This window comes from Vigna angularis, chromosome 3, assembly GCF_016808095.1.
Source record: "Vigna angularis cultivar LongXiaoDou No.4 chromosome 3, ASM1680809v1, whole genome shotgun sequence".
Lineage (NCBI taxonomy): Eukaryota > Viridiplantae > Streptophyta > Magnoliopsida > Fabales > Fabaceae > Vigna > Vigna angularis.
Genome location: NC_068972.1, coordinates 37,892,282 through 37,964,370, shown reverse-complemented (window position 1 = coordinate 37,964,370; position 72,089 = coordinate 37,892,282). Strand labels below are relative to the sequence as shown.

At 32.9% G+C, this 72,089-nt stretch overlaps 5 protein-coding genes across 5 annotated transcripts in view; 4 read left to right on the top strand and 1 right to left on the bottom strand.

Annotated features, from left to right (window-relative positions):
* The window catches only part of LOC108325421 (zeatin O-glucosyltransferase), a 1,860-nt gene extending 50 nt beyond the window's left edge, over positions 1-1,810 (top strand). Inside the window, exon 1 of the mRNA XM_017558489.2 lies at positions 1-1,810. This exon is cut by the window's left edge and continues 50 nt beyond it. Coding sequence (XP_017413978.1) covers positions 117-1,493 — 1,377 coding nt within the window. The 5' untranslated portion in view covers positions 1-116 and the 3' untranslated portion in view covers positions 1,494-1,810.
* Positions 1,811-19,906: 18,096 nt separating this feature from the next.
* Positions 19,907-21,585, top strand: LOC108325593 (zeatin O-glucosyltransferase). The gene has a single exon (XM_017558689.2). The coding sequence runs from the start codon at positions 20,074-20,076 to the stop codon at positions 21,460-21,462; it is 1,389 nt and encodes a 462-aa protein (XP_017414178.1). The 5' UTR covers positions 19,907-20,073; the 3' UTR covers positions 21,463-21,585.
* Positions 21,586-32,673: 11,088 nt separating this feature from the next.
* LOC108325607 (zeatin O-glucosyltransferase) lies at positions 32,674-34,178 on the bottom strand. The gene has a single exon (XM_017558700.1). The coding sequence runs from the start codon at positions 34,138-34,140 to the stop codon at positions 32,752-32,754; it is 1,389 nt and encodes a 462-aa protein (XP_017414189.1). The 5' UTR covers positions 34,141-34,178; the 3' UTR covers positions 32,674-32,751.
* An 11,077-nt stretch (positions 34,179-45,255) lies between these two features.
* LOC108325566 (zeatin O-glucosyltransferase) lies at positions 45,256-46,783 on the top strand. Its single transcript, XM_017558664.1, has one exon. The coding sequence runs from the start codon at positions 45,284-45,286 to the stop codon at positions 46,676-46,678; it is 1,395 nt and encodes a 464-aa protein (XP_017414153.1). The 5' UTR covers positions 45,256-45,283; the 3' UTR covers positions 46,679-46,783.
* An 11,236-nt stretch (positions 46,784-58,019) lies between these two features.
* LOC108326018 (calcium-transporting ATPase 4, plasma membrane-type) lies at positions 58,020-68,467 on the top strand. Its single transcript, XM_017559242.2, has 7 exons — positions 58,020-58,344; positions 63,678-63,732; positions 63,842-65,781; positions 65,866-66,024; positions 66,679-66,850; positions 66,934-67,232; positions 67,985-68,467. The coding sequence occupies exons 1-7, from the start codon at positions 58,168-58,170 to the stop codon at positions 68,294-68,296; spliced, it is 3,114 nt and encodes a 1,037-aa protein (XP_017414731.2). The 5' UTR covers positions 58,020-58,167; the 3' UTR covers positions 68,297-68,467.
* The last annotated feature ends 3,622 nt before the right edge of the window (positions 68,468-72,089 follow it).

Here is a 72,089-nt window from a genome sequence, read left to right as displayed (position 1 = left end):
GCAGTCCACAGAATTCCTCTAAATACTTTACATAACATCATTCAACCCAACCACCGAACCTCTTCTTGCTGAATCCTTTGTCGAAGTTGAATAACAGCTTCTCTAAGTTCCTGATCATGGCTTCTAATGGAGGAAATCTTGCTCAGAAAAACCAAGTGGTGGTGGTTCTGATACCTTTCTCTGCACAAGGCCATCTCAATCAGCTTCTGCATCTCTCAAACATTATCTCATCACACAACATACCAGTTCATTATGTTTCCACTGTCACTCACATTCGCCAAGCCACTCTTCGTCACCACGATTCCATTTCTAACATTCATTTCCATGCCTTTGATGTTCCAACCTTTGTTTCCCCTTCTCCCGATCCAGAAAGCGATTTCCCATCTCATCTAATTCCCTCCTTTGAGGCCTCTATGCATCTTCGAGACCCTGTGAGGAAACTGCTTCTATCCCTCTCCTCTGAAGCCAAAAGGGTTATAGTCATTCATGACTCTGCCATGGCTTCAGTGGCACAAGATGCCACAAACATACCTAATGTTGAGAATTACACTTTTCACATCACATGCGCCTTTAGCGTCTACGTTCACTACTGGAACAGAATTGGAAGGCCTTCGGTTGAAGCCATGAACGCCCTTAAAGTTCCTTCTCTGGAAGGATGCTTCCCAACCCAATTCTTGGATTTCCTTACTACACAAAGAGAATTTCTCAAATTCAGTGATGGATTCATCTACAACACAAGCAGGGTGATTGATGGTGATTACATTGAGTTGATGGAGGCTGTCACTGATGGTAAAGAGATTTGGGCACTGGGACCGTTCAACCCTTTAGCCGTTGAGAAGAAAGATTCAAAAGAAAGGCACTCATGCATGGAGTGGCTTGATAAACAAGAGCCTAATTCAGTGATATATGTGTCTTTTGGAACAACAACAACTTTGAAAGTGGAACAGATCCAACAGATAGCAATTGGGTTGGAACAAAGCAAGCAGAAGTTCATCTGGGTGCTGAGAGATGCTGATAAAGGGGACATCTTTGATGAAAACGAAGCAAAAAGACTTGATCTTCCAAATGGGTTTGAGGAGAGAGTGGAAGGCAAGGGGCTGATTGTGAGGGATTGGGCACCCCAATTGGAAATTCTGAGCCACCCTTCAACAGGTGGGTTTATGAGCCATTGTGGATGGAACTCGTGCTTGGAGAGCATAACCATGGGAGTGCCAATAGCAACATGGCCAATGCACTCTGACCAACCAAGTAACGCAGCTCTGATAACAGAGGTTCTGAAGGTTGGTTTGGTTGTGAAGGATTGGTCACAGAGGAAAGCGTTGGTGACTGCATCAGATGTTGAGAACGGTGTGAGAAGGTTGATGCAAACAAAGGAAGGTGATGAGATGAGAGAGAGAGCAGCGTGGCTTAAAAATGTCATCCATATGTCCACGGTAGTAGGTGGAGTTTCTCGCGTGGAAATGGATTCTTTCATTGCTCACATCACTAAATAATGTCGTCAGTTTATTTTTGTGTGATTCGTAGTTGAATGTATCAGAATTTTACAACTGTTGGTGAAGATAACCCAAAATAAGTTTGGCAAGAATATGTCTGTTTCTAAAGACATTAACTAGACGACAAGAATAAGTTTGGCAAGCTTGATGACAAAGTGCCAAGCATGTCTTCATTGCTCACTCTAAGGCTACAAATTGTAATTTGTGAAGTTGAGTTTGATGAAGAAGCTATGTGAAACTTGGAGGCTTAAGTAGAAAAGACTTACAATTTTCTTCCAAATCTTGGAGAAGAAGAAGATAAAAAAACTACAGTTCAAGATGTCACTCTTATTTATACACTCCATCATCTAAGTCTCATGTCCATAAAGAAAGTACAAAGTAAAAGGCTAAGAAAGATATAAGATATATATGAAATCTATAAAAGATGTGATAAAGTTACTTGTAATCTTGAAGAATTATATTATCTTCAAATAGATTGTAAGTCATTGGATTTTAAGAAAATTGTAAAAAATAAAAGGTGGAGACAAGTTATGAAACTGGAGATGAATTCAATTAAAAGAAATGATTATGAGGATTAACAACTATTCCCAAAAGAAATGAAACAATTGGAGTAAAATGAGTATATAAAACAAAGAAGAATACAACCGAAGAGGTGGAAAGATACAAATCATAACTTATTGTAAAAGACTATAACCAAAAGAATGGAAAGTATTATAAAGTTTATGCACCTCTCAATCATATAGATAATAAGTCCACAAAAGCAGACAAATAATGTGATATTTCATGATTAAAAAGCAAACACATCGACACATGATATCATTTAATAAGGGAATTCATTACTAGAAAGGAAGTGAAGCTTAAATACGTCATTAAATTATAAATATTTTTACGACACTAAAGTTTGAAGAGTTTTAAAAGTTAAGAGTAAAAATTGGTGTGAAAAAGAAAATTTTAAATTAAGGAAAAGAAATGTCATTAAAGTAAAATAAGTAAAAAATTTAATTAGAGAAACTTCTAATTGTAGAGTTTAAATCTCTTCATTAACACTTATAAATATTTAATTGTAGTTGATATTTTAAAAAAAGAAAATTTGAATTCTTTATTGTATTTCTCAACTCTTCCTCTAACATTTTTATTTCTCAAGACATTAACTAACAAAGTTGTAGGATGAATATGTATACTTGTTATGCCATTTTCCAGTTAATTAATAAAATGGTCATTTTTTAAGGGGTAAGGGATGCAAGAAGTCTCAATGGTGAAATTATTGGATGATAAGAAAGGAACACTACATTTTTTTATGACCACTGGTCCAATCTACTAAAATGATCATTCATCCAACACTAATAAAATAATATTTTTATTTTAAAATATAAAACAATTTAAAATTATTATCTTTTATTTGATGTTAGAACGTTATAAAAAAATTAAAAGGTTTAGATACATGCTTTTTTTTAAAATTAATTATTACAACATAAATAATGAATTGTTGGATTTTAAACCTAATTAACTAAAAAAACAGTTTGATGAGATAAGTTTGAGACCTTAGCTATGTAGTATTAATGCAGCTATATGTGGACCACCAACTCTTTTATTTTATAATATTTTTTATTTTTATTAAATCAACAAATATATAGTAAACACTTATTACACAATAGGAAAGATGAGAATTACATTTTAAATAAAATTATTTAATATTATGAACTATAGTGTAATTTTCTACCTTTTTTTAATTTTAACTTTTATTAATTTTGATGTTAATAATTATTATTTATATAATAAAAAAATAGGTATTTAGCATAAGATAAAAATTAACATGAACAAATAAAAATTGTTGGTTACTAATAGTGTTAATTGTGTTATGTTTATGTAAGGATTTTAAAATCATGATGCTTGACTTTTAAATTAAACTCTAAATATTTTTAACTAAGACAATTCTAAATAGTATCAACTAAGTTAACAAAAAAATTATTATTAAATTTTAAATTGATTTTTAATTTCTAGTATTATTATGTATAATTTCGTGTATTAACTATCTAAACAAATTACAATTAACTATTTTATAATTTATGTTAAGTATTGAATATATATTTTACATACTTTATAATTTATGTTGATATAATTAATGTTACAGTATAGGATATTTGTCTGTAAGGATGTCAAATTTACAGATTTGCTTATTGTGAATTGAGTTAAAAATAAAGTTAACTCGATTTATTTATTTATTTTTGTTAAAACTTTTATAATCGAGTAGGTCATTATAAAATGATAAATTAGCGGGTTTATTTTTATTTTTTCAATTTAGTTTATAATATAATTAAAGTGAATTAAGTCAATTTATTATTTTATAGTAATATAATAAAATATTTACATATTTTTACTAAACATTCCTTTAAAAGTAATAATTAAAAATTAAACTGTTAATTTATATAACAAATAAGTTAATTAAGTATTTAAACTATTTAAATATTATTGAATGTTATTCTAGAATTTTAAAATATCAAATTATCAATCTATATAATTAAAAATAATAAATAATTATAATTATAATAAAAGAGTTATTAAAAATAATAAAAGTAAAATAAATAATTATATTTCAACTCGAATATATTTAATTAGCAGAGTCGAGTTTAATTTGATTGATATTTGCAAAAATTAATATTTTTTTAAAATTAATATGATTTATACCTGGAATTAATTCACGGATTAAAATTTATTTTTACATCTCTTAATGTGTAGTGGCTTCTGTAAGAACCCAGAAAATAACCTCTTAAGAGTAGATACTTGTATTAAAACAATGAGATCGAATAATTTGTGTTAAAATAAGTCAATAGTATAAATAGAAATTTTAAACACTCGGTTCATTATCTAAATATTTTTCATCTCTCTAAAACATTATTCTCTACTCTTCCTCTCCCTTCTCTCTAGAAATTCTCACTGGTGGCTCATTTGTTCGACGATCAAGAGGCACCTAAGTGATCCTAGCGTCAATGGCTTCCTGTTTCACTGTTTGGTTTAGCATTTTGAACTGGTAAGTCTCGTTCTCTGGTTTTAGCGATTTTTGGTTTTCCTGCATGCAAGGAACAATCTTGTTTGCAAGTGTTCCGCATTCTCCTTCTTCCTTTTCTGATTTCATTTTGGTTCTACGGTTGGTCCTCTTTCACCAATCCGTGGTTCATAGGTGTTCTTAGGATTTTTTTGAGGTTCAAAAAAATTTTCTAGAGGTGTAGAAGTTGTTCGGTTCTGTTAAAGGTAAGGGAAGCTAGTTAATTTAATTGATGAATTTACTGTGTATGTAACTGTTGTTTTGAATATTGATGTATATGTAATTGAATGATTTTGTGTTCTGCATTGTTTGTGTGGGCTGATGAATGTTGTGGTCTTGTTGATTTCATTTCTGCAAAACTCTAGTTATTGTGCCGAGTGAACTGTGAGGAAGTGTAGTAGTGAAAAAGGGGAATGGGTATCAGGTGTGATATTGGTCTGTAGGGAGAATCTGGGTATGTTGTTTAGAACTTGTTAGAACCTTTGAATCACTTAAAAATGTGCCAATGGTAGGAAATCTGATTTTAGGTCCTTCAGTTGATGATTCTGCAGGATTGACCCTATAATCTGAGATGAAACTCTCTTAATGATGTTGTAAAGGTTTAGATACTCTTAGTTAGGCGTATAGGTGTGTATGATACAAGTTTGGAGGATTAGAAGTTGGGAAAAATGCAGTGAAATAGTAGAGATGGGTGTTGATCATAATTCTGCAGTTATTCAGCAGAATTATGCAGATCATCGAGTGTCATTCATTGACCGTTCGACCTTCCTCTTGTGTTAGGTCTTAACTGAGTTTTGCTTGTGGAGCTTCAATTAATGACCAATCGGTCTTGTACTAGTATTCGATTGAATATAGCGTTCGGTCTTACTAGCATTCGGTCTCGCTCTAGTGTTCGTCATATACTAGCGTTCGGTCATACACTAACGTTCGGTCTTACACTAGCATTCAGTCTTACTAGCGTTCGGTCTTACTAGCGTTCGGTCTTACTAGCGTTCGGTCTTACTAGCGTTCGATTTTATTAGTGTTTGGTCTTACACTAGTGTTTGGTCATACACTAGTATTCGGTTGTCATAGTGTTCGACCCGCTCGGTCATGCGCTGATTGGCCGCTTGGCCATGTTCAGGTACTGATCATTAACTGGGTTCGGTCTCTTTAGTCTTACCCGTTCATGATTGTTCAGTCTAAGGTGGGTGGGTGATCTCTTAGTAGTGCTCGGTCTTGTACTAGCAATCGGTCTCTTATTGACCGTTCGGTAATGCTTTAATGTTCGGTCTTATATTAGTATTCGGTTTAAGTTCTTAGTGTCCTATCTAAGCTAAAAGTGTTCGGTTAATGTATTGTGTATGAGGAAGTATGTTGGTATTGAAGTACGATATGATATTTCTAAGGTGGATTGAAAGATAATTCCAAGAAGGAATGTCTCAGTGATTGGTTATCAAGGTGGTGGTATAGTATGAATATGGACAGCGAAATCCACGGCGTTCATCCTGACATTCTAATGATTACCAAGTCTCAAGTAGAGATGGGTAAGTCATGTCGTGAGAATAGCATGAGGCCTTAGTCGGGGGGGGGGGGGGGGGGGGGGGGGGGGGGGGGGGGGGGGGGGGGGAGGGGGGGTGGTCCTATGGTGAGTGATAACGGGTTAACCTTGTGTGGCAGCTGATGGGTTTCCAGTACTACACCCACGAGTGCACGAACAACCAAAGCTACATATTCATATTAGTCCGGACAATCAAGTTAAAGTGGTCGGTCAATGTGTGTTTATATGTTTTATACATGTGTATGATTATCTGATTTGTTTGTTTAAATTATATACTCACATGACTATTAAATTAAACTAGCTTACCCTTGTTTTTCTGTGATATGTCTTTGTATGTTGTTTTCTCTTTTGCAGTGATCACCTTGATGGTGTGAGCTTAGGGATACAATCTTTCAGTTGTCGCAGCAGAAAATTAGGAGTGAAGTTTTCAGTTTAAGTTGAACCTTTATTCTTCAGGTGAAGAATTTTGTTCACAGTTCTTATTATATCATTATCCATGTAATATTTCATTTTAATAGTTTTATATTACAATGTTACATCTTCTTTCATCATAAGTCGGTTGGACTAAAGTTAAAAAAAGCAAATCTTTATGGAAAAGATATTGTCTTATGAAGATCGACACTTTCTTCTTAGTAAAAGGAAAATATTCATTTATGTAAGTTATGTTTCACATTGATATGAAAGAAAATAAGGAAGATTTCAAACTCTTATTTATGTAAATTATATTACGCGATCATTGAATTTTTCCATGTTCGAATTTGAATCTTTAAATTAACTCTGTCTGCAATTCTTGTTTTAAAGGATGGAGACATACAAATTGTAAAATTAAATGAATATTAAAAATATTGTATCATTATATATTAAATAGACATTAACTAATTAAATAAATTAGATAAGTGTTAAAAATATATTATACTAATATCTATTATTGAAAATTGTAACATCCCAAAATTTATACAGTCATCAACTATATAATAGAATATTAACATATATTAATATGACAAAAACAATTTTACAATTTAAAGGGATCAGGTTCACAAATGGCCGAACGGCCTTACGTAGATACACATAAACGTACGAGCGTTCACTAAAATTAAGAACGAACGGTTTACAAAAATAAATACCGAACGTCCAACTATACAACTATAGCAAAAGGGCGCTCGTTCTAAAACGGCCCGCTAACCTAACTAAGCTAACAGCTCACCGAACGTCCTTCTGTTCGGCCTTCACTTCAACCTCTAAAAGATTCTCTTCAGCAATGAATCCTTCTTCAAGTGTTTCCTCCAAAGAAGCATCTCCCTCTGCTCACATCCACAAGGATGATCATTGCAAGGACAAGACGGACATACATAATCAGACAACACAAAGGAATACGAAGGGTAAGCTTATTGAATTTAATTCAAGAAAAACATACATTTCATAACATATCAAATACGCATCAAATAATTTACAACACATACTTCAATTCATTCATTAATTCAATCAAATTCCTGATACTAGACAGACCGTCCGGACTGTATGAATCCTGTGTAGCTAAGGCGTCCATGCACCCAGGTGGGATAACTGGAATACTCATCAGTCGCCACCTGAGGTTAATCCGTTCTGTCCAAGTTACAATTATGGACTAAGACCTCCTGCCATTCCCACACATGACATACTCCTCTCTACTTGAGAACGAGCACTCACGGAATATCAGGATGAACCACCATCTAAGCTTACCACGTTCATACTTTACAATTTCAATTTCCACCCAAGAGTCGTTCCTCCCTGGAACGCTCGTTCAAAATCCACAATCATAATTTCAGTTCTTATACTGTTCGCACATCATAATACTTCCTTTTAAATACATTTTCATTCTTTGTTCCACTTTCATAAAAGGACGAGCGTTCAATCCTCTTCATAATGAGGACGAACGTCAAAAGCTAGACTGAAAGATCTTCTTTTCTGAAGGGATACCATGACACATTTTACACGACGAACGTTGTTATAATTTGAATCAGTTAAATGAACTGACTCTAGAACGATTCAACTTACACTTAGAATAATTCACTTGCCAAGAATCCAGAGTCAATTCAATTGAATGAAGATACCGAAGACGAGTACTAAATGTACTAAGTACAATTTAGTTAGAATAAACCGACTGTCAGTAAATGATCGAACGCGGTACGCGAATTCACTGAAGTTTAGGACGAACGTAATTTAAGTTTTTGGACGAACGCTTATGGGAATTCAGGACGAACGCTATTTCAGCTCGTTGATAATAAACGAACGTTCGGTATAGGACCGAGCGCTACTTATCACTTACACTTTGGGACGAGCGTTCGGTATAAGACCGAGCGCCACTTAGGACGTACGCTTTGGGTCGATACCCATCGCTGATTCAAAATCTTAGAAATAGGATTTTATATAAGTTGTAATGGTGAAGTTACGTTTTTAACAATATGACTAAGTGTCTGAAGGTGTATTCTCAAGCTTCTCAAATCTTCATACAACACTCAGGATATCTACGTTTGGCCGAACGCTCAAACGTAAAGTTATTTATAAGAGGGCGTTCGTCCTCAAATAGAATCCTTTCCAAATGAAAGGATTCGACTATTTCAAAGAATTTACTGAGAATACCGAACGGTCAAAGACCGTTTCGATAACGAACGTTCATTATCATAGATTTCATATTCAAATTCAACTTACAGTAACACATTTTTCTGTATAAACTTTCATAAATTAGATTACTCATATCATAGTACAATCCATACTTCTCATACATCAACTCATCAACAAAATCATATGCTAAAATCTGATACCATAGATCATAATTAACAAAATTCATAGAACATGCATCCAACACAGTACAACTTCACAGAACAATCATGCAACACAGTATAACTCAAGAATTAAATTTGATAAGCTTCCCTTACCCGGATTCAGTAGTGATCGCACGCTCTTCAGACAGAAATCAACTTTCAGTAAAACTCTTCTCTACCCTTAACGCTCAACCCAAAATTATTCAAGCTAAAAATACAGAAAACCAAGATTGGTTCAGATAAGATGCATGCAATTCCAGAGTTTGCATGTTGATAAGGAAGAACAGTTAAGAACGTGAAACTTACCCGTTTCAGAGTCCAAAACCGTTCGGTTCAAATTGTAGCTTATGACTCCGGGACTGCTTCCACAGTGCCTGAAGGTTGATCGGAGTAGGAAATGGTAAGTTGCAGAAGAGAGAAGGAGAAGAGTTCTAGAGAGAAGGAGGAGAAATGGAGAATCTGAGTTTGGAAGGGGAGAAGGTGCGCGTGAGAGAGAGTGGGAGATTTTTCCAGAAAATTTACTTTTGTTCAAATCCCAGTGTCAGACGAACGAGCGTCCCTCTCGTCGACACCTGCACCCCACCACTGACTTCAGAAGTTTCCAATTTGACAAGTGGCGTACATGCATGGATCGGAGGTGGATTTTTAATGCACTGAACGCGTGGCACGGTGCATTAATGGAAGCAGAGAGGTGATTCAGCACAGTAATAAATGAGACGTGAGAATCCCCCTAACTAAAAAATTTTCGTCCTCGAAAATTAAGTCTTACCAGGGAACAGATAAGGGTATAAGTCCTTCATGGCATCTTCCACTTCCCAAGTAGAGTCGCCTGTCTTTTCGTCCCATACAACTTTCACCAAACGAACGTCATTTCCCTTGTATAACTTGGTGTGAACGTCTTCCACACTAACCGACTTCATTTCCAGCGTTCGGTCTTGACGAAGACGAACGTCCTCTAGCTCCATTACGTGTGAGGGATCTGCTATGTATTTCCGGAGTTGAGACACGTGAAACACCGGATGAAGGTTGGACAATTGGGGAGGCAAGGCTAGCTCGTACGCTACTGGTCCGATCTTTCTCAAAATTTGATAAGGCCCCACGAACTTGGGAGATAATTTCTTGGATCGTAACGCTCTGCCTACTCCAGTAGTTGGATTCATTCTCAGAAAAACGTGATCGCCAGCTTTGAATTCTAATGGCCTTCTTCTCTTATCTGCATATGACTTCTGCCTGCTTCTAGACATCTTCAGCCTCTCCTGAATTAAATTCACCTTTTCAGTCGTTTGTTGAATGAGCTCCGGTCCCGTTAATACATTCTCTCCTTCTTGAAACCAGCAAAGTGGTGTGCGGCATTTACGTCCGTACAAAGCTTCGAAGGGAGCCATTCCAATGCTGGACTGGAAGCTGTTGTTGTAGGTGAACTCCACCAAAGGCAAGACTTCATCCCACACGCCCATGTGATCAAGCACGCACGTCCTTAATAAATCTTCGAGCGTCTGGATTGTTCTCTCAGATTGACCGTCCGTCTGAGGATGGTACGCTGAACTCATTTGAAGTTTGCTGCCCAGTTCACTTTGTAACGACTGCCAAAACCGAGAGGTAAATCTTGTGTCTCGGTCAGAGATGATGCTGGATGGCACTCCATGTAGACGAACGATCTCCTTGATGTAAAGCTTTGCCAAATTAGTCAATGACATCTTCAAGTTAACCGCTAGGAAGTGAGCACTCTTCGTTAGACGATCCACTATCACCCAAATGGAATCGTGATTCTTGACCGTGCGAGGCAAGTGAGTCACGAAGTCCATTGAAATGATGTCCCACTTCCATTCGGGAATTTCCAGAGGTTGCAGTAGGCCGCCCGGTCTTTGGTGTTCAGCTTTGGCACGTTGACAAGTTAAACATGATGCCACAAAACGTGCGACATCATTCTTCATTCCAGGCCACCAGAAAGACTTCCTAAGGTCTTGATACATCTTAGTCATGCCAGGGTGCATGCTAAGACGGCTATGATGTCCTTCTTCAAGGATAATTCTCTTCAGCTCGCCATCATTCGGAACGCACGTCCTATCCATGTAGCATAGAAGACCGTCCGTCCCGGTGTTGAAATGCTTAGCTTTATCTGTACCGAGCGCGTTTAAGATCAACACCAATTCTTCATCCTCCCTTTGCTTCATTCTGATCCGGTCGAATACGTCACTTGCTATACTGAGGTTGCAGCATTTAATATTGTTCGGCTCCAACTCGAACTGCAACCTTAGGTCTCTAAAATTCTCCACCAAGCTCAATTCTCTAACCATCATGGACGAGACATGCACCACCTTTCTGCTCAACGCATCTGCTACCACGTTCGCTTTGCCAGGATGATAAAGTAGCTCGAAGTCATAGTCCTTCAAAAATTCAAGCCACCTCCGCTGCCTCATATTCAACTCCTTCTGATCAAAGAGGAACTTGAGACTCTTATGATCGCTGAAGACTTGGAAAACTGATCCATACAAATAGTGCCTCCAAATCTTCAGAGCAAAAAACGACCGCTGCCAACTCCAGGTCGTGCGTTGGATAATTCTTCTCATGTATTTTCAGCTGCCGTGAAGCGTACGCCACCGCTCGTTTATCTTGCATCAATACACAGCCCAAACCTTGGAGAGACGCATCACAATAGACTTCAAAAGGTTTGGCCGTGTCCGGAATCACCAAAACTGGGGCGCTCGTCAACTTCTGCTTCAATTCTTGGAAGCTAGATTCACACCGATCGGTCCAAGCGAACGGGTGATCTTTCCTGGTCAGCTGTGTCAACGGTGCCACTATCTTTGAAAATCCTTCTATAAAACGTTTGTAGTAGCCTGCCAATCCCACAAAACTTCTCACTTCAGTGACCGAGCGCGGACTCTCCCAATCCAATACCGCTCGTACCTTAGCCGGATCAACTGAAATCCCACCAGCGGATACGACGTGACCCAAGAACTGCACTTCTTTCATCCAAAACTCGCACTTAGACAATTTAGCGTACAGTTCTTTTTCTCTCAAAACTCCAACTACCAATCTCAAGTGCTCTTCATGCTCTTCACAGCTCTTGGAGTAGATGAGAATATCGTCAATGAATACCACCACGAACTTGTCCAAATACGGCCTGAAGATTCTGTTCATGTAGTCCATGAAAACTGTTGGAGCGTTCGTAACACCGAACGACATCACCACGTACTCATAATGTCCATAACGTGAACGGAAGGCCGTCTTCTGAATATCTCCCTCCTTAACCCTAATTTGGTGATAGCCCGATCTTAAGTCTATCTTAGAGAACACGCTCACTCCATGCAACTGGTCCAACAAGTCGTCAATCCGAGGCAGTGGGTATTTGTTCTTGATGGTCAGCTTATTCAATTGCCTATAGTCAATGCAGAGGCGAGAGCTGCCATCCTTCTTCTTCACTAACAGTACGGGCGCTCCCCAAGGTGAGACGCTCGGTCTAATAAATCTCTTGTCCATCAAATCTTCAATTTGTTGCTTAAGTTCAGCCAACTCAGCTGGTGCCATTCGGTAAGGTTGAACGGAAATAGGCGCTGCTGTAGTTACCAAATCAATCGTGAATTCCACTTCACGAACGGGAGGCAATCCTGGCACTTCATCCGGAAAGACGTCCGGGAATTCGTCCACAACCGATCGTCCTCCACTGTGCTTGTTGTTGGACGATCGCTCAAAATTTATATCTCCAACCCCCCTGTCTTCGTGCGTCATTATCAAAAAGCAGCTAGCTCCCTCCATGATATCTTCTTTAAATTGACCGAGTGTCACACCCAAGTCTTCTTCATCTTCTTCCGGAAAAATTAACTCCTTAGCTCCACAATCTATAAGAATGCGATTGGTATTCAGTCAATCCATTCCCATAATTACTTCTAAGTCTTTGAGAGGCAAACATATGAGGTTCACCTTATATCTACGCCCTTCTACCTCAATAGGACATCTAACGCACATAGTAGACGTCCTAACCTCGCCAGCCGCTGGGGTTGAAACCACCAAATTGAACTGCATTTCACTCTCGGATATACCCAGTTTATCAACGCACGCCTTCGAGATGAAGGAGTGTGTCGCCCCCGAATCAAACAACACACAACATTTCATTCCATATAACAAGCACGTACTGGTGATAAGGGTACCTGAACTTGCTGCCTCTGCACCAGTAATCGCATACACACACCCAACAGCTTGGGCTCGTCCACCACCTCTTGTTTGATTCCTTCCAGCGTTCGGTGGCCTCATAACAGCACGTCCGCCCATATTGCACTCGTTCTCCAGATGACCGTTTCTCCTACACCGAGTGCAATATTTTCCTCCAACCAACTGAGGGCACACCGTCCTAAAATGAGGTCCTCCACACTGGAAACATCTGACCGACCCCTGCTGCCCTGGTTGTCCAGCAACCACCATAGCTTGAGATCCACTCGACTGCGCTGGACGAGCGTGTGGAGTACTATTCCGATTCAGATTTGGTCTTGATAGAATCGGTCCCCTGGAGGCTTGTTGCTTCTTACGTTGTTCGACTTCCGCCATGTTCTTCTCCAACACTTTTGCCCTCTCAACCATTGCAGGAAATGAACGGATACACAAGCTGGAGATTAATACCTTTAGATCGCTCCTCAGCCCATTCTCAAATTTTCTACACTGCCACTCCGCACTGGTCGCCATAGTATTGAAACGAACCAAGTGCTTAAACTTGTTCGTATACTCAGAAACAGACATCCCCCCTTGTGTCAACTGTAGGAACTCCACTTCTTTGGCGAAACGAACACTATCTGGAAAATATTCTTCATAGAATTTGCTTCTGAAAACTTCCCAAGTAATAGGACTGTGAGCGTCCGTCAATATGGCCCTCACGCTCGCCCACTAGTGGCTCGCTTCTCCAGTCAGAAGATATTCTGTAAAGGCCAAAAGATTTTCCTCCGGACACCTCTTTGCATTAAAAATCCTTTCCATGTCCCGCAGCCATTGATCCGCCTCATCAGGAAGGCACGTCCCACTGAACTTGGCTGGGTGATGTTGAAGGAAGCTTTCCAAGCTCCACTCAGCATGTGGTGCAGCAGTAGAAGAGGACGCTCCTGGCGTGCCTCTGGTAGCAGCAAGAATATCCATCAACTGCCTCTGAGTTGCTTCAGAGTTGGCGCGAGCGGCCTCCAAACTCTGCAAAGCATTCTGATCTTGCTGCATCAGAGTGGCATTCTACTCCATCAGAGTGACATTCTGTTGTTGCAATCTATCAATTACCGTTTCCAACAACCTAGCGTTGTTGGACGCATCAAGCTCGTTAGGCTGTGGGGGAGGAGGAAGTCTAGGAGCCATTTGTTCTCTGGAAACAGAGAAAACGAGCGTTAGTTATGTTCAAAGAGTTTGAAAAAAATAACTCATTAAACACATATCAAGCACACAACAAAACACAGTGCACTCATAACCTACAGTGTCCTTTAAGAGAACAAAACTGCTCTGATACCAATAATGTAACATCCCAAAATTTATACAGTCATCAACTATATAATAGAATATTAACATATATTAATATGACAAAAACAGTTTTACAATTTAAAGGGATCAGGTTCACAAATAGTCGAACGACCTTACGTAGATACACATAAACGTACGAGCGTTCACTAAAATTAAGAACGAATGGTTTACAAAAATAAATACCGAACGTCCAACTATACAACTATAGCAAAAGGGCGCTCGTTCTAAAACGGCCCGCTAACCTAACTAAGCTAACAGCTCACCGAACGTCCTTCTGTTCGGCCTTCACTTCAACCTCTAAAAGATTCTCTTCAGCAATGAATCCTTCTTCAAGTGTTTCCTCCAAAGAAGCATCTCCCTCTGCTCACATCCACAAGGATGATCATTGCAAGGACAAGACGGACATACATAATCAGACAACACAAAGGAATACGAAGGGTAAGCTTATTGAATTTAATTCAAGAAAAACATACATTTCATAACATATCAAATACGCATCAAATAATTTACAACACATACTTCAATTCATTCATTAATTCAATCAAATTCCTGATACTAGACAGACCGTCCGGACTGTATGAATCCTGTGTAGCTAAGGCGTCCATGCACCCAGGTGGGATAACTGGAATACTCATCAGTCGCCACCTGAGGTTAATCCGTTCTGTCCAAGTTACAATTATGGACTAAGACCTCCTGCCATTCCCACACATGACATACTCCTCTCTACTTGAGAACGAGCACTCACGGAATATCAGGATGAACCACCATCTAAGCTTACCACGTTCATACTTTACAATTTCAATTTCCACCCAAGAGTCGTTCCTCCCTGGAACGCTCGTTCAAAATCCACAATCATAATTTCAGTTCTTATACTGTTCGCACATCATAATACTTCCTTTTAAATACATTTTCATTCTTTGTTCCACTTTCATAAAAGGACGAGCGTTCAATCCTCTTCATAATGAGGACGAACGTCAAAAGCTAGACTGAAAGATCTTCTTTTCTGAAGGGATACCATGACACATTTTACACGACGAACGTTGTTATAATTTGAATCAGTTAAATGAACTGACTCTAGAACGATTCAACTTACACTTAGAATAATTCACTTGCCAAGAATCCAGAGTCAATTCAATTGAATGAAGATACCGAAGACGAGTACTAAATGTACTAAGTACAATTTAGTTAGAATAAACCGACTGTCAGTAAATGATCGAACGCGGTACGCGAATTCACTGAAGTTTAGGACGAACGTAATTTAAGTTTTTGGACGAACGCTTATGGGAATTCAGGACGAACGCTATTTCAGCTCGTTGATAATAAACGAACGTTCGGTATAGGACCGAGCGCTACTTATCACTTACACTTTGGGACGAGCGTTCGGTATAAGACCGAGCGCCACTTAGGACGTACGCTTTGGGTCGATACCCATCGCTGATTCAAAATCTTAGAAATAGGATTTTATATAAGTTGTAATGGTGAAGTTACGTTTTTAACAATATGACTAAGTGTCTGAAGGTGTATTCTCAAGCTTCTCAAATCTTCATACAACACTCAGGATATCTACGTTTGGCCGAACGCTCAAACGTAAAGTTATTTATAAGAGGGCGTTCGTCCTCAAATAGAATCCTTTCCAAATGAAAGGATTCGACTATTTCAAAGAATTTACTGAGAATACCGAACGGTCAAAGACCGTTTCGATAACGAACGTTCATTATCATAGATTTCATATTCAAATTCAACTTATAGTAACACATTTTTCAGTATAAACTTTCATAAATTAGATTACTCATATCATAGTACAATCCATACTTCTCATACATCAACTCATCAACAAAATCATATGCTAAAATCTGATACCATAGATCATAATTAACAAAATTCATAGAACATGCATCCAACACAGTACAACTTCACAGAACAATCATGCAACACAGTATAACTCAAGAATTAAATTTGATAAGCTTCCCTTACCCGGATTCAGTAGTGATCGCACGCTCTTCAGACAGAAATCAACTTTCAGTAAAACTCTTCTCTACCCTTAACGCTCAACCCAAAATTATTCAAGCTAAAAATACAGAAAACCAAGATTGGTTCAGATAAGATGCATGCAATTCCAGAGTTTGCATGTTGATAAGGAAGAACAGTTAAGAACGTGAAACTTACCCGTTTCAGAGTCCAAAACCGTTCGGTTCAAATTGTAGCTTATGACTCCGGGACTGCTTCCACAGTGCCTGAAGGTTGATCGGAGTAGGAAATGGTAAGTTGCAGAAGAGAGAAGGAGAAGAGTTCTAGAGAGAAGGAGGAGAAATGGAGAATCTGAGTTTGGAAGGGGAGAAGGTGCGCGTGAGAGAGAGTGGGAGATTTTTCCAGAAAATTTACTTTTGTTCAAATCCCACTGTCAGACGAACGAGCGTCCCTCTCGTCGACACCTGCACCCCACCACTGACTTCAGAAGTTTCCAATTTGACAAGTGGCGTACATGCATGGATCGGAGGTGGATTTTTAATGCACTGAACGCGTGGCACGGTGCATTAATGGAAGTAGAGAGGTGATTCAGCACAGTAATAAATGAGACGTGACAAAAATAAATAACATTATAATTGATTTTTAAAATCAAAGTACACTAACATATACCTAACTCTAACTTAAATAAATTTAAATATTGAAATTAATGTAAACTACCACAATTTTTAATAATACTATTATAAATTAAAATTTAAATAAATTTTAAGCTAATTTACATTAACATTAACTAAACCAAAATTAACCGTAAATATTAAAATTTAATTAGATTAACTTGAGTCTAATAAATTCTAACTTGAACACAATTATTTTGATTAAAAAAGTTATTTCTATTTTAAATTAGAATTAGGTAATTGGTGGAATTTGTTTGCGTGGCTGTTGTAATCGATGTTATTGTTTGATAGCTGATGTTAATATTCCTTTGATGTTAGTGGTGTTGGAACATATTTAAATTGAAATAATTTCAGGGATAGAGACAAAAATAAAATAAAAAATTGTCTCATTACGAAGAGTGACGCAAAGGTTTTATTTGAAAAGTTGGCCAAGAAGGATATGTCTTCTGAGTCAAAACAACAAATCTCTTCTTTGTTTGGACCCAGTTTCTGTAAATTACTTATTTTATAAGAAAGTTAATTAATCATTTTTTCATGAAATGATTAAATTTTATATCTAAATTCAGGATAGAACCTATTGCTAAGGATAATTTGTATGTGTTTGGATTGGGGTGGAGTGGAGATGAAAAAAAGAAAAAAGAGAAAAAAAAAGAATATAATGAGATTGTTTATATGAAAGGAAGAACCAAGTAAAAATTTTATAATAAATTTTAGGAACTTACTATCATAATTTTATATTAACTAATTTAGATATTAAATTATAAAATTAAAATTATTGATATATAAAATAGTTTATGAATGAATAAAAAATTTATAATTGGTTTGTGAATTAAATATTGAATTGGTGACTAACATCAAAGAAGGTTTTGAAAATATTTCCGACAAAATTTTAATAAAAGTGAGTATTAATTAAAATTCAAAACTAATTAAATGGTAAAGTAATTATACTACAAGAAAATTTTTAAATAGTAGTAAATTTTAGCAAAAAAAATTAATCTTTATAATGACTAACTTAGATATCAATTTATAAACTTAAAATTATTGGTATCTAATTTAGATATCAATTTATAAACTTAAAATTATTGATACCTAAAATAGTCTTTATATAAATAAGAAATATTATAACTTATTTGTGAATTTGATAATAAATTGGTCACTAACATATTAACAAAATTTTGACTACTATAAAAATTAATGTCTAAATTAATATTTAATTAATTAATAATCAATTAATTAAAGATTGCTATAAAATTAAATAGAATGATTAAACAAAATAAAACATTAATATTAACTTTAAAAGAGTGATTGAAAATATTAAGATAACTTTAAATCAGAAACGACAAACTGTACTTTTAACATGATTACTAGGTATGAATTCCTCGTATAATTAACAAATATTTCAACATTAAGTATGTTTTATAAATAATCAACTATACTGCATCATTTTATAGATTAGACAATGTTTATATAACAATTTTAAAAGCATAATATTTTAGATTATATATTTAAAATTGTAGGTAATCTTACTTTAAACATTTTAAATTATTATAATAATTAAATTGTTGTAGGATGTATTAATTATTCTGTGGAAGTCAAGTCAAATCATAAAATTTGAACTGTTATGTTCTTAAGTAGAAAGTATTGTACCTTAACTATGAGTTGAAATTTTTGGTCTAGTAGTACTTGATTCAATAATTAATTTCAGAATTAAGACTGAGTTTGATTTCTATTAAGATAATTGTCTTATGGCGATGAAATGATTATGATCTAAAGACAAAATTAAATAATTATTGTTTAAAAGTATATGCAAAATCTAAATGTGTTGTCGTGAAAAAAAAAAGTGTGATTTATTGTTTTTATCTAAGACAATGATTTCTTTACTTTAAGTAACATTTTGACATTGTTTAAACTAAAAATATGTAAGATTCATATCTCAAAGAAATGGTTAATTTTAGAATGGAAAAATTTGAATAGAAATTAATTTGATATCAAAATTCTTACAAAAATTGTTTTTATAAAGTAAATCCTCGCTAGAAAGGATAAACAAATAATACTCATCACTTATAGGGTTTTAGGTTGTTGAATCAATGATGTAACTTTTTATGTGTGGTCTATGAGACGCACTATTTTAACTAAGTACCTAAGAACTTTGAAAATTCTTTACATGTAATATTTACATATCATTAATTGTTTCTATGCAGACGTTTTCTTTTAGAAGTTCTAAATCCAATAACTAAAATTTTTGAGTTATTTGCCTTATCCTTGTATGAATAAAGATTAATCAATTTCAAAATGTCTTATTTAATACGACTTTTTAAATATGATAATTATTTTTTTTCCTTTTAATCATGATTCAACTTCTTCTTTTCTTATTTCCCTAAAACTCATTTAAGTTACATTTAACAAATGTAAACATTATAAATAATAAAATTAATTTTAACAAAAGAATTGATCTTTTTTTGTCATTCCTATTAGCTTTTGAGACCTCTAACCTAACCATACCATCTGCAGACCCCTCTTTTAGTTCTTGTCTCTTACAAATCATAAGTATAACATTATCTTATATATAATACACTATGTTATACAAGCCGTATTTTTCTTTAATTTATTTTTTTTTTTCACACGTTTGAAACATATATATTTTATTCTTAATACTAATACTAGTATCAATAGATAGTCTAATAAATAATAGTAATAAGTGAAAAAAAATAAACTTCAATTTCCAATGATAAGAATTGAATATTAAACCTAATACCATTCTAAAATGAAGTTTATACATAGTTATATTAGGTGGATCTCGAAGAAGTAGTGTAAGTCCTGTTGCTTTGTTTTTAATACATAATTCTGAATGATTGTAGGGATTGGCTGAATCGATTTAAACAATCATCTAATAAAAAAAATTATCAACACAGCAAATACATTTGTTTAAATAATTGCATAACACCCTGTAGCTCGTGAATAATTAACTGACACTGACACATTACCCCAAACATAAGCATCTTCCTTTGTTACATAAATGCCTAGTTGAACCATTGAACCATAGCATCTAGCTATACAGATTTGCTCAATGGCTTCCAATGGAAAAATTCTTCCTCATCAAACCCAAGTGTTGGTGGTTCTGATACCGTTCCCTGCACAAGGCCATCTCAATCAGCTTCTGCACCTCTCACACCTATTCTTGGCACAAAACATAGCAGTCCATTATGTTGGCACTGTCACGAACATTCGCCAAGCAACACTTCGACACAACAACTCTACTTCAAACATCCATTTCCATGCCTTTGAAGTTCCACCCTTTGTTTCTCCTCCTCCAAACCCTAGCAATCCAGAAAATGATTTTCCATCTCATCTCATTCCTTCCTTTGAGGCCTCTACACACCTTCGGGAGCCTGTGGGAAAACTTCTTCTATCCCTCTCATCTCAAGCCAAAAGGGTCATAATCATCCATGATTCCCTCATGGCATCAGTGGCACAAGATGCCACAAACATGCCTAATGTTGAGAATTACACTTTCCACAGCACATGTGCCTTTACCACCTTTGTTTCCTTCTGGGAGAGAATGGGAAGGCCTCCACTTGAAGGTTTCCGTGTCCCAGAATTTCCTGTTTTTGAAGGATGCTTCGCGACCCAATTCGTTGGTTTCATTATCGCACAATATGAATTACACAAATTCAACGATGGAAACATGTACAACACAAGTAGGGTGATCGAAGATCCTTTTCTTGAGTTGCTGGAGCGAATCGATGGGGGCAAGAAGGTTTGGGCACTTGGTCCATTCAACCCTTTAGCAATTGAGAAGAAAGATTCAATAGGATTTAGGCACTCGTGCATGGAGTGGCTTGATAAACAAGAGCAAAGTTCAGTCATATATATATCCTTCGGGACCACAACAGCTTTGACAGATGAACAGATCCAACAGATAGCAATTGGGTTGGAGCAAAGCAAGCAGAAGTTCATCTGGGTGCTGAGAGACGCTGATAAAGGGGACATCTTTGATGAAAACGAAGCAAAAAGACTTGATCTTCCAAATGGGTTTGAGGAGAGAGTGGAAGGCAAGGGACTGATTGTGAGGGATTGGGCACCCCAATTGGAAATTCTGAGCCACCCTTCAACAGGGGCGTTCATGAGTCATTGTGGATGGAACTCGTGCTTAGAGAGCATATCCCTGGGGGTGCCAATGGCAACATGGCCTATGCACTCTGACCAGCCAAAAAACGCAGCTCTCATCACAGAAGTGTTGAAGGTTGGTTTGGTTGTGAAGGATTGGGCACAAAGGAAGGCATTGGTGACTGCAACAGATGTTGAGAATGGTGTGAGAAGGTTGATGCAAACAAAGGAAGGTGATGAGATGAGAGAGAGAGCAGCGAGGCTTAAAAATGCCATCCAGAAGTCCATGGAAGAAGGTGGAGTTTCTCGCATGGAAATGGATTCTTTCATTGCTGACATCACTAAATAGTCTTGTATCATTTGATGTTGTTCTTCCTTCTTGAATATGTTAGAGTAACATTTCTAGATGTGAACCCTTCATTCAAACATTTTTAGAGAATCAAATTCAGATTGTGATGTTTAAGCTATGAATGGTTAGAATGTGTATATTATAGATATTAGATTGATTTCAGTTAATAAAGGTTGAAGTTTATAGATATTCATTTAAATTTTTAAGTAATAGAAACTCCAATAAATGATCCTAACCATTTCATTTCAATAGTTTACAGATAATTTTTTTATCTAATAATTTTCTCTTTATATATATTTTTTGCTTTAATAATTTATTTAAAACATTTTATTATTTTTAATCCTTTTATGTTTTATCTACCGAGCCACTTTATTATCGATCATTTACTTTCATATTTTTTACTTATTTCTATTAGAACTTTTCTTTGCAAGATTACCTTGAAGATAAATATCTTATTATGCATGACGAAGATTTATATTTATTTATATATACATATTAAATAAGATTACTGTGATTTACTTGTAAATCTTTTGTTTTTATGAGTTGTACTCATATTAGGGGTAATAAAATGGATTAATCCAATCCGTTTTCCTCCATCAACCCTTCTTAATGTAAAAAGAATATGCTGGTTGATGTTTAAAAAAACTTATTTTCCTGAAAAGAAGATTTAATATCAAAATTTAATTTTAATGAATTGATATTACTACATATAAACAAATTAGTACCTGCCACATGAATTCACAAGATGAAATAGCAAACATAATTAAATTAATTATATAATTATTAAATTAACTAAGTAAACACCAGAGATGCGACAGCTTCCATATCAATAGCCTAAAACACTTGCTTATAAAATAATATCATAACTAAAAAACATAGGGCCGGCTGGTTTGGGGTGACATACACCGAGAAGGTAGAAGAAGTTATACATATAAATATAGTATTATAAGTCTTGATTTTGTTTTCAATACATAATTATGAAACGTGGTTAAATATGGTGTATATCACTTTCAAAATCTCCCTATGAATGTCATAAATCCTTTGATTAGTCAATGGTCCACTCCTAAATGATAAGGGTGAACATGGATTAATCCATTGGTCTAGATATACAGATATTTGGATTAGATTGTAAATCAAAAACCATTTGTTTACAAATTAATATAGATTTTTATAAATTTAAATTTTGGATCCAGTTTTATATCTAAATATATTTCTTTAATAAAAATAATTTAAATTACATTTTCTAAATTTATTTTTTTAATAAAAAATAGATTTTCTTATAAATATAATTTTAAATTTATATTTATATTTTCTAAAATAAAGTAACTATTTCATTAATACATAAATGTATAGAAAAATTTAAATAATATCTAAAATATTAAAAAATATAATAATAATATACTAAATAATATCAAAGAATAGAATCTTATATAAATTCGGAATATTAAAAAATCCAAAACCACCTAAATATTCATATAGTCTCCACAATAAAGAAACTAAAATAATTTAAATATTTACAAAATATTTATCAAGAAAAGACTAAGAGAATTTAAATTTTTATATAATAACATTCAAGTTCTTCTTAACTCAAAAATTTAATTATTATTTCTTATATATGTTAATTTTTCTTTACTTATATTTTATTATCATATAAATGGGATGATAGTGTATTCATAGAAAAGCATATGTCACTTACACCGATAAAAAAGACATACCTCGATAGAGTTTAATGATTTTACAAAATCAACGTAATAAAATAAAAGTATAATCGTTAAGAAGTCGATTTTAAACTTAGTTTAAGTTCCAAAATCTGGTTATAAAGTAAGTTTACATTCATTTATATATTATAAATTGACTTTATTTTTAGTTGAGGTAAAGCTTTTAACAATAATTAAAGTGAACTCTTTCACCGATGGTTTTCATTATTGACTGTCTTTAAATTTTCAAAATGACATGTTTTCAATCCATCATGGTTTGAAAATTTAACTATGATGAAAACAATATGTCATTATATGTATGAGACAAACTTTAAAAAACAACTTTTACTTTCAGGATTATTTTATAGTAATGAAAGCTAGAATGAGTTGAGGTCTAGTAAGAGAAATGAAGTGTTTCTAATTATAGAATTTGGATTAGAAATTTAGATTTTTCGATTTTAAAATCTATATTAACAAAATGGATATCCAATCAAAAAGTTAGAAAATATAGATCAAAATGTTGCAGTAACTCCTCCAGGCACTAGTATCATTAATAGAGAGAGGCCCAAACGTGTGACTCACAAGCCCACAGGCTGGAATGATTTTATTCATTATTAGATATTGAGTCAGCAAACTTCTAGAAATTGTTGCATTGTGCATGTTTGTTACCCATTAGGGAATAGTGTTGGAGGGTGGTTATATACGATTGTAATTTCTGTTTTGAAGGGAATAAAAAAGTATTTTTCTCCTTCCCTTTTCTGTTCAGGAGTTCTCTCTGTCCTCGAATACAGAGGTCTTTCCCTATTCCATCACAAAAACAAAATTTAGATTCAATAAAATGGATTTGAAATAGATTGGATGGAGAAAAATGAAACAGTTTGGTCTAAACAGCTTATTTTGTCCATTCTTCTTCATGGTTTCCATTTCGTAACTTTGTTGGTGATTCACTGGTGTTAGATATATTATATCTTTTATCTTTTAGTTAGTTTGTTATTATTTCTCATTTGTATTTTGGGCTTAGCCCATATTTCTTGTATTATAAATAAAGAACCCTATGTGCGTATCTAACAAAAGAGAGATTAATCTAATATATAGTTTTTCACTATATTCAACATGGTATTAGAGCAGGTTCTCTGATCCTCTCCTATTGGTTTCTGCCGTCTGCCGGCGGCCGACCGTCAAGGCCGCCGGCAGCCCCTATAAATTTCAGTCGGCAGTCCATCTTCTCTTCTTCTCAGTGCACCAGTCCAGATCGAGTGTGCCACTGCTGTCGCCGCCACTTTTCGCTGCCATCGCTGCTAACTCTGTCGCTGCCACCACCGTCATAGTTTCGACGGGTGACCTGCGGATCTGGACCGTCTCTTCGAGCAACGGCCAACCACGCCGGTTTCGAGAGCCAGTTCTCAGTCACACGCCGCCATGCAGCACTTCTTTCCGGCCAGTCCATCGCCGGTCGCTGGCCGTCGTCATAGTTTCGACCGGTGACCAGCAGATCTGAAGCGTCTCCACGAGCGACGACCAACCCCACCAGTGCCGGCGTTTGATTCTTCCGAACGCGCCGCCACAAGGGCCAAATAATTCCGCTATCGACCATCGTCCGCCGCCAGCCACGGTCGCAGATTCGACCGGTGACCAGCGGATCTGGATCGCCTCTTCGAGCGCGACCTAACCCTGGTGGTCGCCGTCTCTGTATCCGCTCAACGCGCCTCCACGCGCCGCATGTCTCCAGCTGAGCTCGGACGCATACTGTTCACGCGCCGCTGTCCCGCTGTCGGAATCACACTGCACCTCTGTCGGTCGTCTCACCGGACCTCCCTCTCTCTGTTCAGACCTTCCAGAGCAACCATTGCTGCCATCTTCGTTTGTCTTCTTCTCCGTCTTTAATGATCCAGGCACCGTTTGCCGCTGTCCAGCCACTGTTTGCTGCTGTCCAGCCACTGTTTGCCGTTGTCCGTGCCGTTTGACTGTTGTCCAGGCACCGTTTTCCGCTGTCCAGGCGCCGTTTGCCGCTGTTTGGCACTGTTTGTCACTTTTCGGTGCTAGAGTTAGCCCGATGTTTGGCACTGTTTGCCGTTGTTTGGTGCTAGAGTTAGCACTGTTTGTCGTTGTTTGGTGCTAGAGTTAGCATTGTTTGCCGCTGTTTGGTGCTAGAGTTAGCACTGTTTGTCGTTGTTTGGTGCTAGAGTTTGCACTGTTTGTCGCTGTTTGGTGCTAGAGTTAGCACTGTTTGCCGCTGTTCGGTGCTAGAGTTAGCCCGATCTTCTTGTGATACACTGCTAAGTATCACCACTTGGGAGTTGTCCAACAAAGAATTTTGGACCTCCAACATGTCTTTGGATCTTTGATGCCTTTATTTCAGCATTATAGCTTAGTATTTTGTTTCTGTTTTAGTGGTCCAGCAATTGTGATATTCCACATTTCCGCCCTTCACACTAAGGGGGAGTACGCTTCCAAGACACTGCAAGTCACATATATATGGGTGTAGTCCCTACAGTTTTGTAGATTTCAGCTACTATTGTTGATCCCGTCACCCAGCCATCATTAATGAGGATTTAGTGTAGTCCTTGCAGTTTTGTAGCTCTTAGCTTTCAGCTACCACTGTTGATCCCGTCACTCATCCATCATTGATTGGAAATCAGTCCTTGCAGTTTGTCATTGTCCACCACTGCTTTCCTTCATCCACTTTTGAAGTTGAAGTTTCACAAGCTGATGTTAGTCCATCTATGTTTGCCTCACACTCTTGAAGATAAATCATCTAATTCAACACTGAGTTCATCTATTCCAAGCTTAGTTCATACAATTTGTATGCTCCAGCTTGAGGGGGAGTGTTAGATATATTATATCTTTTATCTTTTAGTTAGTTTATTATTATTTCTCATTTGTATTTTGAGCTTAGCCCATATTTCTTCTATTATAAATAGAGAACCTTATGTGCGTATCTAACAGAAGGAAGATTAATCTAATATATAGTTTTTCACTATATTCAACAACTGGAAAAAAAGCAATGGTAAAAGTCATTCTCAAACGTGTTTAGGAGTCGATATGTTTATATAATAATTCGTAGAAAATAAAAATACTTATCATGAATGATAAATACTTATCATGAATTTGTTTCATTGTTGTATATTTGAATCACAAGTGGAACTAAGATTGAATTTCATCCGATGCCAATTTATTTCGGTAAAAAGATGAGTGTCCTAAAGAAGAACCATAAAAAGTGAATAATTCGATTCAAAGTTAAGAATACTTCAAGTCAAAAAATTCAAGTGACTCATAATTGAGCGTGACTTCCTATTTATAAATAAAATGGTTATAAATCATGTATTTTTCAAATAAAAAATAATTTTTTAATTATAAAATGCAAAAAAAATATTTCACTCTGGGTTGGCCCGTCTTAATTTTTGGTCTAAAATGACATGTTACAATCCTTGGATCCACTTCGACCTTTGATTTGGATTGGCTCTACACACCTTCAATTCGAATATATTATTTTAAAAAGTTAATTAAAATCTTTGTATGGAACTAAGGCTATCTTGATCCAAGCTTTAATCCACTTTATAAGAGACTTTGGATCTTTTGTTTTTTTTTTCTTCCTCGTTGAAATTTTCTGAAAGAAGCTTATTTAATGGTGAGATAGGATTTGTAAAACCCCAAAAAAATTTATTTTAGAAATGGTGGTAGTTTAAAAATAGAGAGACTCGATTATTTTAATATTAAATGATTTTATTATAAATAGTTTTGTTATAAACGAGTTTCATTATTTTAACACACATAATCTCTCTAGAAACCAATTTTCCAGAGTCATCTTCCTTCTCTCTATAGGTTCTTGCACCAGTTCATCTATTCAAAGATCGGAGGCCGCCTGCGTGATCATTGTGGTGAAATCTTCAAGTCTACCCGATTAGTTTCTCAAAATGAATAAGTTAATTTTCTACTCTTTCCTTTGTTTCACATTTTCCAATGCATATGATGTTTGACTCTGTCGCATGTATGATTTGAGTCTTCTTTTAGTTGTTTATTGATTAGTGGTTCTAACAGTGTACCTTGATCATGATTTTGTTGTTTGTAGGTGTAGATAGAGCTCTTTGAGCTGTGAAAGCGGTATAAAGTCTTCTAGAATAGTTTGGTCTTTTAAAAGATAAGGAAAACTAGTGTTTTCTTTTAATTTGAGTTACAAAGTATGCGTTGGTAGTCAATAGTATGTGAGTTGAATGTATGTTTATCTTGATGCTTGAATTGTGTGCCTCGTTGTAGTATGCATGTTTGATTGAGTGAATTTAGTGGTATGATTTTGGGTGAATGTTTTAAAATGTGATGAAATCTATTTGGAATTGACCCTGATGTTGAATCTCCTATGGTTGAGAAGCTAGTGATGATATTTTGATTGGAGTTATGTGTTGAGATTGTTGATAGAAGGAACACTAGTTTAGTTGAACCCACAATCTCAGTGATAACTGTGTTTTTAATGATGACAACACATAATTAATAATAACACATGTGTGTACTGTGTTATACATGTCATATGTTTTTTATTACTGTGTAATATTTGTAAAAGCATATATGTGAATATTTTTGTGTTGATTATAGCATACCACAGTGTTTAATATGTGATTTTATCTGTGGATGCATAACATATGTTTTCGGAAATGAAAAACCACAAGCATTATGGTTGAACTTTAAAGTGTGGCAAAATAACAGTTTTAAGTCAATTACATTATTGGTGAAATCGATTAAAAATTGTATGTTTGCACAAATACTTTTCAAATGTGTTGTGATGAATTTTGTGAAGAAAAGTTTTCAAAAATGTGCTAAGTGTTTCTATTTAATCGATTGCATGGGACATGTATTCGACTAAGTTTGTTATTGATTTGAAAACTGTTTAAATGTTTGACATAACTCTCACAACGGTCATATTTTTAAATATGTTGACCAAGCATTTATTATGAATCGATTACATTAAATGTGCATTCAATTAATGCATTTGACTATTATTACTGTGTTACAACTGTCAAATTTATTCAACTACATTAATAGTCAAATCGATTAAAACGCGTCTGTTTTTTGAAAAACTATATATTGACGCCTGACTTGATTTATGTAAGAAGTTTTAATCTTTACACTTTCATATCTTTCAGAAAACGTTGTGATATCTTATAGAGGAAAGAAAAGCTCCAAGAACCAAAGATCTATCGTGGTGATGTAGAGTCTTGAAGGTTTCTTGCGTAGCAAGGTTTATTGTGTTTGAACGTCTGATCTCTCTGCACAACGAGGTGTATTTTGCTTGATCAGGAACTCTGCAATCATGAAGATTGGTTGGTATTCCTTGTGTTGATTACAGGAAGAAGAATTGTGTTCTTTACTTTGAGAGTGTGATGAGTGCATATTTATACCCACATTTATGCTTTAAAATTAAATTTTTGATGAAATTCATGTGCTTCAATGATTGATTTAAAGAGGATTTGTGATGATTAGAATTTTTGAGTTTGGGAATAAAAATACTTAAAAAGTAATTTTTAGTTGCATAAATTATTCTTGGATGTTCTAATATTTATTTGTGCAGCTGAAATTGAAACTTTATTGGTCCAAATTGCAAATTAAGTCCAAAATAAGATTTTATTTGAAATCCTAATTGGGTGAGAAAGAGGATTGCCATGTGGCAAGTTCTCATTGGTCGCGCCCTTTCTTAGTCAAAGTTGGTCAAATAAGGGTTTTAGTGCAATTTTGGAGTATTCTGAAGGGACTAAAGTGCAAATAGAGGAAATTTCAGGGTATTTGTGCAATTTTGGAAAGTTAGAAAATCTAAAAGATAAAATTCAGTTGTTGAATTTAATTTGGGAATATCAACAGAAAAAATCTTCCAAATAATTTTATTATTATCTAAATCTTTTAGTTATTTGGAAGATATAGGATATAAGATAATTGAGTTAATATCTATCAAATATTCTTTAAAACTGATTTAATCTAATGAATATTTGAAAGATATAATATATCAACAGAAAATATCTTATCTATATAAAGAGACTCAAGGGATTCTGAGGTTACGTTTGTAACGGCCCGTCCCGGCAACTCACAGGGAGCATCCCCCACAGATCACCACGAGGCTTTCCAGTGTGCTTCCAAGCACGCTTAACCATGGAGTTCTTATGAGTTAGGCTAGTGTAACGTCCCGGCAACTCACAGGGAGCATCGACTGCCCCCACAGATCACCACGAGGCTTTCTAGTGTGCTTTGTCCTCACTCGCACACTTTCCGGGAAAACTTCCTAGAAGGTCACCCATCCCAAAATTACTCCAAGCTAAGCACGCTTAACCATGGAGTTCTTATGAGTTAGGCTACCGAAAAGCAAATGCATTTGATGATATGAGTAGTCAAATCAATTCCTTTAAGTTATCCTTCAACTGTATAGTCCCATACCTACACAGTCTCTGGATCCCTCTCATTTCGGTGTATGTTCGATTCATCCATGTGTCCCTTCCACTGGAAGCCTGCCAGGAGCCGCTCCTTGTCTGTGCCCCCTGCACCATGCCTCTTGCACCGGCGATCACTCCCCACCCTCGTCAATGCCCGGGTGTCACAACGTTTAGTTAATGCAATTGTTTATTTTGATTATTGATTTAAGTTGTTCTCTCTCTATGTCTTTCATCTCTCTATCTTGTTAAAAGTAAAGATTTTTGCATCATAATGTGTTTGAATCTACATGCATATTGATTATATGAGTTCTAGGGTTTCTAGGTTTAATTGAGAATCTACTTTGATTTAATTTAGGAACTTTCATATGATTAAATGGTTTTTACTATCAATTGAGAATGTATTTTGGTTGGTAGTAATAATTTCAACTATAATTAATTGAGAATTTACTTTGATTGATTAACTTTTAACTTGGTTAGGAGATTTAAGAATAGACATGATTAAACACAATAGAATTTGATTGAGAATGTACTTTGGTTGAATTTATTGTGAATAATCTAGAAAGATTTTGCATTTGATTGAGAATTTACTTTGGTTAAATGCATGATCGCCCTCGAATTAATTAAGAATGTACTTTAATTAATTTGAAATTTAAACAATAATCAATTGAACAATTATCCGTGAATAACCGATGATGAATCTATCTTGGAAAAGCATTGGAATTAGCCTATTTCATCGTAATTATTTTTAAGTTTCTTATTTATTCTTTAAACATTCTCCAAACATTACTTTTATCCATAAGCATTGCATAGCATTCGTAAGAGTCAGATATTCAAAAGCAATTTTGTGTTCGTTGGGAGACGACTCAGGGTTACTTTATCCCTATCTACCTTCTTGAATACTACTTGGCAATACTGAAGTTGCCATGAAAAGTAGTATTAATTTGATAGCTTCAACGACAGCGTATCAGAGTGTCTCAAAGGGTTTGACAGTAGAAGAGGGTGTTCTTCCTGCGTGTCTTGTTTGTTGTATTGCCTATATTAGATTAGTGGGTTAGAGAGGTGTTTTACATTTTGACGTGAGGTATGTGTAAAAACCTTGGTGTAAAAACCTAGATCTTTATAGTGCATTTGCTTCATGTGGTTGGAAGGACACTAGATTTAGGCAGGTTGACCGAACTAGTATAAAAGCCAGCATTTGATTTCTCTGATCCCTAGGCTCTTTATTACAATCGATTAATCTATTTTTGTATTCGATTAAGTGAACTACTGCATTACATACCATTTTACTTGCGATTCAAAGAAAAGTCTAAAGACATCCTATTTTGCGAAAAAGTTCTTGAAAGTAATCATTTTTTATGCAACACCAATTCACCCCCCTCTTGGTGTGAGAAACGAAGCACTCCTTTTTTAACATTATGGAAAACAATGGTTATGTTTGGTTATAGGTCAGTTTTGGTATAAAAATTGGGATGTTGATAAGTGAGTTTGAAAAATAATGGTCTAGATGAAGATATGGTAAGTTAATAACTTTTTTGTGACTATTTGAGACTTAGTTGTGTGGTGAATTAGCAAGGAATTGGTCTAAAATTGTGTAGTAGATAGTAGGTGGTGTCTTGGAATGAATATTTGGGGCATTTTAGAGGTGTTGGAGAGTGAGATTTTGAATTAAAAGGTCTGAAGGGATTTGGAGTGTTTGAGGTCTACCTTTGAGTCAATTGTGACTTGTTTAGACTTTAAGTGACTTATGAGCTAAAATGGTTATATTTGAATTATGGTCTTTAAAAGTGGTGTTTGGGTGCTTTAAGTTGGAATCTTGTTGTAAATCATGTTGGAAATTAGTTTAAGTTGGGTTTAACACATTTGTTTAGGTCTATAATAGTGTATAATTCAATCTAAAAGTGTTAGAAGTTGGTAAAAATGTTTAGAATAGGTCATGAAGGGTCTAATGGTGTTATTTATGATGTTTTAATGTTGTAGAATTATGTAGTAAGGTTGGGCGAGTAAAATGGGCTTGTTGGGTAAGTTTAGGGAAGTTTTGGTCGTGGGTGTTGGGCGAGCCAACTCGCTTAAATTAGGGAGCTTACTATTTTGGCTTTCACTAAGCGAACGGAGGAGCTCGCTGGGCAAGTATTTGGGGTGTTTGGTAGAGAGTTCCAGAGGCTAAGCGAGCTAGCTCGCTTAGTTTGGGAGGCTTGTTATTTTGCCTCTCACTAGGCGAGCAGAGGCTGCTCACTGGGTGAGTGAGTTGAGGTTTTTTTATTTGTTTTGCTTTCCATTAATTTCTATTATGGGTTTGGATGTATATGGTATGATGTTTTATATAATACTCATAAGTATGTTTGTAACACATGATAGGATGGAGTTTGAGGTTGGAAGGGTTCTAAGGAGAATTCTTCATGATTGTATCAAATGTTGTTAATATAAATGTAAAAAGCTTTGATACAGGGGTTATCTTAACACTCTTATGATCATCCATGTTTAAATAGAGATATGTGAGTCATGTTGTGAAAGTAGTAGGAGATCCTAGCCTGATGACCTTTCTCCATTTGGCAAAGAATGTTTTAATGGGCTAACCTTGTCTGGTAGCTTTGAGTGGGTCAGTTGTTCCACCACACAAGTGCAGAACCCACCATGGCTCAACATTTATACTATATCAGGATGACATGGTGGTATGAATAGAATGATTGTTTTATTCTGTGTGAAATGTGATGTATGGTGCAATATTAATATATCTTGTTGGTTTCTTTTTATCATTTGTTTACTTTTGCTTTTGTCTTTGTGTGTTTATATGTGTTTTCTCTCTTGCAATGATTACCTTAAATGATGTGAGCTTAGGAGAAATATCTTTTCAATTGTTTCAACGCGAGGTTGAGGGTGAATCAGCAACATAGATATATTTTTGTTAAGATATAAAATTTTCTTCTTAATAAATGTGAATTTATTTTTAATAATTATCATCTTTGTAATTTTTATTTTAGTGATTTTATGCTATTAAAATAAGATTTTATATTTTTTAATGTTGGAAGTAAATAAAATTTTGAAAAATAATTAAAAGAGTCCTAAGTAAACAGAAGCTTTATTCTTTATTACTTGATATTGTCATAGTAAACTATTTTTCATTAACCACATGATGAAAACTAACTTCTGCCATACTATAAGAACCAAGCTAATGGTATATATGACTAGTGAGTGATGTGAGAAATGAAAGATTCCATTTCCATTCGAGAAACTCCACCTTCATTCATGGCCCTGTGGATGTCATTTTTAAGCCTCATTGCTCTCTCTCGCATCTCCTCACCTTCCTTTGTTTGCATCAACCTTCTCACACAATTCTCAACATCTGATGCAGTCACTAACGCATTCCTCTGTGACCAATCCTTCACAACCAGACCAACCTTCAGAACTTCTGTGACCAAAGCTGCGTTTCTTGGTTGGTCAGAGTGCATGGGCCACGTTGCTATTGGCACCCCCATGGAAAAGCTCTCCGTGCAGGAGTTCCATCCACAGTGACTCATAAACCCCCCTGTTGAAGGGTGGCTCAGAATTTCCAATTGGGGTGCCCAATCCCTCACAACCACCCCCATGCCTTTCAGTCTCTCCTCGAACCCATTTGGAAGATAATGTCTTTTTGCTTCATTTTCATCAAAGATGTTCCCTTTATCAGCATCTCTCAGCACCCAGATGAACTTCTGTTTGCTTTGCTCCAACCCAGTTGCAATCTGTTGGATTTGTTCCTCTGTCAAAGTTGTTGTGGTTCCAAAAGACACATATATCACCGAATTTCGCTCTTGTTTATCAAGCCACTCCATGCATGGGTGCCTGAATCGTGTTGAATCTTTCTTCTCAATGGCCAAAAGGTTGAGTGGCCCCAGTGCCCAAACTTTCTTGCCACCACCGAGTCGGTCCAGAAAGTCAACGTAAGGACATTCAATTGCCCTGCTGGTGTTGTAAATATGACCATGGCTGAAGTTGAGGAACTCATATTGTGCAGAAAGAAAACCCTTGAATTGGGTTGTGATGCATCCTTCGTCAGAAGGAATTTCTGGGAAATGGATGTCTCCAACATGAGGCCTTCCTTTTTCTTGCCAAAGATAAACAGCGTTATTAAAGGCAGAGAAGATGTGAAAAGTGTAGTTTTCAACGTTAGGCATGTTTATGGCATCTTGTGCCACTGATGCCATGAGGGAGTCATGGATGACTATGACCCTTTTGGCTTGAGATGAAAGGGATTGAAGAAGTTTTCCCACAGGCTCCCGAAGGTGTGTGGAGGCCTCAAAGGAAGGAATGAGATGAGATGGGAAATCACTTTCTTGATTGTTAGGGTTGGGAGGAGGAGAAACGAAGGGTGGAACTTCAAAGGCATGGAAATGAATGTTGGGAATAGAGTTTTGGTGTCGAAGTGTTGCCTGACGAATGTGTGTGGCAGTGCCAACATAATGGACTGGTATGTTTTCTGCCACGATTTGGCGTGAGAGGTGCAGAAGTTGGTTGAGGTGAGCTTGTGCTGGGAAAGGTATCATAAGCACCACCACTTTTGTTTGACGAGGAATGTTTTGGTCATTCAAAGCCATTGAGAAATCTGGGTAGCAAGATGGTCTGGTAGCTTATGTTTTGCTTTGGTGGGTACCAACAAGATGGTCTGGTAACCTTTTATACAACTCGAGATTTCTAGAAAATAGTCTTATTTAAGATCAGTAATTAATGTGGAATGTTCAGATGACATGATGTATAAAGTAAAGCAAAAGTCTCAACATCAATATACAATGTGTAAAAAATAAAATTGAAGCATGAAAAATGTATTATGAAATATAAATATAAAGTATTAAATACAAAACATAAACTATAAAAGAATTTATACAAAATATAAAACATAAAACATAAATTAGGCATGCACATTTATTTTCCACTTAATTTACATTTACACAGAAAAGCCGAAATTGGAGAAGCTTTTAAAAAACATAAGTTTTACTAGCAGCTTCTATAAATATCATGACCAATAAATATTATATATAAACACCACACTTTTAAGTGAATGAAACGTGATAGATAATTATATTTTGACTTTTTAAAAAACTATTTTACAATCTCATTTTAATATATATATATATATATATATATTAATATCTTAAGTTCAAAGATGGAAATATATAATTAAATCACTAACCTAATTGATTGTTATGTTTTTTTTAATGGGACAAGACATATTGTCCTGTATTCAACCATACTCTGTTTATTATAGGAATTTTGTGGAAAGTGAATCACGCATGACTCCTTAGAGTGAATTAATAATTGAATAATACATACTTTATTGTTTAGAAATAAAAAATTCATTATAGTTATTAATGTAAGACAATCTTTAATGTATTATTTGTTTCTAATATCTCATAAATATCAAGAGACTTGTTTTTCTTATTTTGTTTATGTAACATTCCAAAAATACAGTAAAAATCATATAATAGAATTAATTACATTGAATAATAAACCAGTTCAGTTTTATACTAAATAAACGAATGATTTTGGCCGAACGGCCTTACATAGGGTTGTCAAAAGTAAACTGTACAAGATTTAGGGAATCATGACCGAACGGCTTACAAAAGTCAAATTACCGATCGGTCAAATAGCAAAAAGGGAAAGGAAGTGACCGAACGATCACTTCATGCTAAACTACTAACTACAAACCGAACATCCTACGGTTCGGCCTTTACTTCAACTTCCACTAGGTTCGCATCTTCCAAATTTTCTTCTTCCAGCGCCTCTTCAAGTAGCGCGCTTCCATCTGCTCACATCCACACGGATGATCATTGCAATAACAAGACGGACGTACAACAAGACAACACAAGGAAAACGCAGGGTAAGCTTATGTAATTTAATTCAAGAAAATAACATACGTTTATCAATTCAAATACATCAAGTACATTTCAACATACTTATACAGACAAGGTCTACTACTAGACTGACCGTCCGGACTGTATGAATTCTGTGTAGCTACGACGTTCGTGCACCCGGGTGATGTAGTAACTGGAATTCTCATCAGCTGCCACCCGAGGTTAGTCCGTTCCGTCCAAAGTACCCCTAAGGACTAGGACCTCCTGTCGTTCCCACACATGATTTACCCTCCTCTACGTGAGGACGAGTACTCACGGAACATCAGGATGAACCGCCAGCTAAGCATTTCCACATTCATACTTTACAAATTCCAATATTCATCCAAGAGTCGTTCCTCCCTGGAACGCTCGTTCAAATCCAAAATCTTACATTCATCTCATATACTCTTCATCCTTTATAACCTTTCACTTAGGTGTCAGTTTCATCATCCTTTCTAAACATATAAAATAACGAACGTTCTGCCCTCTTCATAACGAGAACGAACGATGGAAATGAGACTGATAAAATCTCTCGTTCCAGAATGGAATAAGACCAAGAGAATTACTTTTAGATTTGAGAATATCTCGAGTACAATAATATACCATATATGACGAACGTTATTTACATAGTGAATCAGTTAAATGAACTGACTCTCGTGAATTCAAACCCATACTCAAACAGTAATTTAAGTATAGGGGCTCAAGGCCGGATCCAATGAAGGTAGACATGTCCGAACGTTAAATAACCATATTTAGAATCATTCGTATACAGAAACCGAATACCAGTCAGTGACCGAACATGGTAAGAATATGTTACTTAAAAATTTGGACAAACGCTATTTCATCAAGATTGATTATACAAGAAAGGGGTACGAGCGCTTGGTATAAGACCGAGAACTACTCCTTACGAGCGCTAGGTGTGAGACCGAGCACTAATAAACTTAAAATAAAAGGGTTGATAATTATATTAAGTTACTATTGAGGTGGTGTTTACGAACAACAATAATATACAAGTACATATACATATAATAGGTTTATCACATTAGATTTAGGCCCCACTATGCTTGGCCGAACGCTCAAGCATAGTATTACCACACGAAGGCGCTCGTCCTACACTAGGATTCTCTCCAAATGAAAGAATCCCGTTTCAACTAGGTTTACTAGGAAAACCGAACGGTCAATGACCATTCAGTGACGAACGTACTTTATCATAGTGAAATCTCATATACAGAATCTTTTACATTCAAACTCATTTTTCTTAACTTATAACTTCATAACTTCAGAACTTTATAAAATTCCTATCATAATCAATTTTCATATCTCATACAGCACATATCATATAAGTTTCATATATTTCATACATTATAACCTAATCCATTCATATTTCATTTCATCTCATCAAATAAACGAACGTTCATTCCATACAGTCATATCAACCATCATGCATCAAAATCATTCAATCAACTAAACAAACATTCAGACAGTTCAATAGCAAACAAATCAAATTAAATTAAATAAGCTTCCCTTACCTCTAGTGTGAACGTACGTCCTTCAAACTAAAACTCAGTTTGCAAAAACTACGATTCCTTCTACCCTCAATGCTCAACCAAACTCTTCAAACTAAAACATAAACAAAAACCCAGAATTTGTTTAGACAAGAAGATAGCATGCAACCAGAACTTGAGTTGCATGTATTAGAGAACGAACGACTAAGAGGCGAGGAAACTTACCAGTTCAGAACTTGAATTGGTTCGGTTTAAAATAAAGCTCAGGACGCCGGTGATGCTTCTACGGTGCCTGAATGTTGATCGGAGGAGAAAAAGGGTGAGTTTCCTTAGAGAGAAGATATGGTTTCTAGTGAGAAGGAGGAGAAAAGAAAATATCAGAGTTTGGGAAAGAGGGTGCGTGCAGAGGAGAGTGGGACGGCAGTTTCAGAAAACATCATTTCCTTCCCACGTTCAAACGAGCGTCCGCTCTCCTGCCGACACCTACCTTCCACTATCTGATTTCAGAAACTTCAGTGATTGACACCTGGCGTCCGCACAAAGAATTTGGGTGCGTTTTCAATGAGTCTGAGCAGGGGTTTTTGGGTGAAATTTACGAGGTCTGAGAGTTTATGTCAAGATAAATAACTATCATCATTATTTTCGAAATATACGTTCAGGTGAATTAACAATGAGATGTTTATACCAATGATAACAATAGAACTTTGAAATGGTCAACATTCGATGGTTTCGGTTGATTTTTCCTTCACCTTTATAATTTGATCTGCAGTCCACACAATTAAAATTTTCAAGTTCATTTTGTAGTTTAAGATTTTTATTTTGAATTTTGAAATACATAATCTGAAAATATTTTAAAATGTATAATGCAGAATATAAAGATTATATTTCAAATTATACATCATAAAACATCAATTTTGCATTTTAGATTATATAATCTAAATATATTTTTTATTTTGTATTTCATATACAATTAAAATATAAATTTTGTATTCCAAATTATGCATTCTAGAAAATGCATCAATAAAAATAGTATTTTTAAGAAGAAAAATGTGAAAAGTGGGGGAGAGGAATGATAGGGAAGCAAGAATAAGGACGACCAAGATTAAAACAAGAAGACAATTACTTTCTGTACCCAATCATTTTCTTCCTGCATTCCATTGTTTTTGGAATTTCTTTTTTGGAAAACAAAAAACAGTTCTGAATTATTATTTTTTTTTTAAGTCAAACATCCCCTTTCTTTTACAGAAAGTACTTTTCGGAAGTTTTTTGTGGGATGGGAGAAGAAATTTGATGAGGTAAAGGAAGCAATTGCCAAACAAGAAATGCAAGTAAGTCAAAATATAAAAAAAAATCAAAACAAATATTTTGGAAGATAATTCCAAATTTGAAAATGATTTGAAATATTGGCTTCAAAAATATTTTTTATATTGTGTTTTGAAAAGTATTTTTTAAAGCATCTAATTTAGAAAATACTAAAAAATAAAGAGATGTAAGGATTTTTGTTATATTTTCTTATTGAGGAATAATTTGAGAATTACAACTTGCATTGTTGCAGAAAAAAGTAGAGTGCAGGTAGTAGCAAAAACCTGAGTAAAATGATGATGTTCAGTGTTTAACTGCTCTGATGTGGGTGTCACTCTCCTGAAGAGAGATTTTGCAAGAATTGTCTTGCCAAGAAAACTTTAAGAAAAAATATTAAGATTTAGAAGTGATTGATCTAAACTGAAAGTTGTTTTCACTTTATATAATCAATAATCAACATCAATTAAAAAAAACTATTCTACAAATATAGATTTTATTAAAAAAAACATAAAACTAAAAAATTGTTTCAAATATATCTTGATATTGACCACTCTTTTTAATGATATGTATCTTTCTCAAAACCAACTATTAGGAATGATATCGGATCAAATCTTTCAATTATAATGTCTATTCAATATCCAACTCACATAAAAAAAATCATACATGTTATTTGTTTCACTATCAGTTACCTGCATAAAAAAATTCATAATTTTTTTTAACCTGTGAATAGTTATTGATACATACAGATATTTAAAAAAATGTATTTTTAAATAAGATGCAAATTAAATTGAAAGAAAAAATAAATAATAGCTTATTAAAAAATGTGTTTATATGTCCACCTACACATTCTGCAGTAAAATAAGAATATATAACAATCCCTAATGACATCCATATATGCTGCATATTTTTACAGGGATGATGATAATTTGAAAATATTTTTTAAACAACATTTTAACATCATCTACGTGTCATTCTATTATTGATTTATATTGGTATTTATGATTATTATTATTGATTGTGCAGTAATTTTGGACCAATCACAAAATGACATGTAGATGATGTTAAAATATTGTCAAAAAAATGTTGTTAAAATATTATTATCCTTTTTACAGTATACACCAGATTGAAATAGTGAAAGTTAATAGTAAGAACAGAAGAAAAGCTTTGTCATGAAACTCAGAAGAAATTTCTTTCTCTATATTAAGCTTTAATGCATAATTAAGAGTAAAACATTACAAGAAAGTATATTAGTATTTAAGTTTTTTTTAAATAAGTTTTTTATAATGAAATTTAAACTTTTTGGAATATATAGATAATATCTTTCAGAAATAATTTTTGAAATAGTTGGATATGAAATATATTTCGAAAAGAATGTATGAACCACATTGAAATAGCTTTCTAGAATGATTCCTCATTTTGACTTCTCTTCTTACTTGTTAGAAGTGGACTTTAAGCCTAACTCAACCCCACAAAACCAGCTTGTAGGGTGAGGTTTGCACCCACTTATAAAGTATGAATTGGTCTTATCTCTAGTCGATGTGGAACTTTCAACACACCCCCCTCACCCCGAGGTATATACATCTCGAGGGTGGGATTAGACATTTTTAATGGGTGGTCTGATAGCGGCCCGATAACGGGTGGAACAATATGCCCAACAAACAACAAATATCGCTAGGATATGCTTTAACAATGGCTCTGATACCATGTTAGAAGTGTACTTTAAGCCTAACTCAACCCCACAAAATCGGCTTGTAGGATGAGGTTTGCACTCACTTATAAACTATGAATTGGCCTTATCTTTAATCGATGTGGGACTTCTAACACACACCCCTCACGCCGACGTATATACATCTCGAGCGTGGGATTAAACATTTTTAATGCGTGGTTCGATAGCGACCCGACAACGAGTGGAAACAGAAGAATGCCTACATAGAACTCGCTAGGATAGGCTCTAACCATGGCTCTGATACCATAATAGAAAGTGGCTTTTAAGCCTAACTCAAACCCACAAAACCGGCTTGTAAGGTGAGGTTTGCACCTCACTTATATATTATAAATTAGTCTTATCTCTAGTCGATGTGAGGCTTCCAACACACTCCCTTCACACCGAGGTATAAACATCTCGTGCGTGATAGTAGAAATCTAGTCGATGTGGGACTTCCAACACACCTCCTTCACGCCAAGGTATAGTCACACCGATGTATAGACATCTCGTGCGTGAGAGTATAAATTAATGGGGTGGTCCGATAGCGACCCGACAACGGGTGGAAACAGAAGAATGCCCACATAGAACTCACTGGGATAGGCTCTAACCATGGCTATGATACCATAATAGAAAGTGGGTTTTAAGCCTAACTCAACCCCACAAAACACTTTTTATTATTACTTGTAGCAGGCTTTGGGGTTGTGAAGGAAAGTCACATTGTTTGGCTTTGAAATGCAAGAAGAAGCGTTTGAGTTTGAGGAAAGTTACGTTGTTTGGCTTTGAAATGCAGGAAGAAGACGCGTTTGAAATGCAAAAAGAAGAAGCGTCTCAATGGGAAGTATCTCGACGATGCAGGCAACTGGGATGGTGGTAGCCTCGTCTCTATCTGAAGAAGAAACTAAGAAAGAAGAAAGTAGAGAAAAGAAAAAGAAGTAAAGTGTGTGTTTTTAGTGTTTTCTATGGTGAAATTATTAATGTTTTTTCTTAAATGAACTTAGGATCAAAACTGCACATGTTTGGGTTTATGTTACTGCTTTAATCGATTAAGCATATTCTTTAATCGATTAAAGTTGTGAACAAAATTTAAATCGATTAAGATAATAACATAATCGATTAAAATAGGTCTGAAGCACACAAAACATTTGTTTTCTTTTTTAATCGATTAAGAAAATGACCTAATCGATTAAAATAGTGTGTAAAGCTTAATCGATTATGAAAATAACATAATTGATTAAATATACTAGTTTTGTGGCTTGGCTATATATATGTGTTATAATTCCTTTTGAGGCATGAAAAACATTCTGAATTTTTATCAAACTGAAACAAGAACAAGTTTTTGAATTGTCTTGGAGAAATCTTGGAAGGATCAACCATTGTTTAAAGGAGTTCAAGGTTTCTAAGCATCCAAGGGTGTAAGAAAGATCAACCAAGAGTTCTTCATTGCTTTTCTTTGTAAAATCTGCACTTGTGGTGCACCATATTCTGCTTTTCATTGTGTATTCTTTGTATTAGTTTAGTCTTAACTATAGGCAAGACTCCTAAAAGAGTGTATGTGTAGCCTCTTTTTTAGGTTGGTATTTTTTTGTATTTGAGTGTGGTGAGAACACATTGAGTCAATCTTATATTCTTAACTTTCAAAGATTAATAAATTCCCTCCAACTCAAGTTGTTGGAGGATGACTGAATGTAGACTTGTTTAGAGTTAAACCAGTAGATATCTTATTGTGTTCTTTTGCTTTGTTTTTTTTCATTGCTTTGGTGGTTAAAGATCTTTTGAAAACTACAACAAACACCTAGAAATTTTTAAAAAAATGTTTTCAAATCAATTCACCCCCTCCTGGATTGAGAAAAAGTCTATAATTATAACACATCATGCACACACCCCACATCATTCATAAAGTTTTATGCTCATAAACATTCATCATTTAGCTTCGACACTCTAAAAACTCTCTCCTCCATCGAATTAACAACAACTAAGAGAGATCCTCTCAAGACATCAACTCGAGAAACACCTACTCTAAAAAGAGCCCAAACCACCATCATATTTATAACTCTTAACTAGAGTCTACCAACACAAAAATTAAAACACCTTCAAAACTTTCTTAATCCAAAATACTCACACACAGTTACACTCATAAAACTAAAAAAAAAATCTTAAAAACATATTATTTTATAAAAAATATCATCTTTTTCAAAAACACCCTTTGAAACCCTAAATCCCAAATAAATTATCACTTTCTTTCTGAAAAATCTCAACATATTTCAATCAAAACTTTTTTAAACTTCAAAAGACAATAATCAAAACAATAGTAATCACAATTTAACCCAAATTATACACACATACAATAATAAGTCAAAATAACAAAACAAGAATGTAACATCCCATATCTCTTATTCCTTAGCTACCAATCTCATAAAGACACATTACCTTATCTACTCAAGATCAAGCTGCTAAAAAAGTATTAAAAATCATATTATCCTATATTTGGAAATTATAGGAAGTAATATATCTCATGTTGTCAAATGTAAATTGTTGGCAAGAACTTTATCAAAGAAGTCCACCAAAATTGAAAAAGATTATCTAGCTATTATGTCAAATAGTCTTTCATCACTTAGGAGTAAAAGTATAAGACTCCTTCTTTCTTCCAAACACGTCTTTTAAAATCAAAATTAAAATAAAATTTTATACTCTAAAACAAACCATGTAGGGTGATTTGTTATTAGAAAAACTTTGAATCGAAACATACTAAAAACAATTTTATTTAGTATCGGATTCCTTGCGAAGGGGACCTATTATAGAACTTTGGAAGAAAGATGGATATACGTGTATTTATCAATGAGTAGATTCTTCTTCTTCTTTTTGTTATATTGATTTTGAAAGACCCAATTTTACTCAAGACTTATGTCCGTTATAATTATATATTATGTATATTGTATATTTTGTTTGGTTATTGCAATTTTTAATTAATTTATGGTTTAATCATTTCGGACATCTTATTTATGTAGGATCGTCTTAAATAGGTCCTTGTATTGTAAATTCAATTAGGTCCCTTATTGTGAAAAATTAAATCAATTTAGACCTTGCTGTTAGTTTCGTACTAGCACCGTTAAAGGAGGTGACACGTGTCAGTTCATGATTTTTTTGAATTTTTTAATTATTGTTTTATTATTATTATTTTCATTTTTATTTATTTTTAATTTTTTTAAAAAATGTCACGTATTAAACTGATATTGTGTCACGTGGCAATGATAGTGTGACATGGCAATGACAATGCCAGGTGACATTATCAAGCCACGTGTCATTGCATTAGTCTCAATTTGGTCTATGTATTTTTATTGTGTCTCAATTTGATCCCTGTATTTTTATTGTGTCTCAAATTCAAATAAAATTTAAATTATATATAAATATTAACAAATATTTTTATTAAAATAGATATTTTTATTAAATATTTTTAACAAAATTAAGTTTAATTATATTTATATTACTTAATCATATAAATGTTAATTATGTTATTTAAATATTTTAATTAAAATTAAGACTAAATTGAGACAGAATAAAAATACAGGATCTAATTGAGAGATAATAAAAATACAGGACCAAATTTGAGACTAATGCAATGACATGTGACTTGATAATGATACGTGACACTATTAGTGTCATCTGTCATTACCACGTGGCACAATATCAATTTGACATGTGACATTTTTTATTTTATTTTAAAAAAGAAAAGTAAATAAAAAATGAAAATAATAATAATAAAAAAATAATTCAAAAATTTTTAAAAATCACGAACTGACACGTGTCACATCCTAATACGGAACTAACGGCGAGGTCTAAATTGATTCCATTTTTCATAATAAGAAACCTAAAAGACTTATTTGAGATGATCCTACAGAAATAGGGATGTCCGAAATGATTAAACCTTAATTTATTGTTTAACAATTATTCAGTGTTGTTTATTTGGATATTTATTTGAGGTCGTTTTTGTTTGCTCCCATGTAAATGTGTTGACGGTCCTTTGTGTTATGAATACTAAATTCATGGCAGCTACATTTGAATTTTTCAATCCATTTCATTATTCATTTCTTTAGTTCACTTTTTAGTATACATTTTTTATTGTATTCATTTTTTTTATGACGTAATATATTTGTTTACCGTATACCTTATTTGATGTTGCCAATAGTAATGAATTGTATATGTAAAACATAAATTTTTGTAAACGTTTTCAGTCAATTAATATGGAAAAATTAAAATTATTTAAACGTTTTCAATCAATTAATTGTAGCAATTAATTTGACACTGCTTATTTAATATATTGTCTCTAATCATTTATTGTTTATATTGTTTTTTGATGTTGTTTTTTAATTAATATTAGTTAATATGAATTTATATTTTTCTTTCATGTTGAAATGTTTACAGTAAATATTTATAATATTTATAAAAATTTATTAGTAATTTAATACTAATTGTTGAATATACTTTGTTCACAAGTTGCTTATTGATACACCATGTTAACCTTATTTCATGTTGCCAACAGTAATTAATTCTATCAATTATTTATTACTTATCAATCATATTTTTTTTGTTCTTACTTGGAAATTATCCTATTTTTTTATTCGAATTATCTGTTGGGCTTAAAGACAGTAAATGGTTTCAATGTTGGGTCCATACTTCAATCTTTTATTTTTTTTTTTCTATCTTGGTGTTTAGTTATGGTTTTTAGGACTACAGATCGTTTCAATTTTTTACAGCACCATGAATAATTTCTCAATATTTTCATTACTTCAATTTTATGTAGTTTATTTAATGATATCAATTGCTTATTTATTAATTTATTAATGAAGTGTATATCAATTGGTTTCCAATCAATTAATTAATTCCTAACTGTTTTAAACGTTTCGAATTAATTAATTAATTTATTAATGAATTAATTCTATGATTTACTTTGACAAATGCTTATTTAATATATTATTAAAACATAATTCATAATTTTCCAAAATCAAAGATATTATCAATTAATTAACTTAACAATTCACACCTCTATGACTCATTCTTATATGGATATTTTTATATGCATATTTTCTTATGTTCTTATTTATTTGAACGAATAAAAACTCACTCTCAATCTTAATATTTTTTTACACTTATATTTTACTTTTTTATATTCTTATTTATTTTAGCGTCTCGAAATCTTCTACCAATATCTTCTTCTAATTTTATTTATAAATAAAACATTTTCCTTTATGAATGTTGAGTAGTATAAAAACATACCCATATGTTCCAATTTACTACAACCTAAGAATAAGCTAACATAGCATCTTGCTACCAAAATTTTCCAATGGCTTTGAATGAAGAAAACATTCCTCATGAAAGCAAAGTGGTGGTGCTTGTGATACCTTCTCCTGCACAGAGTCACCTCAACCAGCTTCTGCGCCTCTCACGCCAAATCGTGGCACACAACATACCTGTTCATTATGTTAGCACCATCACACACATTCGCCAGGTAACACTTCGACACCAAAACTCTATTTCAGACATCCATTTCCATGCCTTTGAAGTTCCACCCTTTGTTTCTCCTCCTCCCATTCCTAACAATCCAGAAAGTGATTTTCCATCTCATCTCATTCCTTCCTTTGTGGCCGCCACACAACTTCGGGAGCCTGTGGGAAAACTTCTTCAATCCCTTTCATCTCAAGCCAAAAAGGTCATAATCATCCATGATGCCCTCATGGCATCAGTGGCACAAGATGCCATAAACTTGCCAAATGTTGAAAAATACATTTTTCACATCTTCCCTGCCTTTGTTGCCTCTGTTTATTTTTGGGAGGGACAAGGAAGACCCCCGGTTGAAGATATTCATTTCCCAGAAGTTCCTTCTGACGAAGGATGCCTCCCAGCCCATTTCACGGATCTTCTTTCTACACATGATTATAATGAATTTCTCAACTCCAATGGTGATATTTACAACACGAGCAGGGCAATTGAAGGTCCTTACGTTGACTTTATGCAGCGTCTCAATGCCGGCAAGAAGGTTTGGGCATTGGGGCCACTCAACCTTTTAGCCATTGAGAAGAATGATTCGACAGAATTTAGGCACCCATGCATGGAGTGGCTTGATAAGCAAGAGCCAAATTCAGTGATATATGTGTGTTTCGGTACCACAACAACTTTCACGGAGGAACAAAACCATCACATTGCAACTGGGTTGGAGCAAAGCAAACAGAAGTTCATCTGGGTGTTGAGAGATGCTGATAAAGGGAACATCTTTGATGGAAGTGAAGCAAAAGAGCATGAGCTTCCAAATGGGTTTGAGGAGAGAGTAAAAGGCATGGGGCTGGTTGTGAGGGATTGGGCACCCCAATCAGAAATTCTGAGCCACCCTTCAATGGGGGGTTTTTTGAGTCATTGTGGATGGAACTCCTGCTTGGAGAGCTTATCCATGGGGGTGCCAATAGCAGCGTGGCCCATCCACTCTGACCAACCAAAAAATGCAGCTTTGGTCACAGAAGTTCTGAAGGCTGGTTTGGTTGTGAGGGATTGGTCTCAGAGGAGGAATGAGTTGGTGACTGCATCACATGTTGAGAATTGTGTGAGAAGGTTGATGCAAACAAAGGAAGGTGAGGAGATGCGAGAGAGAGCAGTGAGGCTTAAAAATGACATTCATAGGTCCACGAATGAAGGTGGAATTTCTCGCATGGAAATGGAATCTTTCATTTCTCACATCACTCAATAGTCATACCATTAGTTTGGTTCTTATGGCAGAAGCTAGTTCTCATCATGTGGTTAATGCAAAATACTTTCCTATGACATTATTCAGTAATAAAGCTTCTATTGAATATGTCCCTTCTAATTGCATCTTGTAAAAGTACTATCTACGTATTTCCTAAAAAACAATCCTTCTTGACATTAAGGATGGCAAAATCTTCTCACCTCTGAATTTACTAGTACAAAAATCCGTATTACGTTCCATAATAGATGAGTCAATGTTAACAATGACAGGTGACATTGTTATAAATAAATTCAATCGATCCACGTTGTATTTTTGAACATAACTCCCATCTAAAATAAATTAACGTCCTAACAAGCACCAGCTCGACGTAAAACAATGACCTTAGTAATGACAACGTCAGCTTAGGAAACAACATACGTTCAATTCAAAATAAATAAATACTAAATAGTGATTTGCTTCCGACTGTTTACTACCATCCACATATGATGTTGACTGTAACAAATATTGGACGACAGTCAATTGTTATTTTTTTTTATTTTTCTTTTAAATCAACCCATAAAATGTCATATTGATCAGAACTTCGATATATAATTGTGGTTTAAAAGTAAAAAAGGATAAAAAAATTAAAAAGGAAGTAACTTGACTTCTGAGTGACAAATATTACATCGATTCTCAATCGAATTCGACATCCTATTAGTGTTTTAAAAGAAAAAATAATTAAAAAGAACTAATATGGTAGAAAAGATGAAGCACAAAAAAAGTGAAGAGTAGACTGTCACTAGTACAAAAATATTGTATAACGTCGTTATTTTTTGGCCTTTCACATCAAATTCGAGGTTGACGTCATATCGGTAGACATTAAATTGACGTCAAATTTAAAAAATTCAATGTTAACCAAATTGACATCGAATTTTGTTAATATTCGACATAAAACAATGTTTTTGTTTTTTTTTTAATTAAGTGTAATACTTTTTTACAACTCTTTGAGACCCGAAAAGCAGAAAAACAAAAAATTTTAGTTTTTGGTATTTTATAAAGCATGAACTATGAACGTGTAATATAATATCAACAACAAACAAGTTCAATCAAACAACAACAACAAAAAGTTCAACCAAATAACAACAGCAAACAAGTTCAACAAAAAATAATAACAAACAAGTTCAACAAAAAAACAACAACAAACAAGTTCAACAAATAAGTTCTTCAAAACGAAAGCGAAAACTAACCTTCAAAAGGTGGGTTCGTCGAAATAAAGTGTTTCCACTAGTGGGAGAGAAAGCAGAATGCGCCTATGAAGGACAAGAACACGAAAATAATCGGTCAAAACAAACAAAAATTATACATAAAGTAATTAATTAACATGCATTTGTATCAAATGAAAGAAAGATGACATGTGATGGTCGTCAAACTTCGTTCGAGAAAAGTTTGAGAAAAGAATAGGGTCTTGCGCGCTAAGATAAAGTGAATGAATTTTCAATCTTCCGTTCAAATTAAAAAGGAGAAACTTTTGGCTGACAAATAATACGTCGAAGCTCCTACAAAATTCGACGTATTATATGTGGTTTAAAAGAAAAAAGAAAAAAAAATTAAAAAGAAGGTATTTTTTGGCTTCTGGCTAACAAATAATACGTCGAAACCCTTACAGAATTGAACGTATTATTTGTTGTTTAAAAGAAAAAAGAATTAAAAATGGTGACTCTTTGGCTTCTGACGGACAAATATTACGTCGAATCCCTATAAGATTTGACGTACTATTGATGGTTTAAAAGAAAGAAGAAATAGAATGACGCACTGATTTAAATAATTACCATCAAGAACGTCGAATTGAATTGGGTTTCGATATTCTACAATTGCATTTATTTACAAAAATATCACCGATCATTTTTAACGTTGTTAGTTATTCAACGGTTGAACGTTAAACGCGTAATGTTATACACTGTTTTTGTACTAGTAAGTATAAATAAATTTTGTAGAAAAGTGTAAAGAGTAGGTCAATAGATTCATTTTAGTATAACGAAGGTATTATAAATTCATTCTACTATATTGTCTTATCAATATAAATAAGAACTTTAACATTGTTTTGTTTCATAATATCATCAACTTATATCATCTGATTATTGAGATTAATTGAACTTATATAATTTGATTAGTGGTGATTCTTTGAATGAAGCCCTTGTCTCGTGATTTTAACTTATACCATCTTATCTTGTATCATTTATTTAACGAACATTAAATCTACAGGACATTATTTATTATTTTTATATTCTTTATTATTTATTTATTTTTATTTTATATTTTTATTATTCATTATTATTTATATTTATTATAATTTATTACTATTTATGACTAATCATTTTATTGGCATTAATTATATTTATTTTATTGTTTATTTTTTATTATTATTCATATTTATTTTGATTAATTATTATTTATATTTATATTTTTATATTTATTATTATTTATTATAAATTATTTTATATAATTTATTATTTAAAATTAAATATATTTTTAGTTTTTAACTTTGATGTAAACTTGTCTTTAAAACTTTGTCTGATCTCTAAAATTAAAAATTAAATTTATTTATTTTTTTAACTCAATTATATTAACGTGAATATATCTTCTCATGTTTTCAAAATTTGAGAACCAATTTCATATCAGAATTCAGCCATATTTAACCATATTATTTATTATCATTTATATTTATTATTAATTATTATTCATTATAATTTATTATGAATCATTTTATTATTTATTATTATATATATATATATATTATTTATATTTGTTATTATCGGTTACTATTGATTATGATATATTTTCATTTTATGAACTATTTAACTATTATTTATTTCTCACAACATTTTCACACTCAAATAAAACTATTAATAAAACACATATTGTTTTAGTGAGGCGAGATGCGAATATAATGAATGACGTTCTCTCCGACGCACAAGACTCTTCAGAGCGATGTAGTTATCTTTACGTCTTTTTTCTACACAAGACTCTTCAGAGAGAATAGAGTGGGTACCTGCCAAGGCACTCCGACGCTCAAGTCAGAAAAAGGGAATGATAGAACTTTTTTTAGTTCAATAATGGAAGAAATAATATTTTTCCTCTTTCTCTCCTTATCTTCAGAAAATCGTAAATTTTTCCTTCTGATTTTTCATATTTAACCTAACAGTAAGATAAACTGTTTACCTAAAAATTCGGTTGGTTGGAGAACTCAACTGCTTGTAAAACACAACTGCTTGGTCATGCTTGATATTGGGTTAGTTAGTTCCGTGATTTGCGATATCATGGCCAGATATTTCTAACCACTTATTCTTTAATTTATTTGGATTAATTGATCCAGTTTGACTAAAGCTAACCGAATGTTTGTTGACTTTTATCTTTGACTGGGTTGACGTGACCCTGTGAGCTAATGTTGACCGTTTGGTTTAAGCAACAGACGATCGCTAAAAGACGATCATTGGACGATTGATGTTGGGAGCAACAATGACGAGAATATGATACGACGATCACTCTGTCTAGTAGATTGACGATCGTTCGGAAATAATCATATAATAACTCGTTAATATGTGACTTGTTTATTCTAGGTGGTGCGACTCATATATCATACCATACACATATAAATTGATTCATTACAAACAATAATTTAAGCAAACACGTTCAAACTTTTTGAAAGTATAGCATGTTATGGAAACTCAAGAGGTTTCTCACCTTCATGACTCTTGAGGACAATTATTAGTTGAACGGTCGACTGTGAAAACGTTTGTCAAGCGGTCAAATGTGACAATGTACCTTTGAGATTGAGAAAATTTTCGTTTCTTTGAAAACATTAACTGAGCGTTCAGATAAAAATACTCATGACTACTCGATTATACGGTACAAATGATTATGACCACTCATAATTTAATCAAATATTAATTTCAACTATTAAAAGTATCAAGCTTAAGAGGTTTCTTCTCACCTCTATGACTCTTCTGAACATTTCTTATTTCAATAAATATTAAAATAAAATGTAAAATTTGTTAGAATATGTAGAGTGTAACTCATTTGTAATTATGGAAGAAACATGTAACAATGAAAATTTCGAAAAAAAAATCACTCTCTAATGTTAATAATAATAATAATAATATAATTTTATAATTGAAGAAAACATAAACATAACGTAATTCTCTCAATAATAATAATAATATAATTAAATAATTAAATAATTAAATAATTATATGATTAATAAACTAAATAAAGAATATTGTAAATAATAATTTATTTAAACATTTGACAACAGGAAAAAATTATGAACTTTTCAATGGAAATTTTGAATAGAGATAAAGACATGAATATTAAATTAGATTTCCAATTCAAATATAAATATTACTTCTAAAAATACTACTAATGTTTCAAAAAACATTGAGGTAATTGTATTATCAAATAGTGTAAACCTTTAAAAATAAGTAATGATTTCTTAAATATAACCATTGCGTAGATATATTGACATCATCATTTAATTTTATCAACATTTAATTTGAAAAATTTAGTTTCAAATTGTAGATATAAATAGAAAAAAATAATGAGTAATTGATTAATAATTTTTTATTTAATAATATTTGAAACTAAAAATTGAAAAATTGATTAATGTATTTTTTTATTCAATTTATAAAATTTGAAATTATAATTAAGTAAAAAGGATTGAATCTTTTTATTGTTCATAACATTAAAATAATCTCAATACAAAAACAAAATTATTAGTTAAATTAAAAATAATTTGCTACAATTACTATTATAGTATGCAACATTATAACATATCAAAGTAATATATTTAAATGTAATTATTAATAATTTGAAATTCATTATTATAAAAAGGCATTACAAATTTTTGTCTAGTGCATTTGCAACTAATCGAAAGAGAAGGTCTTTTTATTAGTTGTGGATAATTTTAAAAGACATTAAAACCTTTACATTTTACAAAACTTTTATATCCTTTATTAAGTAATGACTGCTTTTGTTAATGTTTTTTTCTAATGTGACAGATGGTTATTTGTTTCCTTTCATGTGTATTTATGATTTTTTTTTTGTTAAACTTATACAAGATTACTTTTATTTGAACAATCAATATTTTAATAAATTGATGTATTATTTCTTTTACTTTCCAAAATATTAACAGAAAATAGGATTCTTTAACAAAATAAACTTTAAAACTCTTGTCTCTTACTACTGTTTGACTGCGTGAGATCACTATATGTTTTTCACTGTCCTTAGCCTTCGAGAGAAGCTTCAGAGCATTTTTTTTAACTTTTACAACTATGACTAGGATCCGTTAATAATTTTTTTTAACAATTTTTTTTACAATGAATTATGTCTCATTATTTTATTAATTTATATATTTAAAGTGAACTAATCACGAAATTTATAAAAAAAAAGCTGTTAAAAAACGTTTTTCCTCTTATTAATTTACTAAACATGAAAATACAACTGTAATAAACACAAATGATTAAATAAGATATATAAATTAGTGAAACCAAAATACGTAGTAACAAATTTTGAATTTAAAATTCAAAAAGGCATGATAATGTATGCTTTTGACAATATTTTTTTAATAATATTTTTATATTATTTACGTGTTATTATGTGATTGATCCAAAATTACTTTATAATTAATAATAATAATTATAAATACTAAGATTAATCAATCATAAAATAAAATGATGTCTAAATAGTATTAAAATGTTGTAAAAAAATATTTTCAAAACATTGTTATAAAATATATAAGTTTGAGCAAGTTTGCGTAATGAAGACAATGCAAAGTGCGCATTATTATTGATAAAAGTACTTAGAAACCCTTATCACCAAAAAAAAGTACTAATAAGTCAATTGTACTTTTTCCAGAAATCAAAATGGGTCTTTTGTTGGGCAACACAAAATAAATGAGAGTTTGTTACCATTATTATTTTAAAATATATATCCGACCATGCGTGTGTCAGATGGCCTCGTGTCATGATTCTTGAACATAGGGCTCAGAGAAAAAGACAACTCATGAAATGGTAATAAAACAGAGCGAGTGTTTCTTGTGACAGTAAAACACACAAAAAAGATAACTTATGAAATGGTAATGAAGTGAATATTAATTGTATTTATAAAAATTATAATAATAAATAATAATCAATATATTAAATTATCGATTATAATATACAAATATAATTTAAATATATATAAGTTAAACTGTTCCGTAATGAGTATAATTAAAGAGTCTTATTAAAAAACTACGTAATCTGAAAAAGCTACTGTATGCAAAGTTTAATCACTTTTCCAGCACAAATTTTTAATGTGTAACATGGTTTATCCAAAAGCATTACATAAAAATAAAAAGTCAAATTAGACACAGTTCAATATCATTACTACAAAATATGAAATAGACAGAAGAAAGAACACTTATTTAAATAAATGTTATTTATAAAAACACAAAATAATAGACAACACTTTTTATTGAAGTATTATTACTTTATGTTTCTTAAGATGTAATTTTCTTAATCACGGACGAATCCTTGGAGACGCATTGTTGATGATTATGGTGGAAATCTAACTTATAACTACACACACTAATCAATTATTCTGGTATAATTTAACATAAACAAATTTATATCCAAATGTTATTTTTTAATTTTAATATTTATCATTATATATATATATATATATATATATATATATATATATATATATATATATATATATATATATATATATATATATATATATATGTGTGTGTGTGTGTGTGTGTGTGATCTCTTATGCCACTATTTTTCAACATATAATAGTCGCATGTGTTTCTATTTATAAATTTTAACATTGAATTTCATGTTATTTTTACTTTGTACGGAACATTTTACTTAAATAACAATCAAGCAAGCATTTTATTTTAATATACACATCATTATTAAATTATTATTATGTTAATTTTCATCATCATTATTAAATTATTATTATGTTAATTTAACATACAAAAATTTATATCCAAATTTATATTTATAACTATTTATAATTGTAATACTTAAATATAATTATATAAATAAATTATTTTTTAAATATCATAATAATTAATTAATTTTTTTAGCACAAATTAAAAATGAAGGAAAAAAAAAATGATTCCTGTATTCCAACGGGTCTAAGACTCATTAGAGAGAAAAACAGCTTCAAGACTTCCCCACATCAATGTTCCAGACAATCAATAAATGTATTCCTGTATTTATCATCGTGACTTTAGAAATATTTTTAATTATAATACTTTTAAGGATATATAATTTTTAGGAATATATAATTTTTAAAAATGAATGTTAAGATTTTTATTATAATCCTTTACATATAACATTTGTTTAGTAGGTAATTTAATGTAAAACTGTCATATGGAATTTTAGAAGTAATTAATATATATTATTTTAAAAGTGTACTATGATAAAACCTTAATAGGATATTTGGCTTACAAGTTGTTACAAGCACATTCTTTTTATATCAAAACACCAAATACAATAGCTTTTTCATTTGTTTCCATTTAGAGAGTAAAGAAAAGAAAACATGCATCCAGTAACAAGTATATAGAAAAACTTTTTCATTTATATTTAATTAAGGTTACAAAGAGCTTATTAAAAGAACATACTAAATTACATAAAATAAAAGCTAATTCAATTACCACAAAAATATATTTAAAAATTATATATATATATATATATATATATATATATATATATATATATATATATATATATATATATATATATATATATATATGAGAGATTAGTAATTAAATTTTTGGAGGAGATCCATGAAATAATAACCATTACTTTTAACATAAAGAAAATATGTTCTTAAAAATATAAATAAAAATTGCAAAAGAAATATGTTACCAAAATGTTCAACTAATACACGTGTAACTATAAAAATTATATATTTCTAAAAATATTATAATTAAAAATATTTCTAAAGTCATGGATGATAAATAACTACCTGTTTCGGATGTGAAGGGCTGTGTTCGTCCAACATCTCCACGTCTTCCCTTGCTCGTGCTTCGTATGCTTGATCCTCCGTACTCACTCCTCAATTTTCTCCTCAGTCCGGGTGGGAGACCTGCAAAAGATTTTCCGATGCCAAAGTCAGTTGAGAGTTATATAATAAATGTGCAGTAAATGCAACTTATCTACCACTTACCCTGGATCTGTATTTATAGTTTTCGCTATGGGCTTGGGATTAGTGAAAAGTTAATCATGGCCCAAATCAGCCCAATAGCTTCTAAATCCCTACTTACCTTAAGCTAAGTTGATTAGTAACGCGGGCGGCCGCCCTCGTGGGACTTACCCTCATGACCGGCCGCCCTTAACGGGTCCCCGGCCTGGCCGGCCGACTTCGGGCGAGTTGTTCTTTCCCCAAGTGTCAAGCGGTAAGGTTGCGTGATTATGGGCATACAAGCGTCCGGCCTATCATGCCCAACCCTTCCCAACAGTAAGTAGAAGGGTAGTTTCCTGGGTCCCATTCGGTGATGTGGGCGTCCGGTCCGTTTGGTGGTCCAATGATGTGGGTGTCCGTCCCGTCGGCGCCCGGTCCCTGTTGGTAGACTACCTTTTATTTTATTTTTTATTTTAAAAAACAACTAATACACGTGACAATAACTATAAAGTCATGAACAATAAATAACTATATTTTATTTTTTATTTTAAATTAAATTTTAAAATTATTAAAATACTATTGGATTTAAAGTATGTTTTTTTAATGGAGATTTTTTTAACCTAAAACTTGATACACTTTACTAAAACATAACAACTAAAAAAATACCTTACATAAATTAGCAAACCCCTAATATTTAATATTTATATAATTATTTATATTTATAATTTCTTTCTTAATATTGATATTCCAATAAATTAGCAAACCCCTAATATTTAATATTTATATAATTATTTATATTTATAATTTCTTTCTTAATATTGATATTCCAATAAAAAATGTGTATCATTTTGACATTTGATACTTAATAATATGACATTAGTTTATTATTGTTTTTGCGGAGATTCAAAACATAGATCTTTAAATATATGACAAATTTTAGTGATGACTTAATTGTTCTTGATAACTAACATCAAAATTCTTATTTAGTGGAACAAATTCACTTGTAAACATTCTTCCACGTTCAAGTCAATAACAAAATCACACACAACCACTCCAAGAAGCAATAATCTTGATCTCCAAAATGTCTGGATCAACAAAATAGATCGTAGGAAGAATTTCGAAGGTCGAAAAAAAATCACACTCCACCTTATAGAGATGAAAAGGGTCGTTGAGTCTCGTTCCCTTGTAGGGGTAACTCAACATTCCAATGTCTGAGTACAAAAGAAATTCAACGTTCCAACGCTAGAGTATAATAGTAACTCCACATTTTAGTGCCTAAGTATAAAAGTAGCTCGACATTCCAATACTCGAGTACATGAAGAATTTAGTGAGTACAAGAACTACTTAACATTTTAGTGTTTGAATACAAGAGTAAACTTTGTGTTTCAGTACCTGAGTACAAAAGTAGCTTGGTGTTTCAATGCTTGAATACAAGAACAGCTCGACGTTCTAATGTCTGAATACAAAAGTAGCTTGGCGTTTCAATGCTTGAATACAAGAACAGCTCGACGTTCCAATGTCTGAATATAAAAGCAGCTTATTATTCTAGTGTCCGAGTATAAAAGTAAATTGACATTTCAGTGTCCGACTACAAGAACAAGAGCAACTCAGCGTTCTAATACCTAAGTACAGGAATAATTCATTGAGTACAAGAATAACTCAGTGTTCCAATGTCTGAATACCAAAGTAAACACAATGTTATAGTGATTGAGTATATGAGCAACTCGGTGTTCCAGTGTCCAAGTACAGGAGTAAATTGTCGTTTCAGTACCAAACACAAACTCCAAAGCGACCAATAGCTCGGGCTTAAGGGTGATTGACCTTAGCGATATCACTCGACAAACTTGGATCGAAACATTAGTAACATAATAAAAGCCCTCACACAAAACATCAAGTTACTTAGACACTAACATAAGAAAAACCTTTAAATGAGGCATTGAGTTATCTAGATGATAATATATGCAAAGCCATCAAATGAGGCATCAAGTTATCTATATGGTAACATAAATGAAAGTCCTCAAACAAGACACAAATTACTTAGACACTAACAAAAGCAAAACCCTCATATGAGGCACCAAGTTACTTAACGGTAATATAACAAAGCTCTCAGACAAGACATCGAGTTACTTAAACAATAACATAAGTAAAGCCCTTAGACGAAACATTGAATTACTTAGACAAGAACATAAGCAAAGTCCTTAAATCAGGCAACTAAGATATTTAGACAATAACATATACAAAACTCTTAAATGAAACATTCAAGTTACTTAGACAATAACATAAGTAAAATTCTCAAAGGAGGTACCTGAGTTAATAAATAATAACACAAATAAAAAGCCATAAGCCTACCTAAGTTAGTAACATAAATTAAGCTTGCACAAATTTTTATGACAAACACATTAATTTCACAAATTCTATAAATATACATGGTATTACACTAGAAAATACACACAATTTTCTCATCCTAAAATTTTTTTACTGACTTAAACATTGTATATCCATTGGAAAAATAAGAACAATTATATTTTTATTTTTTGTAAAAAATATCATTTAATTAATATTTAAAATATTAAGACAAATATAAATATAATGTTTTTCCATAATTGAGATGAGATAATATTATTTTGTAAGAATGAAAAAAAAACTACTTACCCATTAAATATGTAGATGAATTTTTATTTTAAAAATATAAATAAGATAATCCAACTCACATATACCATTTTCATCCTTAATTCTAACAATACCTATAAAAATAAATTAATGTCATCTCCACTCAAATATTATTGTGATGTTTTCTTACCATTTTCCTGTTCTCTCGTTTTCGAAAACATTTGATTGATAGATTGATATTGTTCTTCACGCAAACAATTATGTTTCACACAATATTGTTTTTTGTTCATGAGTTAAAGATCGTGAAAAGCAGTTCTTGATGTTCTTTACAGTCTTAGTTGCAAAGATATTGGTATTATTTTCCCATACATAAAATATGAAAGTTGTTTTTTTTGTTTCCTATTCAAACTTTATAAATTAATAACTAGAGTACAGGTAATAACAAAATCGTTACCTAATTTTTAAAATTGTTGACAAAATATATGATAAAATCTACGTGGAACTCACTATGTCGTTAGTCTTGTGATCTAAGCTTTCCATTTTAATATTTTTATTTATCGCCGAATTGAATCTCGTAATTGTTTTCTCATTTACGCGGTGTGGGAGGGTCAGAGCGATACCATTACTAGACACAACAAATAAAATATCCCATTCGCACATATCCTCAGAACCGACCCCTGCTCTGGATAATAAATGCAGAGTGATTCCTTTGGAGGAGCAGAAGCGCCATGGATAATTTCATGAATCTCAAGGATTTCGAATTGAATCCCAACGATCGCTCCATCGAAGCCCTCGCCAAATGGAGATCCGCCGTGTGGCTCGTCAAAAACCCTCGCAGGCGATTCCGTTGGGTTGCCGATCTCGCCAAACGCAAACACGCAGAGGAGAAGCGCCGCAAACTACAGGTTCTATCTCGCTTTTTTTCCTTTTTCCTCACTTCCACGTATGTGCTTTTACCTCAATGGTAGCTGGTAAAAAAGTTAAGTCATGAATCGTAATACGTCGTTGTAGTATAGACTCCGGAAGACGAAACCGACTGAACACTGTAGAGGAGTGTAGGAAAAACTTGAAACGAAACATAGTCACAGGCGAATCTGGCGGTGCCTGTTGTCTGAAACTGAAATTAGAGAGCGATTTTTTTTAGCAGCGGGAATTTGATACTGCTATAATTTAGGAATATGATTTTATGAAATAGTTAGTAGTAAATCTTAGAACTAGGCATTTTGTTTGGGGAAAATATTCATTTTCATAATAATACATCTGAAAGAATTTGTGGAAGTTGGAAAAGTAAAAAAAATGCAAAATAGAAGGGCATTATTTTTTTTATTAACGAAATTAATTTTTTAAGTGGATTTCCATTTCGAGAACGATTTTGTGAAGATTTTGTAAAAGATATTTCCGAAAATCTTTGTTTTTCAAAACATCTTATGGAATCATACATTTTCAATTTCTTATTTTTGAAAAATTAAAAAGAATCATCAAATTCATTTGATCTCAATTTCACTCTTGAATTGTAATCGTTACGTTTTCATAGGTGATTTTTTATGCAGTGAAAACTGACATTGCTGTTGTGGCTGTCCATTATAAAACTTTGGTTGCGAGGAAAGTCTATAATCTTTGACGATTCAGCGTTAAATGCGGATTTTGACCGTTTTTTAAAATCTTGAATTTACTTGGGAATATATGCCCTTTTTTCACATGCATGAATGATGCATTGCATTGCGGTAGTATTGTCGAAAAAGTTTTTTTTTTTTAATTATTATTATAAATCGATTTGGCTGTTTTTTATTTAAAATCTGAATATAGTTTGACCTAATTGGATCTAGATTCAATTGTAGTCCTTAAAAATGTGAGTTTTAATTAATTTGTCAAACTTCACTGCAAACAATTTTATAAAAAACATAAAAAATCGAATATTAAATATAACTCTAACTGATTATCTATTGCAGAACGTATATTCGAATGGAAAGAAGAAATTCAGTTTATGTTAAGGCATACTAAGAATTCTGAATGTAACTGTGTTTAATATGGAAATAAAAAATTAATAAAGTTTGGCTTTCTATTGTTTCCAATATTTAAATTCTTTAATTGGATTATTTCTAATTAAAAATATATATCTAATGCACTGTTTCAACTTAAATACAAATATAATAGACGTTATATTTTTTTATTGATAAATAGATTTTGTTTGTGGTCATGAGTAGCCCGCTCTTATCTTTCTTGCGGATATTCAGTCATTTTCTGTGAAAATTATATTTGAGAAAATATTGCAGGGTTTTTGTTGTACAATATTGCTTATGAATTATGTAAGTGGGTATTGGTAATTAAATATAAAAAGGGTAAAAGTCAATGAAGATGTCTCTATCGAACATTAGTATGATCTTTCTTTTTTTAAGAGAAATTAAAAAAGTAGAATCACAAAAAGAACGATATCATGTAAAGCTCAATCAAATGAGGAATTTACCTTTGTACTAACTGAGGCGAACTTTCTACTTTTATTCTTTCTTTAATTCCAGATTTTTAGTCTGTTATATTATACTTCCAGTACATAAAAGATAACATATTGTTTTTTTTAAAATAAAAATGACATAGTCTTATATTAAGATTGTTTAAATAATGTAAATTATTTGATTATTCAATACTAAATTATGCAGCAGTAATAGATTGATTTTTTATGTGACGAATGTTTTTTAGTCACATATTAAAAAACAATTTATGTTTTTGGTAAGATATTAAAAACAAATTCTATTTATTATAATATATAAAAATATAACTGTTACTGACCCAACGAATACTTTCTGTAGTAAATAGGGATCTTTATTTTGTGTGCAGATTAAACTATTGGAAAAAGTAGCCATGATATGTGGTTAAAGAAAAATAATATGCTCTGTTTTCTAAATACTCAAGAATCATTGTTTATATCGATGGACTTGGTCATTCAGTGGCTAACGTGTCGTTATCACGTTCGTTGTTGCCGTTATCCCCAAAAAAGTTGTTGGGTTTTAGTATATTTTAATTGGACTAAGTTGGGAATGGAGGCAACAAACGTGACTGTCGACGTTGAGGCGCACTGAAGAATGTAAAATTATGTTTTTCCTCTGATGCTCATTTGGAGTTTTTTCTACGGCCTTTCATTTTTTTTTCTTTTTTAATTTATCTTATCTATAACTTTCAGCAACGAAGTTTCCTGGAAATTTCCGCCACCAACAAACATTTACTTTGGTGATGTAGTTAATGCGATCGACCTTTTTTCGGTATAGTTAATTGATAAGATGAAGATAAAATTAAAGATATTTTGGTATTTTATTTTATTTTTTAATTAAGCTTATTTTTTTTTTTTGTTTTCTATCTCTACTTTGTATGCATCCTAAGACAAATATTGTCCGTGTTAAGTGCTTCTACTAAAGTTTGCATAAGAAAAAAAAGTATTTTGACATTCTCGTTTAGAAAAACAACCATGTTACAAATATTTTTAATAGTAAAATATAATAAAATATTAAAATAAGATATTTAATTGAAATATACATTATATTATTTAATTAAAAAGTGATAAAAATAGGTGTGAGATGACTGTAGAAAATTTAATGGTTGTAAATTATAGTTTAACAGTTCGGTTTAATAATATATGTTAGTAATATCTATGATAATTTCGAGTAAAGTGATAAAGTTTGATTTTTCTTACAATCTAGCACCTGAACTAGGATTAGCTGGAATCTAACGAAGGCTTCCGGTTAGGAAAGGTTTAAGATTAAAAGATGCTTATACGATGGAGTTTAACAATTCTAAAATGAATGGATCACCTTTTTTGAGAATAAAGGAAGAAACGTGGATATTTCATCAGAAAATTAGAACACTTGGAATTTTAGTAAATTAATCATGTCTCATGTAGAAGGAACACTAACAACATTTTCTTTAACGCTCTTCTTCTAATATTTTCTCTGTTCTTTATTTCTTAGAAAAAGTGTTGTTAAGATTCCATGTTTACCTTCTTCTATTATATGTGAGGACTTATCTTAGAAAAGTGAAATGACATAAATATTGCATTTCATAACTATATTTGAAAACGAAACATAAAAGGGAAAAGAAGTCAATATCATCCTTATAACGGACTGTGAATACTGAAATTGGGGTTTAATTTTGATATTCATGAATCAGTATCATTCGTCAGCATTACACTAGGCTAAGAAGCTTAAATTTATAACTCAGTGGTTGTTCTAAATTGATGTACTTTAGGAGAAGCAGTACAAGCAAGCCTTAGCCTAGAATAATTCTAACTTTAATTTTATACAGTAATTTACTTGATCATAAGATTAACTCTATTTTTCTTCTAAGAATCCACATAAACATTTACAAAGTACAATCTTAGCAATGATTATATGGAATACCTTGTCTATAGAAATGATAAAGGATTTTGCATTTTCCTTTGAAGGGAAATGTCATTCTAAGTGTTAAATGCTAACGCATGGCCATGACTTCTATCAGATGCAATGATCCCTGTTCCCTATTAAATTTTCTTTTAGATATATATTGTTAATCTGGTTCAATGCCAAAACCAGCTTCTCTCGTCTTTTCTGACATTTGTATTGATAACTTTTTGGCAAGCATACCAAATCGTTCAAGTAATACAGTGAATAAGTAAAAGTATGGTTCTCTCAAAGGACTTGTGCATGACAATTCTTCCTTTTATAACTCAATTAGACATCAAAATGCACAAAAAAAAACTCTTGTTGGTATTTTATTAAACAGTTGGTGTGCAAGGAATTATATTTAAAAGAAACTTCGTTGGAATTGGGTTTCATGAATCATATGAATATAAAACTCTGTTCAATATTTCATTACTTCATTCAAACATTCACATCAAGGCATACTAGTTGTAATCCCTTAGCAACTAGTTCTAAATTAATATATTAAAATGATAATCCCTTAGTCAATTTAACATACAATTTGCATTAAGTCCGATGTTAAGAAAAGTTATTGAGTCTATTCCTAGATCCCAAATCAAGTGCTACGATCATGTTCAACAGTAATAAAAACATTATATTTTCATACAATGATAATAAATTCAAGAAAGAGCATATGAACGAACAATGAAAGGAAAATTACATCACTGTGAGTTCATTACATCCAATCCCAACGAAAGAGAAATTTAACTACTCATAGTCATCTAAAACGTACACATTTGAAGCAATCTCTTGCAACAACAGTGTCTTGATGCCTTGAAGTAGTTTCCGGAAGTTCCTGAGATGTTTTCGTTTCTTTCTAACTTTTGTTAGCAGCTTGTTTCTGTCTTTCTGTCACGTCTTTTAAAGCCACTTAACTTCATTAATTCACTCAGCGCACATGTACTGGTGGGGCTATGTGTATTTTCTTTCTTTTGGCCGTGCAAATTTTGGCTTTGGTTTGCGAAAATTGGCAGATAGAGTCTAAATAATACACCCTTTCCTGTACAATATTTTATCTAACAATCTACTACCTATTACAATTTTTCAATGAGGAACAACTGAATAATTACAAGATTTAGCTCAAGTGTAAAAACAACTCTTTCTCACACTTATCATATATTCAGCTGGATAAGAAAATCAGATGAACTTATAAGAGAAAGACCACAAGTTAAGAAAAAATAATTAGTTCCAAAAAATCATATGAATTTTATTTATAAAATTGGAGCACCTTACCTTCCATAAATTGCATTGCTGCCCTTTCAGCATAGATAATGGCCCAAATCTTTCCTTGATGGAGTAGATGAACATAATACTGTCAAACTAAATAACTATATTTGAAAACGAAACATAAAAGGGAAAAGAAGTCAATATCATACTTATAACGGACTGTGAATACTGAAATTGGGGTTTAATTTTGATATTCATGAATCAGTATCATTCGTCAGCATTGGAGAAGCAGTACAAGCAAGCCTTAGCCTAGAATAATTCTAACTTTAATTTTATACAGTAATTTACTTGATCATAAGATTCACTCTATTTTTCTTCTAAGAATTCACATAAACATTCACAAAGTACAATTTTAGCAATGATTATATGAAATACCTTGTCTATAGAAATGATAAAGGATTTTGCATTTTTCTTTGAAGGGACATGTCATTCTAAGTGTTAAATGCAAACGCTTGACCATGACCTCTATCAGATGCAATGATCCCTGTTCCCCTATTAAATTTTCTTTTAGATATACATTGTTAATTTGTTATTTAGTTTGACAATACTATGTTAATCTACTCCATCAGGGAAAGATTCGGGCCATTATCTATGCTGAAAGGGCAGCAATGCAATTTATGGAAGGTAAGGTGCTCCAATTTTATAATTAAAATTCATATGATTTTTTAGAACTAATTATGTTTTCTTAACTTGTGGTCTTTCTCTTATAAGTTCATCTGATTTTCTTATCCAGCTATTGCTCCAGCTGAATACAAGGTGTCAGAAAAGACGAGAGAAGCTGGTTTTGGCATTGAACCAGATGATATTGCCTCACTAGTTCGAGGCCATGATTACAAGAGCTATAAAAGAATCGGTCAAGTTGAAGCAATTATAGAGAAACTCGGTGCCTCGGTTGATGATGGTGTTGGTAGCGGCAGTATAGATACCAGGCAAGAGATTTATGGAGTCAACCGTTATACTGAGAAACCTTCTAAAAGCTTCCTGATGTTTGTTTGGGAAGCACTGCATGACTTAACACTAATCATTCTCATGGTCTGTGCGCTAGTTTCTATAGCCATTGGTCTTCCCACCGAAGGATGGCCAAAAGGTGTTTATGATGGTCTGGGAATCATACTTAGTATCTTCTTGGTAGTCAATGTTACTGCTATCAGTGACTATCAGCAATCCCTGCAGTTCAGGGATTTGGACAAGGAAAAGAAAAAGATCTTTGTTCAGGTTACAAGGGACAGAAAACGACAGAAGGTCTCAATTTATGATTTGGTTGTGGGAGATATTGTTCATTTGTCCACTGGTGATCAAGTTCCTGCTGATGGCATTTATATATCAGGATATTCTTTGGTAATTGATGAGTCAAGTTTGACAGGTGAGAGCGAACCAGTAAATATAGATGAAAAAAGACCTTTTCTTCTTTCGGGAACCAAAGTTCAAGATGGTCAGGGGAAGATGATAGTTACGACTGTCGGCATGAGGACTGAATGGGGAAAGTTGATGGAAACTCTAAGTGAGGGTGGAGAGGATGAGACTCCACTACAGGTGAAATTAAATGGAGTTGCTACAGTTATTGGTAAAATTGGTTTGACTTTTTCTGTGCTGACATTTCTGGTGTTGACAATAAGGTTTGTGGTGGAAAAAGCAATTACTGGTGATTTTTCCAGTTGGTCTTCAAATGATGCATTGAAGCTGCTGGACTACTTTGCTATTGCGGTAACCATAATAGTTGTTGCAATTCCTGAAGGATTGCCATTAGCTGTAACACTTAGTCTTGCTTTTGCAATGAAAAAGTTGATGAAGGATAAGGCACTTGTGAGACATCTTTCTGCTTGTGAAACTATGGGTTCGGCAACTTGCATCTGCACAGATAAAACAGGAACATTGACCACTAACCACATGGTGGTTAATAAACTTTGGATATGTGGCAGGAGCACGGAGATTAAAGGCTATGAGAGCGTTGACAAACTAAAGACAGAGGTACCTGAAGAAGTTTTAAGCATCCTTTTGCGAGCTATATTTCAAAATACTTCTTCTGAAGTAGTTAAGGACAAAGATGGAAATTCAACAACATTGGGCACACCAACAGAATCGGCATTATTGGAATTTGGCTTGCTTTCAGGTGGCGATTTTGATGCGCAGCGTGCAACATATAAGATACTTAAGGTTGAGCCTTTCAATTCAGTCCGGAAGAAGATGTCTGTGCTAGTAGGTCTTCCTGATGGAGGTGTTCAAGCTTTCTGCAAAGGTGCTTCAGAAATAGTATTAAAATTGTGTAACAAAGTTATTGATCCTAGTGGAATAGTTGTTGATCTTTCTGATGAGCAGGCAAAGAACGTCTCTGACATTATAAATGGATTTGCCTCTGAAGCTTTGAGAACTCTTTGTTTAGCTGTCAAAGATGTAAATGAATCCTCAGGGGAAACCAGCATCCCTGAAGATGGCTATACTCTGATAGCCATTGTGGGAATTAAGGATCCTGTGCGCCCTGGGGTTAAGGAAGCTGTTCAAACTTGCTTAGCTGCTGGAATAACTGTCCGCATGGTTACCGGTGATAACATAAATACAGCGAAAGCTATAGCTAAAGAATGTGGCATACTTACGTGGGATGGTGTAGCTATAGAAGGACCCCAATTTCGTGACTTGTCACCAGAGCAAATGGAGAGTATTATACCAAGAATTCAGGTCGTGATCCCACACTGTAAATTCTGTGATTTTCATCACTCATTTGTGAAGTTTCTCTTTCTAAGTTTCTTAACATGGTTTCAGGTTATGGCGCGATCCTTACCTCTTGACAAGCATACCTTAGTAACCCGTTTGAGGAATATGTTTCGTGAGGTTGTAGCTGTTACTGGCGATGGAACCAATGATGCTCCTGCACTGCATGAGTCGGACATTGGGCTTGCTATGGGCATAGCTGGAACTGAGGTTTGTGTCCCTGATATGTTTACTATGGTGAACCTGACGGTATTACATGTAGCAGTCCATTATACTGTTTTTGGGTCGTTGCCGGTATCTTGTTTAAGACAAACTATTGTCTTCAGTTTTAGCTACATTTTTCCTTTCCCTCTTGTCCCTCCTTTCACTCTTTTGTTTAGAGTGGTGGAGCCTCACTACTACATCCTTAAACAAGTCTGCTATTATTTAAATTCAGAAAGGCGTATAGTCTATATACAATGGAGAAAAGAAAACTTCAATTTTAGAAATCAAGGACATAATCTCCTATTTTACGTGTTGTACCTTTTTGTTTTCAAGGTTTAATTACTCATCTGATTCTTATAGCTAAAAGCTCTTATCCTTTTAAATTCCTAAAGATACCTTTTTTAATCTTTTTAGTCTCTGCATATACCATTTCAGTTCTTTTATTCCTTACACCAAAGATTTAAAGGGACTAAAAACGGTATCTGAAAGGCTAAATGAAGATTTTTCAAGTATAGGGACAAGGACATTAAGGAAAAGTTTTTGTAATTATAGGGACAAAATAGTAATTAAATCTATTTTCAAAATCCATGTCCTGTCTATTGCCTAGTTGTTGTTATCAAAATTTAATAATGTTTTCTTTTTTGAATTATCCTATTACAGGTTGCCAAAGAAAATGCGGATGTCATTATAATGGATGATAATTTCACTACTATTGTCAATGTGGCCAGATGGGGACGGGCCATATACATAAACATTCAAAAATTTGTGCAGTTTCAGTTAACAGTCAATATTGTTGCTCTGATTATTAACTTTGTTTCTGCATGTATCACAGGTTTGTCATGAATTTCTATTTCCATTGGTGTTGTTGAATATGTTTCAATCAACAGAAGACTTAGTCTTTTTCCTTATTTTCAGGATCTGCTCCCCTCACAGCTGTTCAGTTGCTTTGGGTGAACTTGATTATGGACACTCTGGGTGCATTGGCTTTGGCCACTGAACCTCCGAATGATGGACTTATGCTAAGACCCCCTGTTGGAAGGACAACAAGTTTTATTACCAAATCCATGTGGAGAAATATTTTTGGTCAAAGTATATATCAACTAATTGTTCTTGCGGTTCTCACTTTTGACGGGAAGAGACTACTGAGAATTAATGGTCCAGATTCAACTATAGTGCTCAACACTTTGATATTCAACTCCTTTGTATTTTGCCAGGTAAAATTCGTATGCACCCTCACTAACATCAATTGTGATTGACAAATATATGATTAAATGTTTTAAAGATGAAAAGTGGAAGAAAATTTTAATATAATTAAACGATTTAGTGAAGTTTGACAGAATTGGTGTTAGAAAAATTAACAAATATGTGAAATAAATACTCAATTTGGTTCTAAAAAAGATTGAAACGTCAAAATGGTTCATGAATATTTTTTTTATAACTATTGTATAGAATTCTCATAAAAACCCTATTAACAAAAAAATTTACAAAAAATACTTAGATGGTATAATATTAGAATACTAATTTTCATAAATTACGTATTTATTCCAAATAATATGATTAAACTTTCTCGAGTGTGTAGATGATTAAGTGAAAGTTTAAAGTAAATAATACATGATTTGACAGTATAAAAAGTATTTAATTCAAGCACTTAGCAAGATACTTGACTTAACTGATTTAAAATGATTTTGGTTTCCTTAAATTTGTTGAATTCACTTCCTAAAATTGTTTTTTTTAACTTAAAATGATCAAACTTTGTCTCTTATTTTTCCGTAGTGCTAACCGTGTACGGCTATGAAACTCAGTTTTAGCATTTTAATACCTTAGCTATTACCTCTATGATACCTCAAAATTTGACCTTAAATACTACTGTAAACCGTGGAGGATGATATGCACAAAATGATCATACTTTCCACTGTATTTTGCTAATTTTGTTTGCTGTTTTCCTTTTGCCCCATTCCTTTGCCAGGTTTTCAATGAGATAAACAGCCGAGATATTGAAAAGATAAACATATTCAAGGGGATTTTTGAGAGCTGGATATTTTTTACGGTTATTTTGTCGACAGTGGTATTTCAGGTAATGATAGTTGAGTTCCTGGGAACACTTGCCAGCACAGTGCCTTTAAGCTGGGAATTCTGGGTACTCAGCGTGGTAATTGGAGCAATTAGCTTACCCATAGCTGCTATACTTAAGTGCATCCCAGTTGACAAAAGAGATGCCACAAACCACCATGATGGTTATGAGGCAGTGCCTTCTGATTCCGGTCCCGAGCTCACATAAAGTACGTCAACACTATTATATCTTTACCCTTCCATCATTTTCTTTTTGTAAATCTGGCTGAAATTTTGGCCTTTCTGGCATACGGCTAATCTTGTCTGTGTTCTAATTTTTAAGAAACTTTCTAATATTAAAAAAATGGAGTTAGGAATAGCCGCACACGGCGTTTCTTCATTGATATGGATCAATATGATTGAACAAATTTATTTGATTCAGAGTTTTAGTCTTAATGGAATTAAACTCAAATTCAGTCAATAGAACTATTTGATTTTATTAGGTTGGATTGATTTGAGTGGTGAAAAAAAAAGTTGAAAATTTGAAGTCAGTTTTACGTGACTAATTATTGATTTGATTTTTTTTTTATTTTTATCTTTTCTAATCTGGAAACGGTTACTACAAACCTAATCAAAGTTTTTAAAAAAAAAAATGAAAAATGGTTTGTTTTTTCTATAATGACTAGTTTTGTGATGCGATTTGGCAAAATATAATTTCCAAATTAGAAATTTGTTGTGGTTTTTTCTCTTGGCTATAAATCTTTATTGGAGAGAAGAACAAAAAAGTTGACATTTGAAAATAGTTATAATGTAAAATTATAATAAAGTTTTATATAATTTTAAGAAGAAAAAAAGAGAACCTTTCCTCTTGTCCATTTTTAATAGATAATGGATGCTATAGAAATTTCAGATTTTATGAATATATGGTGAGAATACATATTTATGGTAGACCAAAAAGGTATATACTTAGACTGACTTTATAATCCTGTTTAACCTAAATGTAATTCAAAAATAACTCTAACCTTCTAGTAATTTTTTTTCTCAATAAAATAATTATGGATGCTTGTTGGAATAAAACTAGCACCAAACTAATTTTAAGTCTAACAACATTGCATGTGTTTTTTTTATCAGCATGTGTAATCTCGACTTTACATAGCATTGCAATACCTACTTTACAAATTATATTTTTTTTTCTATTTCAAACAATAATGATAATTCTTTCATGAGATCTTAACAATTAAGGAAAGTACTATTTTTTTTTGTCTCCCTGAAATAAAAGTTATATATTTATTTCATTTTATTCTTAACAAAACAATTACAGTCTTAAAAAATTTGGACTTAGAATCTTTTATGGTTGGATCTGTTCTTCGTTATGGACTTGCTCATGTGGCGTTCTCATAATCATAATTTGTCTCAGTTTACACTTCTTCAACAAACACATTTTCGTGAAAGTATAATATCAACATGTCAAGGTTCTCTCAAGGCATCTTCAAAGAATAATCTCTATTAATGATGCTTATATTAAGTAAAAATTTGCATATATATACATCAATCAAATAATTCTAGTTGAATAATACAGAAGGACCTTAAAATTGTAGAGCTAGCTTAAAAACTCTAGTTCACCTTATAATTACTTTACAATATCACCTCCACTAAGACTTTATCACCTATTGAAGGGATGAGATAATTATTTATCAGCATAATGCTTCAGTACATATTGTCCCGTAGATTATCAATAAAACCTTTTTGTTTAGAGAGATGGTTATAAATTAATTTTTTTTGAAAAAACTTAATGATTTAGTTTTCTAATTTGTTGGTTTGATTAATTTTTTTTCAATTTAGTCGTTTAGTTTTTTTGAAAAGGTTTACTTTGATATTTAAGTTGTGTCAATTCTTAAAATTTTAATTTTTTAATTAATTAATTTATTTATTTTAATTTAAAAAATATAATCTATCATATGTCAAGATCATGATTACGTAATCATCACTTAACAGGTGACAATTTTTTTTAAATTAAAAAATTAAAAAGATTTTAATAAAAGAAAGGATTAAATTGAACCTAAAATTATTAAAGGATTAAAATAAACCAAATCAACAAATTAGAAGACTAAATATCTAATTAAGTATTAAAAAACTTTAAGTGAGTCTCACATGTGTTGTAGTTGTTAAAATAGGAGGATGTTTGAAAGACTTTTTTTCAACTACCTCCAAATAACATGGTGCCAACAAAGGATGGTGGGTTGTTGCTTTTTTATCATGAAGATACTTTTACTCCTCCTAAGACAATCATGATGTTGGTAGTAAGTGGTGGTATTGAGTGTGATGGTGTTTGAAATTATTATAAGAGAATTACATAGTGTAATGATGTGAAACACAGAATGAAGAAAATAAATAGAGAGCTCATGGTAGTGTGTGTACCGAGAAGAAGAGAAGAATAGTAGTGAAGTCACATTAGAGTGTGCATACCGTGGTTGTGAAGTAAAAGAAAAATAAGAAGTGTGTCTTTGAGCAATGAATAAAATTAAGGTTTGGGTTTCAAAGCAAAGTGTGAGTTTTCATATGTCTCGTTAATATCAAATTAGTATCAGAACTAGTTAGATCCATCATTGATTTCGTGAGTTTGTGAGAGTTGGTAAAAAAAAAATTAAATGTGTGAGGAATAAGAGAGTTCTCACTTTATCAAATTTTTAGAGTTTATTGAAGATGGTTACAAATTACAATATTGTTTTGTTTGATCACAAATTAGAGATGGAAAACTAGATTATAAGTATGGAGCATGGTTGATGTCCACCCTTTTGAAAGCTCACAGTACTTAGAGTTTTATTTAATCTAGCTTAAAGTAAGGAGTTGATGATGCAACTCATAGAAAGAACCACGCGGCACTATCACAAATTCATCAAGGTGTAAACTATTCGATTTTTGGCAAAATAGTAAATGTCAAACCAACCAAAGAAGCGTGTAATATTTTGAAGTTGTTAGAGTAGAGAAATCTCATAAATCCATACTATAGTTTATGCGTCGAGAATATGAAAACTATGAGATGTCTAGTACAAAAATATGAATAATATTTTTCATGGGTAACAGACCTTGTTAATAAGATGAAGGTATATGGAGAAGACATTCCTAATAACAAGGTGATGGAAAAATTTTTATATACCATGCCAATGAAGTTTGATCATATGTGGTGGCTACCATAATTGAGTCACTTACATACTATGATAGTTGTAGAATTGTAAGGTAACACTGAAAGTCATGTGAGTAAAAATTTTGAGAAAATTGAAAGAGTAAATAAGTCAAGTGCATTTGATCAACATAACAAAATCCAGTCAAAGTGAAGACAATAGAGGTCGTGAAGATGAAAAGATAAATTTCAAAGGTAAAGGTCGTGATAACTTTAGAGAAAAAGGTTTTTGTAATTTCAATCAACAATGGAAAGACAACAACTTTAGGCTACCTAATCAAGAAAGAGGTGAACACTATTTTAGACCTATCAATCGTGGAAAAGGAACAACTACTAAGAAAAGAAAAATTTCAATTGCACCAATGTTTAAAGTTCGAGCATAGAGATGTAGATTGCAGATTCAAACAATAGCCATATATAATAGAAAATCAATATCAACATACTAGTGAAACTTTTGATAACCCACATGGAGAATAATCTTGTTGACGATGAAATAATTTAATACTTAAATACTTACTAGAACACCCACATGTGTGGGGAAAATGAGTTATTTTCCTCACTAGATGAAACAGTCAAATCTATTGTGAAGTTAAGAAATAATACAAATATTCTAATTTTGGGGAAAGGAAGAATTGCTATTTGATTAAAAGATGACTATCAGAATTTCATCTATATGTTTTCTATGCTTTTGGTCTTCATCAAAATCTATTGAGTATAAGACAATCATCAGAAAGAGGCTACAACATGCGCATTTTAGTAAAAATGACTTCTAATCGCTTATTTCCTTTGAAAGTTCAACATAGAGAATTATCTTGCTTAAGTTCTTTCATACCAAATGATG

What these genes read in the sequence shown, in the direction of transcription:
- LOC108326018 (XM_017559242.2), top strand. Translation starts at nt 58,168, where the DNA reads ATGGATAATTTCATGAATCTCAAGGATTTCGAATTGAATCCCAACGAT. An exon ending in AGAAGCGCCGCAAACTACAG is followed by an intron (nt 58,345 to 63,677) that starts GTTCTATCTCGC and finishes CTACTCCATCAG; the next exon opens with GGAAAGATTCGGGCCATTAT. An exon ending in TGGGCATAGCTGGAACTGAG is followed by an intron (nt 66,025 to 66,678) that starts GTTTGTGTCCCT and finishes ATCCTATTACAG; the next exon opens with GTTGCCAAAGAAAATGCGGA.
- LOC108325607 (XM_017558700.1), bottom strand. Translation starts at nt 34,140, where the DNA reads ATGGCTTTGAATGACCAAAACATTCCTCGTCAAACAAAAGTGGTGGTG.
- LOC108325566 (XM_017558664.1), top strand. Translation starts at nt 45,284, where the DNA reads ATGGCTTTGAATGAAGAAAACATTCCTCATGAAAGCAAAGTGGTGGTG.
- LOC108325593 (XM_017558689.2), top strand. Translation starts at nt 20,074, where the DNA reads ATGGCTTCCAATGGAAAAATTCTTCCTCATCAAACCCAAGTGTTGGTG.